This window comes from Primulina eburnea, chromosome 9 (assembly GCF_022965805.1).
Source record: "Primulina eburnea isolate SZY01 chromosome 9, ASM2296580v1, whole genome shotgun sequence".
In the NCBI taxonomy this organism is placed as follows: domain Eukaryota; kingdom Viridiplantae; phylum Streptophyta; class Magnoliopsida; order Lamiales; family Gesneriaceae; genus Primulina; species Primulina eburnea.
The window spans coordinates 17,138,354-17,210,442 of record NC_133109.1 but is presented as its reverse complement, the minus strand read 5'-3'; the positions used below and the strand labels follow the sequence as shown (position 1 = coordinate 17,210,442).

Here is a 72,089-nt window from a genome sequence, read left to right as displayed (position 1 = left end):
GCATGATTAAATGATAATATGATATGATTACATGAAATTGAAAGATTTTATCCGAATATTCGATAATAGGTAGGGAAAAGAAGACCGGGGACGACCAAGACAATGATATTTATTTTTCATTAAATAATGGCAAGGCTTCCTAATATGATTTAAAAATGATTTAATTTTCCTAAAAATGTTGGAGTTCGAATTATTTTACGAGTCAAGCTCGATTTTTCCCAGGAAGCCGGTTTTGACCAAACAAGAAGTATTAAAAGATCAAAAATATTATTTTTGGGAAACTAATTTGATAAACTTTTATGTTTTAATTAAATAGTATTATTGGGCCCAATTTTATTATTTAAAGAAGGCCCAATCGCCCTTAAGCTTGCAAGCCCAAAATCAAAGCTCATTAGCATGTTGTTTAAATCTATAAATAGTTACCTAGGCTTTCAAAACACCATATTTTTACGTTCCTAGCAGCCGAAATACACCTAAAGCACACACACAATTTTCGAAAATATCAAGAAAGGAAAAGACTTGTGTTTTTCGTCATCCGGTCGTCTAAACTTCGCACCCTCGCCAACAATCTTATATTCGAGCGTTATAAACACAAAGGTATATTTCCTAAACCCTTTTTAAACATCATACAAATGATAATATGTGTGTGTTAATTGATCAGGCATGAAAAATATTGGTGTTCGATTATTTTACGGCAGGATATGTATTTTCAAAGTTTTAATGATTTTACGCTTGTTATGAAAAACGTTTTGAATCCAATGAGTATGCTGCCAAATTAGGATGTTATATGATTTAGTTATGGACAAAACATGATAAAATAATAGAGAAAACAAGTTGTAACCGTGGGAAACAAGAGAGGTTTGGAACCATGGGTTTTTATGGTTGTACAAGGGTCATGTGGCTCGATGGCTTGCATGGGGGCTCACGGCTTGGCTAGGGCTTGGGTTGGGGCCTGGGCTGGACGTGGTTCAGGGTTAGGAAGGTTCCTAACATGGCTAGGACTCCTTGGTCGTAGCTTTGGAGGAGTCCCGTGGAGCATGGACTCCTCGCGCGCACTGGTGGGGTTGGTAGCAGCCAAGGGGACTTGTGGATGGGTCAAGGAGGCTCACGGTGGTTCATTTAGGGTCTAAGGAAGGTGGTCCAGTGTTGGGACAGGGGCTGGAGTGGCTTGGGTCGCTGCTGGATCGAGCAAAACGTGTATGAAGCAACTCGCGCACCTTGGAGAGCAAGCATGCACGACTGCTGTCTCCTGATTCAGGGGGTTCGCTGTAGGGGTTCTATGGTCTAGTCTGGGACAAGGCTGGGCATGGTCCAGGGTCAGTGTGGGTCATGAGTGGTCAAGTGGTTAAGGGCTGGTAGAGTTCTAAGGCAACTAGGAGTCCTAGTGCACTTTAAACTCATGCACGCACTAAAGGGGTCAAGGGCGGTAAGCTTTAACACGGGCCAAGGGCTGGTTCAGGTGCTTAGGGCTGGTCAGTAGGGTTCCTAGATGGGTTGGCTCTGGTTTGGCTGGAGGTGGCCAACCATGGCTCGAGTAAATAAGGAGTTGGCTCGGGTGGTTGAAGCAAGGGTCATATTTTGAATTTAAAAGACTAAAATTGGAACCATGTGTCCGTAGGTGTGGTTCATGGCTCACAAGGGTATATTAAGTATTAAAAATGTTATGTTTAAAATTTGGGAAGAAAATAATGAGTTTTGAATTTATTCGAAATTTAATCGCCTCACGAAATTCTAATAAAGATTTATTTAAACGCCTATATTTAAGCTTAATAAAATTATGAAAAATTATATTTAAGCTTAAATAATTATTTGGAATAAGCCCATCTCATTTAAACTAAGTAAAAGATAAAATCGTGAAGTTTTACATTTAGGGGCAAAACAGTAATTTTACACTTGAAAAATACGTAAAATCTTGGCAGCGTCCCGAAAGAAAATAATGCATGTTAAATGATATTCTACGATTTAAAATGATTATTTTAATGAAATACGATATTTTATGATTTATGGATATTTTAGGATTTATGGTAAAAGCTGTGCAATTTTCTCTGTCTAAAATGCTATTTTTGGAAAGTTATGATGATTTGTTCTTTTAAAAGAAAAGGAAAAATATTTTGAGAGAAGTGAATTGACTGTGACAAATGATATATGATTTTGTGGAGATGACGTGAAGGCCAAGACCCCAGAAAGAGCCCATTTCGGGCCAAGGCCCTAAGGGACCCCGTTTACAGGCCAAGGTCCCAGAGGGACCCCGTCTATGGGAAAAGACCCTAGAGGACCCTGATTATCATATTTCCATGGTGTAGCCTAGTACCCACCCCCATGGACCATGTGGAGCTGAGACTGCAGTCGACTGGAGGATAAAAGCTAGTCACTTTCAAAGATCAAACTTCACCCAAAATGATATATGATGGAAAGATTTCCGACTACCATGATTTTATGATATATAATTTACCTAAGCTCTAAATATATTTTAAATCGATTTATTTATGCTTAAAGTTATTTTTAAATGATTTTACGATTTATGGTTTCCTTATGCTTAAATTGTTTTAAATGGTTTATTTATGTTCAAAAACTATTTTAAATAAAGGTATGAATTTTAATACATGTAATTGTATATGTATTATTTGTTATCCATATTTAGAACGTGCTGAGTCATTAGACTCACTAGGTTTGTATGATACAATGTAGCGTCCCGAAAATTTGAAGGTTCATGCGAACCACATGCATATAAGTTATTAAATTCCTTGTGTAATTCAATTAATTGTTTTACTTGCATAAATTAATTATTTTGTGCATATTGACATGTTTAAACTATATTTTTCTAAATGGTTGCATTAAAATGTATTTTTAAAAGGCTATTCGAGTTGCGATCGAGGAACGGAGACCGATGGCTGAAATATAGAAAATGTTTTTATTAAATAATTGTTTTTAATTATTTAAAAGATGATTGATGATTTTTCATATTTTTGAAAATAAGAGGTTTTTATGTAATTTTATACGCTGAGACATAAATTTTATCGGTGTTGGTTTTTCAACAAAAATTCAAAAGTTTTGGCAAACCGGAAAACAAAATCACAAACTTATTTAAACAAAATAATTTTCATATTTTAATTAAGTACTAATGGGCTTAATTAACTCCCTAACGGGCTTAAGCTTGATTAATGATTACTTAACTATAAAATACTAAAAACCCTCCCCATTAAACCTAAACCCCAAGCTCCACACTCTCACAAACCCTCTCAAGTTACACGGCACACACACACCACAATTTGAAAGAGAAGTTCGAAAATTTCAAAGGGAAAATCAAGCCAAGGTTGTCGTTGTCGTTCTTCGCAATCGTCAACGAGAATTCGTGCGTTAAATACGCAAAGACGCGTAATTATTTCCTTCATACATTATCACACCATAATATGTATTTACGTATGAATTCTATGGAAAAACAAGTGACGTTTTTATTTATTTTCGTTTTTGCGTAAACATGAATTTTTAAGGCATGATTTTGATCCAAATTAGGGAGGATTAAGGATTATTTGTACACGAAATTAAGGGTCCTAAGAACACACACACACACACACGCAGCAACACGAATAGAACATGCTAGAACCGAATTCGAACGTTTTGTATCATAGGTGATCGAGACAAGGGAAAAACCGTGCATGGCTGGGCGTTGGCTTGGTTGGGACACGGTTGAGTCCAGAGAGAAGTCCTAACCACGCTAGGACTCGAGTCTACAACTGAATCATTTTATAGAATCCAAATGTATGAGTTGAATTATTTGATTAGAGAATGGCAAGATTCAGTTGGTTATGAGATTTCTTTTGTAAGATGTAATCGATTTTATTCTTAATAAAGTATCATTTTCGATTTGTTGTTGTGTTCTTATTTTCTGCAAATAATTTTATTAGTAAAACATCATCAATAATAATTTTAAGACAAGTCAATTAAACCAAGAATATTGCGAAAGTGATAAAACTTAGTCTCGGGTAATGGTTTGGTGAAGATGTCAGCTGCTTGTTGCTCAGTTGAGATATACTCCAGTCTAATGTCCTTCTTCAAATCATGATTTCTAACTAAGTGATGCCTGACATCTATATGCTTGGTCCTTGAGTGAAGAACTGGATTATAGGTGATGGCAATTGTGCTCGTATTGTCACAAAATATGGGCGATTCATTTGTAATTACTCCATAATCTCTCAGTTGTTGCTGGATCCAAACCAGTTGTGCACAACAACTACCAGCAGCAAGATATTCTGCTTCAGTTGTTGAGGTAGCTATGGATGTCTGTTTTTTGCTGAACCAGGAGATCAGTCTGTCTCCAAGAAACTGACATGATCCACTTGTAGTTTTTTGAACAAGTTTACATCCTGCATAATCTGCATCTGAATAGCCAACTAAATTGAAAGATGAGTCTTTAGAATACCCATAACCTAACATTTTGTGTACCCTTAAGATATTTCAAAATTCTTTTAGCAGCTGAGAAATGTGATTGCTTAGGATTTTCTTGAAATCTAGCACACATACAGACAGCAAATACAATATCAGGGCGACTGGCAGTTAGGCACAACAATGAACCTATTAAACCTCGATATAATGTCACCTCAACTAATATTCATCAGTGTCCAATTTTACTGATGAGCTCATGGGAGTATTTGCAGCTGAACGTGATTTCATGCCAAATTTCTTCTGCAGCTCCTTTGTATATTTAGTCTGACTGATGAATATACCAGTCTCCAATTGCTTCACTTGCAGTCCAAGAAAGAATTTCAGTTCACCCATCATGCTCATTTCTAACTTTTCCTGCATAAACTTAGAAAATTTCTCGCATAATTTGGGGTTAGTTGACCCAAATATGATATCATCAACATAAATTTGAACAAGTAAAATGTGATTATTCTTGGAAATTTTGAATAAGGTCTTATCAATTGATCCAACAGAAAAATTATGATCAGTTAGAAATTTTGAAAGAGTTTCGTACCAAGCTCTGAGAGATTGTTTAAGACATTATAAGGCTTTGTTCAAATGATATACATGATCAGGAAAGTCATGATTTACAAAGCCTGGGGGTTGTTCAACATATACTTCCTCTTGTAGTTGACCGTTCAGGAATGCAATCTTTACATGCATTTGATAGACTTTGAAGTTCTTGAATGAAGCATATGCAAGGAATATTCCGATAGCTTCCAGTCTTGCAACTGGTGCATATGTTTCATCATAATCAATTCCTTCTTCTTGCCTATATCCTTGTGCTACTAGTCTCGCTTTATTGCGCACAACTGAATCATCCTCGTTCAGTTTGTTCCTGTACACCCATTTTGTACCTATAATAGTTTTTTAAATTGGTCTTGGAACTAAGTTCCAGACATTGTTATGAGTGAACTGATTTAGCTCTTCTTGCATTGCATTTACCCAGTTAGGATCAGCAAGAGATTCATCAGTTTTCTTCGGTTCTAGTTGTGAAACAAAAGCTGAATAGATAAATAAATTTAGCATTTTATTGCGAGTTCTTATTGGATCAGATGGATTTCCTATTACCAATTCAGGTGGATGTGATTTTCTCCATCTGTACTCAGTATTTGTTGTATCAGCCATTTCTTCAGTTGGTAACTGAATGTCATCATTTTGCTCCATCAACTGATCATTAGGAATGGCTTCTAGTTCAGCTGACTGATCTAACACTTCTTGTTCGGGTGTTTGGAGGTTGTTTTTATTTATATGATTGTCTCCTTCATCATTATCCTCCAAACTGATATATGTAAATCGATCAACTAGCTCAACTTGATCAGTTGGCTTATCAGTTTGTTCAGTTTCATCGAAATCAACATGAGCAGATTCTTCAACATTTAGGGTTTTCTTGTTGAAGACTCTATAAGCTATACTAACTGATGAATATCTAAGAAATATTCCTTCTGCAGATTTAGCATCAAACGCTTTTAAATAATTTTTACCATTATCAAGAATAAAACATCTACAGCCGAATATTTTGAAATAAGTAATTATACTTTTTCTTCCATGCCAGATCTCATATGGTGTTTTCATATGATTTTTATTAATCATTGATCTGTTCTAAGTGTAACACGCAGTGTTTACTGCCTCTGCCCAAAATCTTTTGAGAAATACCAGAACCAGCAAGCATCGTTCTAGCAGCTTCTTTAAGAGTCCGATTTCTTTTCTCAGCTGCACCATTTTGCTGAGGAGTTCTAGTTGCTGAGAGCTCATGCTTAATTCCAGCATTTTCTAAAAAAATTGAAAGAGTTTGATTGATAAATTCAGTTCCTCGATCAGATCAGATTCAATCAATTCCAAGTGATTTTTCATTTAAAAGTCTTTTGAAGAGCTTGATCAGTTGTGCAGCAGTTTGGTCTTTTGATTTGAGAAAGATAACCTAAGTAAATCTTGAAAAATCATCAACAATCACCAAGGTGTATTTCATTCCCCCTAAGCTCATGACTAATATTGGACCAAATAGATCAATATGTAACAGCTCTAAGTATCGGGAAGAAGATTTACAACCCTTGTTTTTAAAAGAAGATTTTACTTGTTTTCCAAACTGACATGCTGAGCAAAGTTTTCTTTTGAAAAGTCTATTTTGGGCAAACCAGTTACAAATTCATGTTTACTCAGATAGGCAATGGTTTTAAAGTTTAAATGATTTAGTCTCTTATGCCACAACCAGTTTTTAGATGATTTGGAAGCAATAAAACAAACTGGTGCATAAGTTTGATCATTCCAACTGACTTTATATGTGTTTCCACAACGTTTGCCAGTTAGTATGATTTCATCAGTTGAAGTTTTGACTGAACATGAGTTTTTGTCAAATTGTACTGAGAATCCACTGTCGCATAACTGACTCATGCTAATCAAGTTATACTTCAGGATTTCTACTAATAGAATATCTTAAAAATTAAAGTTACCATGGATAAACTTACCCTTACCCACAGTTCTACCTTTGGAATTGTCCCCGAAACTGATGTTTGGACCACTGTATTTGATCAATTGAGATAACGCACTTGCATCTCCTGCCATATGTCGCGAACATCCACTGTCCAAATACCAAATTGAGTTTTTGTTTGTACCTGTTACCTGCAATCACACACATAATATAACTTGGTACCCATATCTATTTGGGTCCTGAACTGATTAGTCCCTTAGGAACCCACACTTGGATTAGTCTAACAGACTTTCCAGTAGTTGTATTCCAAATTCTTTTTCTCGGCTTTTGTGTGCTTGGTGTGTAGTGTACAGATGATGTAATATGTGTTTTAGCTTTATTCAACTGATTGTTCAGTCTATATCTCTTCTGAACTGGCTTGCAGTTATAGTAGTTGAAATAGCTATTCGAATAGTTCTTGTGAAACCTCTCTGATGACTGACTTTGTGAACCAGTTGAGTGTTTTTTACTATAACCAATCTCATATCTTCTAGCCTTGCACATATTCTCAGTAGGTTGCTCAATCAGTTTATTGTGCTCAATTTGTTCTTGTATCACTGCTGATTTGACAAAGTGAATGTATTTCCCTTTGTCTGTTTTTAGCTTTGGTTGAGTATCATTTGGATACATTTCTCCTTGAGTGTTGAACCCTAAACCAGTTTTGTCAGAAACTGTTTTTTGTGAATTCTGCATCTCATTCAGTGCAGTAGATGACTTGTTCCAAGACTGAATGAGCTTAGTCTGTTTTGAGTTTTCAAGAATCAACTTCTGGATTAATGACTGATTTTTGTTTCTCTCTGCTTTTAGCTCAGCAATTTCACTTTTTAGACTCAACCCATCAATTGATTCATCAGTTTTGGTTTTATTTTCTGTGGGATCAGTTTGCTTTGCTTTGATTTTTTCAAATGATGATGCAAGCTTTGATACTCATTTACCATGTCATGTAGTGTTAGTATGAGTTCTTCTCGTGTGAAATCAGTTGAACTGAAATCAAATACCTGTTGGCTAGATGATTCTTCTTCTGCATCATTAGCCATCAAACACTCGACTTCCTCATCATCACTAGATCTAGAGCTGCATGAGCTTTCTGGTTCTGACTTCTCACTGTGTAGTATCCCGATGCCTAATTTGAGTTAATTATTGGATTAAATATTATTTCGGTGGGATCGGAAGGTCCGATCAGGGTTCGGATCGTCCGAAGACAGGTGGCTGGACACGTGGAAGACATGCAAGGTTCGGATCGTCCGATCAGGGTTCGGATCGTCCGAAGACAGGTGGCTGGACACGTGGAAGACATGCAGGATTCGGATCGTCCGATCAGGGTTCGGATCGTCCGAAGTGTGCCGGATCGGATCGTCCGAAGTGGGTCGGATCTACCGATCGTTGTCTATAAATAGAGGCGCGAGGCTTCATTTGTTACTCGCCAATTCCGAGTGTTCCAGAGCGTTTTAGTCGTTTCTGATGGGTTTCTAGTCTTTTCCCGAGGTTTAGGCACTAGCGGGGAGCTACTGGTTTTGTAGCGGAGTTGTGCTCTAGTTGGGAGCTAGCGGCATCAGTGGGCTGACTACGGACGCAGGCTTGATTCTAGGGCTGATTGCTAGGATCTACTGGTTTGAGGTACGAAAGTACTATCCGAGATAGCAGGATTGAGTATACTTTGCTATGTGTTGCATGTTTATATGTTGCATTATTATCTGTCATATGATGCATGGTTTATTATGCGGCATTTGCATAATCATGTTGAGCCTGATTATCTTTGAGATAGCCTGTTGAGAGGGTGCTCAGCCCTCGTTTGTTGTGGATGGTTGGACCCCGTTGGCCGACGGTGGTCAGGTCACCGGTATATCCACAGGTTTATTTTGGTATGGGAGCCACCTCCTGGTGCGACGGCGCAGAGTGCTACATACCTTGACGTCATTTACCTGAGCAGTATTTCGTTATACCCAGATCCTGGTATCCAGTACATTTTGCATACATGCATGTCATAGTCTTGTATACTCATGCTTTCGGTGCTGAGCGTTTTATGCTCACGTCCTCGGTTTATCTCTGTTTTGGACACCCTATTCGATGGGGCAGGTCTCAGGTTGGACGGTCCAGGAGGGAGTGGACAGGGAGCTGGCAGAGGTTGACTTGTAGTTATTGGTATTCGTTCTTGGTATTTAGTTCGATCTGGTTGTTTAAGTATTTTGTACTTACAGATTCGATTGGGTTGTATTACTGTTTTTCCGCTGTATTACCTGATTCAGTTTTAAATGTTAATTTTGCATGCTTAAGTTCTGATTAGTAGGTGATTCTGGAACGGGTCACTACATTTATGGTATCAGAGCATGCATTAAGATTTTGGGATTAGAACTGTTCTTTTGGGTTTAATCTCTGGTAACTTTTGTAGCTAAGAGATGTCTGGTTTTGACGACGATGCTAGTAGTCATGGCAGCATTGGATGCTGGGGAGACCGCGACGATCGGGAGCGTCGTCGAGAGCATCGAGAACGTCGTCAACACCGTCGTGATGAGCCTCGGAGTTTTAGTATGCATCGGTTCTTGCAGATGGGGCCAAAACCTCTTTCGGGCGGTGAGACTCCGGATGTTGCGGAGAACTGGCTTGAGAGGATGGAGAGCTGCTTCAAGACTTTTCAGTGCTCGGCGGAACAGCAGATTGATACCCTTGATTTCTTGCTGGAGGGTGGTGCGCGCAAGTGGTGGAGGTCTACCTCTGCACCGATAGTTCAGCGACAGGGTCGAGTTCTTTGGGCCGATTTCCGAGCCGCTTTCATGCTGCTTTACTTTCCGCCAGCCCTTCTGCAGACCAAGGCGATTGAGTTGATCAATCTGAAGCAGGGAAGTTTGTCTGTTGATGAGTATCAGCAGAAGTTCTTTGAGTTGCTTCCGTATGTTCCACATGTCAGTGACAATGCTAGGGCCAAGTATAACCATTTTCTCCAGGGCCTCAATCAGTAGATTTTTGATCGGGTTGTTGTCTGCGATGATCCGACATCGTATGAGGGCCTTGTGAACCGTTGTCGCCAGGCTGAGGGCAGTTTGCTGAGAGGTCGAGCCATTCAGTCTGCTCGTCCTACTAGTTCTTTGGGTCCCCGCACCCAAGCATTCAAGAAGGCTGGATCTACTTCTTCTTCCTCTGGATCTGGAGGAGTTCACCATTTTGGGAAGAAGAAGGGCCCGTGTCAGCATTGCGGGAAGGATCATCCGACGAAGCGTTGTCGCAAAGTTGCGGGTGCTTGTTACAAATGCGGTGAGATGGGCCATATGAAGAGAGACTGTCCACAGACGGGCGGAGGATCAGGATCTGGTTCTCAGGCTTCAGTTCATCAGAGGCCACAGCAGGGATAGTCTACTCAGGGTTCTTACCTCCGACCACGTACTCAAGGGCAGGTCTTTGCTCTTAACCAGGATCAGGCTGCTGAGGAGAACGACAGAGTTATCGCAGGTGTTTTTTTATTATGTGGATTACCTGCTTACGTTCTCATTGATACTGGTGCATCACATTCATTCATATCTGCGAGATTTGCTAAGCGTCATGCATTACCTTTCACTTCTTTGGACGTTGTGGTATCTGTTTCCACACCGATGGGTCATTCGGTGCTAGCTAAACGTCTAGTTTTGGGTTGTCCTCTAGAGTTTGAGGGTAATGTTTTAACTACTAATTTGATGATTCTTGCGATGGAGGATTTTGATTGCATTCTGGGAATAGATGTGCTGACTGTGTTTAGAGCTACTGTGGACTGTTATCAGAAGTTTGTGCAGTTTCGTCCAGTTGAGGGCGACAGTTGGTTTTTCTATGGAGAGGGAGCGCGACCCCCGATGCCTGTGGTTTCTGCTCTGAAAGCCTGTCGTGCTTTAGAGTCGGGCGGGGAAGGCTACCTTATCTATGCTATTGATTCGTCCGCAGATAGTGTCGGTATCAGCGACATTCCAGTGGTTTGCGATTTTCCGGATGTTTTTCCCGAGGAGATTCCTGGTTTTCCTCCCGTTCGGGAAGTGGATTTCGGCATTGATTTAGTGCCAGGCATGGCACCAATCTCTAAAGCTCCTTATCGTTTAGCTCCATCAGAGATGCAAGAATTGAAACAGCAGTTGCAGGATCTTCTTGACAAGGGGTATATTCGACCTAGTGTGTCCCCGTGGGGAGCACCAGTTCTTTTTGTCAAAAAGAAGGATGGTTCTATGCGGCTCTGCATAGATTATCGGCAGTTGAATCGTGCTACGATAAAGAATAAGTATCCGTTGCCACGGATTGATGATTTATTTGATCAACTGCAAGGTACCTCTGTGTATTCCAAGATTGATTTAAGGTCTGGTTATCATCAGCTTCGGGTTCATCAGGGAGATATATCGAAGACTGCATTCAGGACCCGGTATGGGCATTATGAGTTTCTGGTTATGCCTTTTGGGGTGACGAATGCACCAGCAGTTTTTATGGATCTGATGAATCGGGTTTTTCGGGAATTCTTGGATAAGTTTGTTGTGGTGTTTATAGATGATATCTTAATCTATTCGCATGATCAGCAAGAACACGTACAACACTTAAGGATTATTTTACAGACACTTCGCGAGAATCAGCTTTATGCGAAGTTGAGTAAATGTGAGTTTTGGATTGACAGGGTTGTATTCCTTGGTCATTTCATTTCTAGCAAGGGAGTTTCAGTTGACCCGAGCAAGGTGGAAGCGGTATTGAACTGGTCGCGTCCGACGACAGTAGCCGAGATCCGCAGTTTTCTGGGATTGGCTGGGTATTATCGCCGTTTCATTGTCAACTTCTCTCAGGTTGCTAAGCCACTCACTCAGCTCACTCGGAAAGATGTTTCATTTGGGTGGACATCAGAGTGCGAAGAGAGTTTCTTGGAACTTCGCAGACGTTTGACATCTGCTCCTATTTTGGCTTTACCGTCTGGATCTGGTGGTTTCAGTGTTTACACCGATGCCTCTTTACAGGGACTAGGGTGTGTTCTGATGCAGAATGAGCATGTGATTGCTTATGCGTCGAGACAGTTGAAGCCTCATGAGGAAAACTATCATGTTCATGATCTGGAATTAGCAGCGATCGTTTTTGCTTTGAAAATCTGGCGCCATTAACTGTATGGTGAGCGATTTGAGATTTTCACTGATCATAAGAGTTTGAAGTATCTGTTCACTCAGGCTGAGTTGAACATGCGTCAGCGTCGTTGGATGGATCTACTCAAGGATTATGATTGTGAGATCAAGTATCATCCAGGATCTGCGAATCTCACGGCCGATGCTCTTAGTCGCAAGGTGAGATTGTCTGCTCTTCAGACTTGTGCTGTATCTGAGATTATTCAGGATTTCTGTTCGATGGGATTCAATTGTAAACATTGGAAGGGAACGGAGAGTATCCGTGTAGCTACTATTTTGTCTGAGCCAGTTTTGTATTCTCGGATTAGAGATGCTCAGATGTCTGATTCTAAGATTCAGAGATTAGCTCGGTTGGCTGATGGAGATAATACTTCTGGATTCCACTATCAGTCCAAGGGTCTTTTGTGCTTATCTGGTCGTGTTGTTGTACCGGAAGATGACACTTTGAGGGAGGAGATTTTATCCCAGGCTCATCGTAGCAAGTTGAGTGTTCATCCGGGGAGCAACAAGATGTATAAGGATTTGAGGACTCGATTTTGGTGGAAAGGTATGAAACGTAATGTTTATCAGTATGTCTCCAAGTGCCTAGTCTGTCAGCAGGTGAAGGCTGAGTATCGACGACCTGGAGGTTTGTTGCAGAATCTTCCTATTCCGGAGTGGAAGTGGGAGCATATCACGATGGACTTCGTGACTCACTTGCCTATGTCTGTGGGGAATAGAGATGCTATCTGGGTGGTAGTGGATCGGCTTACTAAGTCTGCCCATTTTCTTCCGTATAACAGAGATTTCACTTTCGATCGGATGGCACGGTTGTACATTCAAGAGATTGTACGGTTTCATGGTGTGCCCGTGAGTATCGTTAGTGACAGAGATCCTCGATTTACATCTAGATTTTGGGGCAGCTTTCAGCAAGCCTTGAGCACTACCTTGAGTTTGAGTACTGCATATCACCCAGAGACTGACGGTCAGTCAGAGAGGACTATTCGTACTTTTGAGGATATGTTGAGATCTTGTGTGATGGATTTCGGGCCAGCTTGGCAGGATCATCTGCCACTGATAGAGTTTGCATACAACAACAGTTTTCATAGGAGTATTGGTATGTCTCCGTTTGAAGCATTGTATGGTCGACGTTGTCGTACTCCTCTGTTCTGGGAGGAAGTCGGAGAACGACAGGTCGAGGGTCCAGAATTGATTCAGCAGGCCATGGACAAAGTTCTTGTGATCAAACAGCGGATTAAGACTGCTCAGGATCGACAAGCGAGTTATGCGAACACCAAGCGCAGACCTCTTCATTTTGATGCAGGCAAGAAAGTGTTTCTCAAGGTATCACCTTTTCGGAGGATTCTGAGATTTGGACTCAAGGGTAAGCTATCTCCGAGATTCATTGGTCCTTTTGAGATCTTAGAATGTGTGGGAGATTTGGCCTACAGATTAGCTTTGCCACCGTATCTGTCTAGTGTTCACAATGTGTTTCATGTGTCTTTGTTGAGACGATACGTAGCGGATGAGTCTCATGTTTTGCATCCGACAGAAGTTCAGCTGAATCCGGATTTGTCTTTTGTGGAAAGACCGGTTTCGATCTTAGACCGGAAGGATAAGGTACTGCGGAATAAGACTATTCCTCTTGTCTTAGTGCAGTGGCAGCGCCGAGGTACTGAAGAAGCTACTTGGGAACTAGAGAGTCGCATGCGGTCAGAGCATCCAGAGTTGTTCTAGTTGTAGTATTTTCAGTTATGATTTTAATTTCAGTTGTACTTTCAGTTGTAATTCATTCTTAAGTTGAATGTATTGTTGTTCAGAATTGTCATTTTTCAGACTCGATTTCGCGGACGAAATCCTTTTAGGGGGGAGAATGTAGTATCCCGATGCCTAATTTGAGTTAATTATTGGATTAAATATTATTTCGGTGGGATCGGAAGGTCCGATCAGGGTTCGGATCGTCCGAAGACAGGTGGCTGGACACGTGGAAGACATGCAAGGTTCGGATCGTCCGATCAGGGTTCGGATCGTCCGAAGACAGGTGGCTGGACACGTGGAAGACATGCAGGATTCGGATCGTCCGATCAGGGTTCGGATCGTTCGAAGTGTGCCGGATCGGATCGTCCGAAGTGGGTCGGATCTACCGATCGTTGTCTATAAATAGAGGCGCGAGGCTTCATTTGTTACTCGCCAATTCCGAGTGTTCCAGAGCGTTTTAGTCGTTTCTGATGGGTTTCTAGTCTTTTCCCGAGGTTTAGGCACTAGCGGGGAGCTACTGGTTTTGTAGCGGAGTTGTGCTCTAGTTGGGAGCTAGCGGCATCAGTGGGCTGACTACGGACGCAGGCTTGATTCTAGGGCTGATTGCTAGGATCTACTGGTTTGAGGTACGAAAGTACTATCCGAGATAGCAGGATTGAGTATACTTTGCTATGTGTTGCATGTTTATATGTTGCATTATTATCTGTCATATGATGCATGGTTTATTATGCGGCATTTGCATAATCATGTTGAGCCTGATTATCTTTGAGATAGCCTGTTGAGAGGGTGCTCAGCCCTCGTTTGTTGTGGATGGTTGGACCCCGTTGGCCGACGGTGGTCAGGTCACCGGTATATCCACAGGTTTATTTTGGTATGGGAGCCACCTCCTGGTGCGACGGCGCAGAGTGCTACATACCTTGACGTCATTTACCTGAGCAGTATTTCGTTATACCCAGATCCTGGTATCCAGTACATTTTGCATACATGCATGTCATAGTCTTGTATACTCATGCTTTCGGTGCTGAGCGTTTTATGCTCACGTCCTCGGTTTATCTCTGTTTTGGACACCCTATTCGATGGGGCAGGTCTCAGGTTGGACGGTCCAGGAGGGAGTGGACAGGGAGCTGGCAGAGGTTGACTTGTAGTTATTGGTATTCGTTCTTGGTATTTAGTTCGATCTGGTTGTTTAAGTATTTTGTACTTACAGATTCGATTGGGTTGTATTACTGTTTTTCCGCTGTATTACCTGATTCAGTTTTAAATGTTAATTTTGCATGCTTAAGTTCTGATTAGTAGGTGATTCTGGAACGGGTCACTACACACTGTCAGTTTCTGCCCATTTAGATTTATTTTCTTCAGCTAAGAGTACCTCATGTTTCTTTCTGAAGGACTTCTTCTCTTCCTTGGGTCTTCTTTTGTGTTCATACGATTTATTTCTTCTATCAGTTGATCCCTGACTGTCCTTCTTGGGTTTAGGACAATCAGCAATAAAGTGACATGATTTGCCATAGTTGTAGCACGCGTTTGATTCATCTTTGGAGCTATTACTTGGGTATGGCTTCTGAAAGTTTCGTTGATTCTTTCTCATGAACCTTCCAAATTTTTTGATGAACAATGACATAGCATCATTGCTCAACTGATCAGCAGATTTCTCGACTAAACTGATTGGTTCTGTTCTGACAGCAGCTAGAGCAGTTGTGGCTATAGGGGTAGATGATTCTCCTTCTCTGGTTTGCAGCTCGAATTCATAAGCCTTTAAATCAACAAACAGATCATGAAGTTCAATCTGGTTCAGATCTTTGGACTCCCTCATTGCCATGGTCTTGACATCTCATTCCTTGGGAAAACCTCTCATTATCTCAGTGCAATCTCTTTGTTGGTATACACTTTTCCAAGTGCATTTAACTCATTGATGATACTGCTTACTCTTTCATCGTACTCGTGCATTGATTCTTCTGCTTTCATTTTGATGTTATCAAACTTTTGAACAGCAAAAGAAAGTTTATTTTCTTTGGTTTGATCATTTCCTTCACACAGCTGGATCAGCTTTTGCCAAATTTCTTTGGCTGTCTTACACATATTTATTTTGCTGAAGGTTGCTTTGTCCAGCGTCTTGTACAGAATGTCTTTAGCCACATTATCAAGATTTGCTTTTCTTTTATCTTCAGTTGTCGATTCATCTCTGAGCTTTCTATTCTTTGTGGTGCCCCTTTTGTTATGGCAACTGCTGTGTTTGTTTTCAAAATCTTCATGTGTCCATCAGTTATGACATACCACATGTCATCATCTTGTGCAGCTAAATGAGCCTGCATTCTGATTTTTCAATCATCAAATTCTTCTCTGGAGAACATAGGAATTTTGTTGAATGAAGTCATGTTAGCAAGTGTATAGATCAAAAGTATTCAAGAACAAGATTCACCTGCTCTGATACCACTTGATAGGATCGATTAACGTATCAAAAGTGTTTAAAAGGGGGGGAGGAGTTGAATAAACACTCATAATTAAAACTGATCTTTTCGAATTTTGAGTTCAGTTTGGTGACAAACTGATTCTCGGAATCTTGTTGGTCAATGACAATCAGTTAAACTAAAGTAGTTGCGGAAAGTAACTGACTGAAAGATAGAATACAAAACTGAAATGAAATGCACAAGGATTTTTTCTGGATGTTCGGAATTTCAATTACTCCTACGTCACCCCTTCTATCTCAAGGATAGGATTTTCACTAAAGACTTTGATCGAATACAAGATTTGTACTGACCCGCTTCAGTTTGGACTTATCTCTGCCAAAAACTGAAACTCTTAGTATCACAAAATGTTTTCAGTGCGTAACTGATCTTAGCACTATCGAATTTAACGATTATTACAAAGTGCTAGTGAGCTCAAATTGTAGCCTTGACTGCTACGAATAAATCAATTAAGAGTGAGTTAAGATTTTGGCAGAGTAACAACAAACTTTGAATAGAGTGATCTCTCTTATTGTTTCAGCTATTCTTTTGTCATATTTATAAGCTTCCCTTCCAACGGTAACTTGAGATATATTTGAACCTTTGTATCCGTTGATTGTTCCTTGGGCATTGTTTGCTTCATTTATTGTAATGCGGCGTCTTAACTGCTTTAGCCGAAATGCGTTGTTCTAAGTTGTATTGATTTAAGTGCGGCGTCGTCTATGTCTCTTTGTCGGTTGAATTGTTCTTTCTCGAGACATGTTTAGTTGAAAGATGCTTAACATACGGCTGAATTTATCAACTGGTCGTTTGACGTGTTCCAAATTTGCTGGTAAGGAGAATATCTGAATTGCGTTTCAGTTGCGTAGATTTGTTTACTAGATTCAGTTGCTGAGTCCAGTTTACTCGATCAGTTGCTCAGTTTAGTTTACTCGATCAGTAGCTGAGTTCAGTTGATTTATATTTTGTCAAACGCTGGAATTTAGTTTCCAACATGGTGGTTCGAGCAAGGCTCGACGAAAAACCACCTTGGTTCGAAGATGGTTGGGATCGAGTAGTTAGGGTTTGTTCCTTGGAAAATAAATTCAAAACACGGCTCACGGGGGGTCAAGTCTTGGGTCACGATAGCTAAAATAATATAAAAAGTCTAATTTTTGAATTTAGGAATTTTATATTAAAGTTTTGAATTTTTCGGGATTAAAACGCCTTAAAAATTAATAATTAATGATAAATTAAAAAGCTTAGTATTTAAGCTAAATAAAATTTTGGGAAATTTAATTTTGGCTTAAATAATTATTTGGGACATATTAGAGTCAATGAAATTAAGAAAAAATCAAAAACGTGAAATTTAACGTCCAAGGATAAAACGATAATTTTACACCTGAAAATTAGTAAACATCATGACAGTGTTTTGAATGCTGTTTTATATGCTAATATGATTATTTTAAATGTTTGTGAATTTTTATATGTTAAATTAAAATTTTTAAATGTTTATGCATTTTTACGAATTAACTTTGACATTTAAAAGATATGTTGCATGCTTGGTTCCAAAGAAAAACGATATTATATGCGTGCTTGTTTTAAGTGATGGAAATACGAAATGTTGAAGGACGTGAATGGAATGTGACTAATACGATGATATGTTGGAGATATCGTGAGAGTTATGGTCCTTGTGGGAGCCCGACGATCGTGTTTCCTTGGATACGGATATGAATACGTTAATATGTTAATACGTTGGCCAAGGCGCAGTTGATGGGTGAGAGTGTCGCTGGTGTCCCCGCCGCCCAGTAGTGTGGTTTTCTCTAAATGGATCCATCGCCCAATATGAAAATGAATACGAGTCACAATCACGATCTGAATTGAAAAAACACGAATATGAATATGTTAATATAAATATTAATATGTTGATATGAAAATGTTTATGGAAATGGTTATGTTTAAAGTTTAGGCATTATTATGAAAATGTTATTTTAAGTACAAATATTTTTCACTGTTGTATGTGATCTGTATACGTATTATTTGTTATCAAGAATATGATATGTTGAGTCTTTAGACTCACTAGGTGTGATTGATGCAGGTGATTACGATAATAATGTTATGGGAAGTCTTGATGGTTGACCTGACTGGACTGAAGGTGCACATAACCCGAGGACCAGCGCTTCTACTTTTCCGCACTTATGATTTACGATAATAATGTTATGTCACATGAACTCGCGTAGAACACGCTCCCCTCGGCTTCTTGCTGTACCAAAAACCTACCGACCCATCATGGACCCCATAATAACATCTTAACACACCCTGTAACACAACCATACGCAGCAGCAGGCCTTCAGATTGGTGCAATGAAGCCTGCGATCAAGAATCTCAAGGAAACATGGAGTTCTTATGTATTTTGTATCGAAAAAAATATCAGTAGCGATCTACCATTCATATAATTAAACCAATGAATTTTCATGTATATTTCATATAATAATACTGTATATAAAGTGATCGATGCATCAAGGAAGGTTTTAGAACATGTCTTTACGTTTTAAATGCACAAATTATCGAGTACCGACGCGGGGAAGATGGAGATTGATCGGAGACCGTTTGCTGCATTTTTCTTGCTTCAAAAGGGACATAAATCTCCAGGAGATGGTAGGGTCGGTGACGGTGGCTACTAAGAGAGGAGACCAAAGCTCTATTCTAAGAGCTTATAAAACCCAAGGCTTCCTGTGTGTGGAATTAGTGTGTGTTTTTGGTGTGAGGCGTGAGTTGCGGATAATTAGAGTTTAATTCTCCAATTTACTACTTAAAAACATTAACTAGTTACTTAAATTAAATCACAACTTCTATTTAACAATTTAAATGCCATGATCAATAATTAAATCCCACATTTTTCGAAAATGGCAATTAAAAATACTTAAAATCCTAAACTCAACTAATAAATTAAATACTAACCAAACTATTAATTAAGACAAAAAATAATTTAAATAATATTATATCTCAAGTGAATGGATTTAAATCCCCTTGCTTTTCAAAATTTGCTAATTAAAATACTTAACATTATTTATTTCACTTGATAAATTAAATTTGACTCTAAAACGTTAAAGTTCATAAACCATTTAAAATAAATAATTTTTTGGCTTAAAATAAAATTTTAACATTTAATTTTAGCACCGCAATTGTCTTCGGTCTTCTTTCTCGATCCGACATCGAATATTCGCGTGAAAAGCTAAAACTCGATAAAACATTTTAAAATCCATAAAAATAAACATATGAACATTTAAATAATTTAAACATACATCATGCATCACCTAAATAATTAATTAAATAAATTAAAATTTATAATCATGCATGAGATTTAGGTGTACTTATTTTTTTGACACTATACCTTATATCTCAAGGATAGAAATTCACTAAAAAAAATTTGATTGATTAAAAAGAATTATAATAATCCACTTCAATTGGACTTATATAATACCAAACTGAAACTTTTAGTTTTCTTCTTATCACTTATCAATTGTTAATTGAATAACTCTAATGAGTAATTCGAACACTACGAACAAATCAATGAGATAAGAGCTAAATTTTGTGATTTGTAAACTGGATAAACTCGAAAGTGAATCGCAACTGACTGATTTGTTCTTGATGTAGTTGTTCGTGGATTGTTTGTTCCTATGTATTAACCCTTCTTCAACTGAATTCATCAGCTATATATAGTCTTCGATTCCAACGGTCACATTAAAGGCATCGAATGATTAATATCCGTTGAATCGTATTTTAATCAATGTAAATGACTTTTTCTTACAAATGTATATCAGACTGTTCTGCTTTGGTACGGACTATTAGCTTGTCTGCTGAGATTCAAGTTGTAACTGATGACATGACAAACTAATCATGAGTCAAACTAGTCGACTGATCAGTTTGGCTGGATTACATCAGTTCCAACTAATGTCTTTTCAGTTTGAAAATTCCAGTTCAGTTAAGACATTTCAGTTCAGTTTAAGTCTTCAGTTATTATCTTCAATCTGTTTAACGATATTCAAATCATCAGTTTCTCGACTTATTTATACCTATAAGAACTTTAGTCTATTTACTTCAGTTCTTAATCCATCTCAGTCCGATAAGTATTTTTTAGTTTTGAGATCAGTTATGAATTCTCAATTGCATCAGTTCAGTTTGGTTCACCAGTTCTTTTACCTTTTTTTTTTCATACTCTGAAACTCATATTTTCCAACATATTGAACATATCGTATGGAGCTTGTTTGTTATTGAGATCTAGTTATATCTCGGTTGAGATCTGTTATATATAAAATGATATTGTGCCACAGAGATGTTTGGCTACCTCGATTCAGTTCGGATTAGGTAGTTGTTTGCTTCAAGGCTGGGCCATATCCCAGACACGGTCTGCTGAGTCTTGGACTAGCTCGAGCATATAATGTATATATGATTGTTGATATCGATCATTTGACTCCTGATATCCTGGTATCTTGCACCTGTTCATGCATTGCATTCATACATGACAATATTGCATTTCTATGTCATATATCGTGGTTTCTTGATATTACATGATGGGCCTTTTGAACCCGGTAGGTGGTTTACGTGTTTTTATGTATAGACATGACATATGGTAATATGGTACATGTGGTTCGACCTCAGATGCTCGAAAGGAAGCACCAGAAAATAATAGAGATTTTTTAGAATGGATTCAGTGTCATTTAGGTATTGCGTAGTGTTGTCGTCTCTTGTATACTTCATTTATATTTGGAGAATTTTATTTTGTTATCGAGCCTTGTCTGTTCTATGATTTTTTGGCTTGTTTAAGCTGTAATTGTTTTAGGCCGATACTTGTCTATGTTAGTTGTGTATATTGTGGGCATATATTGTTTATTTTGAGTAGTTGATATTCTGATATGTCCTATTTACGAGAAGGTCATACTGGAATTTTTAGAGTCCCTAACGTAAATTTTATCTCCCTTTCAACTATTTATTAATTAATTATGATTGCATGTTGATTAATCCTGATTAAGATAACGGGCCCTCACATGTTGTGTTTTGTGTCCTCTTTATCAAAAAATGATCTATGGGGCCATTCATTTTTCTAATATAGAATGTATCCCTTTTGAACCGACCTGCAATTATGGTAATGGTTAGATTTTTCCTTCACAAAGTAATATCCGGTTAGACATGGATTTTTGCGAGACAATATCGAGTCGTAACCGGCTTGAATTTGTCTTCTTTTTAACATTTATGGCTTGACTTAAAACTATTGGGTTTAACACAACTAAACCATAGTGCTTTCCCTTATTCTCAAAATTTACATTGGATGAACTTCGGGATGATTATGTTCATATACCGTGCTATACCAGTTAAAATTTATTATGTTAGACTTGCCTTTTCTAGACACGATTGATTACTTACCTCAAAAAATTTATACACGTTGTTGTGAAAACCTATCTCAGATCTATCACCAGCTGGTTTTTGCAACTCGTGCATCTTTTCAATTGATGAAGAATACTTGTTCCAATACTTGAATAGAATTGTGAACAGTTCATTAATATTTTCTTGGAAAACTCTTCGCATATCATCGTCTTCGCATATCATCGTTTGCAGCCACTAGCAGATTGATTTATACTTTTAGACCGTCAACTTGCTTTCTCTCCGAATAATAAGAATTGTTTGACTCGTCTCTTCCGCCTTAGCTTTAACAAATAATTGCGAGAGTCTTTTTAATTCATCCCCCATTTTCTCTTGATATTCTCAGCAACTATCATTTTTTATCCTTTTGTTCTTTTGGGATCTTCTATCATCTTTGGACCAGACCACCTTCTCTCAAAAGACTTCTTGTCATCCTTCTTGGTTCTGTTACAATCTGTAATAAGGTGGCCTTGCTTTCCACAATCAAAACAAGTTTGATTATCATCAGCTTATTCTTTTCGATAATAATTGAATTTAGACTGATTCTTCATAAATTTTCCGAACTTTTTAACAAATAAGGACATAGCTTCATTGTTTATCTGGTCAGCACATTTTCTATTGGAAGCGTCTTCATTTTTGGTTGGAATTAGGGTTGTGGCAGATAGAGCTTTAGTTTGTTGTGAACTGGACGACTCTTCTTCCGTCTAGATTCCTAGTTCAAACTCATTTATCAAACTCATTAAGAGTCTCACCAAGCTTCATTTTTGCATTATCAAATTTATGGATTTCAACGGTTAGCCATTTCTCTTTAGTTTGATTGTTGTTTAGGCTGGCTTCTCTAAGATTTCATTGGATGTTGAACATATATTGGTCTAGCTGAACATATTTTTGTCGAAAGTTTTGTATAGAATGTCCAAGGTTTGATTTCATATACATCAAGTCGGTTAACATTTATGTTTGAGTTGATGTTGTATATGACTTATTTCATGAAAAAAGTAATATATTTGGAATGTTTTGGAAAATTATTAGAGTTTGAACTAACACGTGCACTTTTTCCCATTGCTCAGCACCCAAAATTCAATTTTAAAATGAAATAAACAAAGTTTTCAAGTAATTAAATAAAAACTCTAAACAAAAACAACAAATAACCTGCTAATTTGGCCATAATTTAGAAAACTCAAGGGAGCAAAAATGAAAAAAAAAGAATGGAAGCGCCCTACTGATCAAGCAATCTATTTATATCTGCAAATAACTTTACACCTAACTACAACATCATGCACATAAAAACCAAGCGTTACCATGATCTTGACTCGGCTAGAACCCTGAATGTCCTGCCTATCTGCGAAAACGTCTTCTTCGTAGCGAGCTTCAAAAGGGTGATTTTCCTCGACTCTCAATATACTCAAAGGCGGATCAAATGAGAAGGCAAGTAAATGGACCAACCAGATGCATTTTGCAGACACAAAAAATGCTTGCAGGAGCTACTCAGGCCATGGCCTGGTCCAAACTAAACTTGCAACTATGCCATTCATTTTCTGATCACAAAATTTACTGAATTCTTCACTGTAATACTTGGTCCCTTTTCTCAAAACTTCATTCCATCGTAGATTTCTCATAGCAACGAAGGATTGGAAATTTTCTTGCCGGTCTTGTTGAGGATCCAAGAACTTCGGAGTACCGTTTCTTTGAAACACACAATTCTAGCAATTTTGGTAAAGGGAATGGTTTATGACAGCTTCTAAATGGTATAGCACAGCTTTTGATTGTTTTGAATTCAGAGGCAGGTTGAACGGTTGAAGTATCGAGTTCAGATTATCCATTAGAGATTGATCACTACCTTGAATCTGCCCGATTAGAATCTTGCAGAATTGCTTAACGGATAATCTTGCTTCCGACACTATCTGCAAGAATCCCTCCACCATTGCTTCCTCACTCACTGGCATCAAGTTTTCTGCACTCCCATCAAACAATTTCCCTCGTTTCGAAAGCTTTTTCATCGCTCCATCTGATTCAGAATTCTTCACTTCCACAACTTGTGTTAAGGCCTTTCTATGTCCCTCACAATAAGTTTCTAAATACTCTAATTTCTGACTTAGTTCTCCTAATGATACCCTTATATCGGAAACTTCAACCAATGCAACATCTCTGCTTTTATTAGCTTCTGCAACCTCTTTCTTCATTGCCTCGATTGGTATCGTCCCCGGGTCACTAAGAACTTGGGAGACTTCAGTGGGTTTTGACTGAATATGAGGGGCATTGTCATTTCTATTCTTCTTCTTTAGCTTAGGGAACAACCATGAACACTGCATCCCTTTATTTCTTGGTTGCGAAAGAACAAAAGAGTGTGAATCAGGGGACGAAACAACACTTTTAGACTTCTTCTAATTCTTGTATATGCCAAGGCGTTCGCGAGTTATGGACGCAGGCTTGCAATTGTTGCAAGATGTGAGTGATTTTAAGTCCCCTAAGCTGCTTCTCCTAGAATTAGTGATATGATTCTGGTTAGGCACCGTGTGCAAATGTTTGGGGGAAGATTTAAGATGTGTTGTTGCTTCGGACTTTCAAGCTTGATTGTGATAAAAGATGATGAATCAAGCATATTCAAGCAAGTGGTGGAGTTCAACAAAGAATGCCTGAAGGAACTATAACAATGGGAAGAAGCAAGACGTTTAAAGATGCACTTTAAGGACTCATGATGAGCTATCAAGGAAGTCCTACAAGTTGGATGTCTAAATTAGAGGAGGTTGGGATTCATGGGAATAATATTGGAGGTCTTTGGAATGTAATTCAAGTGAAATTGCCGAAGGTCTAGCGCACCCGCGCTCAAAACAGGGCCGCACCCGCGGTCTTGCTAAAAAAAAAAAATTTTTTTTTTTTGTTTTTAAAATTTTTTTTTCCCGAGACTGTACGGCACCCGCGGTCCAGTCTGCAGCGCACCCGCGGTCCTTTGGCGCACTTCCGTGTCAAATGCTAGTTATCTTATTTAAGCCCTTTCACACACCTTTCTTGTTTTGTTTGGTCTATTTAATCATTGTAAACATTATGAACGAAATATCATTGAATGATATAAGAAAAACTTGAGTTTATCTCAATTCCCAAAGCTTTTAGCTTTGTTCTTCACAAGAAGAAAAAAAAAATCAAATCAAACTTATCAAAGATTGCATCTTTTTGGCGTTTGTCGATTGTTTCTCGCACGGATTGTCAAAACAAGTTCTTTGAAGGTTCGTTCTTGATTCAATTGTTATCATCGTTGATATTTGTTGCTAAGTGTTAATCGCTTAGAGGTGAATATCACAAAAATCATTACTTGTTTCAAAAGATTGGGACACAAAAATCGTTCCTTGTTTATTATTGAATTGAGGGTGCGATTTCTATATTCGTGCTTGCATTTCATTCGTATGAGGGTTCGTATCATTTGGTATCAGAGCTTTGGCTCATTGAATTCAAGTAAGTTATCGTTGTTGTTGTTGTTTTCATATCTGTCTAAAAATTAAAAAAAAATATCCGCTCTGTTATCAGATCCGTAGTATCCTTTCGTTTCTATTGTCAAATCTTTCTATATAAGAAAAGAAAAACATAAATTTCGTTCTGTTATCAGATCTGTGTTATTCCTTCGTTTCTGTTTTCATATCTGTGTTATCTGTTCGTTGTTATTCAAGATCTTTCTAAAATTTCGATTCTGTTTTCAGATCCGTGTTATCCTTTGTGTTGTTGTAAGATCTGTGTTATTCTATCGTTTTTTGTTTTGTGCAGTCCAAGTGAGACAGTTGCAAGTGTCCACAAGTTGAATCTTGTTAGTTTGATATACAAGTACAAAGCTTGAGCACATCTTAGAGAGAACTATCAAATTCGAGTGAAAACACTTGAGTGCGAGCGTTATTTCTTTGGAGTGATCGGTGAGTATTTTGTAGTGAGAAAAAAAAAAGATTCGAGTGAATTTTTGATTGGAGTGACCAGTGAGGATTCGTGGTGATGAAACTTATCTTTTATTGTTTTATACTAACTTTTTATTGCAGGTATAATGGTTGACGATCGACAATTTCAAACAATGTTGAGAGGGTTGGATAAAATGTGGGAGAAGGAGTTTAAGCCTCTACGAAAAAAATATATGGGTTGTAAAGAAGAGGCGATGCATGATAGGCATGTTGATGAGAGTAGTCGAGGTAGTGGAGTTGAAAGAAGTAGAACATGGAATTTACATCATGATGATGATAGGCGATGTGAGGAGGATAGAGGAGGTGGCCGGAGATGTGAATCTAGCAAATATGAATATCAAGGTACATTTAAAAACTCAATTTCTAGTGCTTGTGATGTTATATGTTGTTGGTGTTTTGAGGTCGGGCATGATATCAGTCAATGTCCACGTGATGAGGTGACCATAATAAAATCGCCAGTTGAGCATAATTCTAAAATGGAGGGTGATGTTGTGAGTGAGTTTGAATCTCGAATGGAGGATGATGTTGTAGAAGAACCTGAATTTGAGGTTGTGTTTGAGATAGTTGTTGATGATAGTATTCCACTAGTTGATGAGTCTAATGATGTTAAATTGTGTATAGTGGAAAGTGAATCATTGAGTGGTAAAGAAATGTGTGATTTGTCTATTAAGGAGGAGGAGAGTAGGCAAGAAGAAACTTTGTTGCTCAAAACATTTGAAGAAAAACATATTTCTTATGATCAATTGAAACGAAAAGAAATTCTTGACGATCAATTGAAGTTTATTGAAATAAGTGTAAAAAAATGTGAAATGGCCGAAAGAAAGAGAGAACAAAAGAGTGAGTTGGCCATAGAAAAGAAAGAAGAGAGAAAAGAAAAAGAAAAAGAACAAGAGGCCAAAGAAAAAGAAAACGAAAAGAAATATAATTTGAAGGCCCAAAAGAGTAAAAAGAGTGAGGTTGAGACTTGTGTATTTTTGAATAAACCCCTTAAAGTACCTTTGTACAAAGTGGTTTATTGTCATTGTGATGATATAGCCGGTTCAATTCCGAGCGATGTTATTTCTTCTTTGCAGGATTATTGTGATGGCATGATGAAGAGGAGAACAAATGTTGATGGTGTGAGATTGCAATGGGATGATCCATATGAAGTCAAGAGCATTCGAGATGAGGTAAGGTTAGTTGTCAATACAACAACTATGAGGTATGATTTGCTTCCTTACCGTAATTTTGTGTTGTCTTGTTTTCAAGATTTTGTAGAACGGGTTGAAAGTGTTACATTTAATAAGCATGACTGTGATTTGATAATTTTGCCAGAGTGTCATATAATTGAAAATGGCTATATATTGTGTGAATTAAATTCGAATTTTATTGATTTGGAGTGCTCAGAGAATATCAATTTGATCTGTTTTTGTCATGACAATGAATTGTATGCATTATAATTAAATTCATGTGATGAGTTAAATGATTACATGGATATTACATCTAGCGTGTTTTACTTGCATGATTCATACTTGTTTGATGATGACTTTGGAAAGATGATGAGCGAATATAAGAATTTCTATGTCCATGATGAATATATTTTTAAGGAGATTAAGTTGTTCATGTTATGTTCATTTTATGAATTAATCGCTAGTGAGGCGTATTTTTGTGAATTTATCATTGATAAAATACATGAGTATATGTGTTGGTTGTATATGAAACGACATGTTGAGTGTGATTTGGGAACATGCGTTGCATACGAGAAAATGACATGTCGAGTATATTCATATGTCGTGCATCAGTTATATCTTATTCCTACTGAGCTATGGTCGTACACGTGTATGAATATCATTTGTGTGTTAACTAGGTCTAAGAAAGGGAGGAACTTAATTTTTGTGATACTTAATGGTATTTTATCATTTGGTGTCAATTTTTATTTGGTATTTGGTAAAGTTGATGAATACATAGGAAAGGCGACCGTGAAGTTGGGGTTTCCAGTGCTGATGGAGCGAGTAAATAATAGCGTCTACAATCTTGAGCATAAAGGTAAGCATGTTGATAATATCATCCTTGTTATTACTAACTTGCTTCGCTTTTGTGCAGGTAGACAAGATTTGAGGACAAATCTTTTTGAAGAAGGGGAGTATGATATGATTCTGGTTAGGCACCGTGTGCAAATGTTTGGGGGAAGATTTAAGATGTGTTGTTGCTTCGGACTTTCAAGCTTGATTGTGATAAAAGATGATGAATCAAGCATATTCAAGCAAGTGGTGGAGTTCAACAAAGAATGCCTGAAGGAACTATAACAAGGGGAAGAAGCAAGACGTTTAAAGATGCACTTCAAGGACACATGATGAGCTATCAAGGAAGTCCTACAAGTTGGATGTCTAAATTAGAGGAGGTTGGGATTCATGGGAATAATATTGGAGGTCTTTGGAATGTAATTCAAGTGAAATTGCCGAAGGTCTAGCGCACCCGCGCTCAAAACAGGGCCGCACCAGCGGTCTTGCTTAAAAAAAAAATTTTTTTTTTTTTTTAAAAAAATTTTTTTTTTCCCGAGACTGTACCGCACCCGCGGTCCAGTCTGCAGCGCACCCGCGGTCCTTTGGCGCACTTCCGTGTCAAATTTGCTAGTTATCTTATTTAAGCCCTTTCACACACCTTTCTTGTTTTGTTTTGTCTATTTAATCATTGTAAACATTATGAACGAAATACCATTGAATGATATAAGAAAAACTTGAGTTTATCTCAATTCCCAAAGCTTTTAGCTTTGTTCTTCACAAGAAGAAAAAAAATCAAATCAAACTTATCAAAGATTGCATCTTTGTGGCGTTTGTCGATTGTTTCTCGCACGGATTGTCAAAACAAGTTCTTTGAAGGTTCGTTCTTGATTCAATTGTTATCATCGTTGATATTTGTTGCTAAGTGTTAATCGCTTAGAGGTGAATATCACAAAAATCGTTACTTGTTTCAAAAGATCGGGACACAATAATTGTTCCTTGTTTGTTATTGGATTGAGGGTGCGATTTCTATATTCGTGCTTGCCTTTCATTCGTACGAGGATTCGTATCACTTAGTGTAACCTTCCATGGATTTTTGATCTTCTGAAGGGCATACGTGTTCCTCCAAGTTCATTAATTCTAAAGGCTAACCTTTTATGAAAGATGCATCCATCGTGCGGTAATCTGATGATTCTGTTTCATCTGCATTTCCACCACTCTAAGCCTGTTCTCCCCAACTTTCAGCGTAATTTCGATTCTGCAGCAGAATTTTCTTATATCCTGGTAAAGATTCATCTTCACGACTCTGTCAATATTTGATATTGTCAATTATCATGAAGGAAATTTTCTCGTTATTTTAACTTCCACGATCTATAATAACAAAACCATTCATGTTTAGTAGATTTCAATCTAACATCCAAAAAAGTGAACGATTATGGGAACCCTTTATGAAAAATCGGAACCATACCTCTAAAGATCGATCAAACCATGATTAAAGCAGACCTTTTACCTGTAAAATCTTAGTGTAAAAGCAATGCTTGATCCACGGACATAGATTAAAAGCCAAGTTACAAGATTCTCTGTTATATAGTAATAAAGTAATCAAGCACCCACTTCGACGCCATAGCTAACGAAACTTCGGGGGGAACCAACTCATTAAACAACAAATCACAGCCAAACAAGCAATCCCAAAAATTTAAACCTTAAAAAATTAGAAGTCTGAACTTACAGGGCTAAACACAGGGTAATCTCTAGTAGAGAGTTGTGGAGCTTGGCGAGAAACAGGGGATGCAGAAGGGAATCTCACGTCTTTGGGACGAGTTCCTTGCATTAAAGCAGAGTGAAGCGCCCTGAGTTCCACAGCTTTAGCAATGGCGTCTTGCATATCTCGCCTGCTAACCTCATTTTGGCTACCATTTTCGCTCTGTTATAGATAAGTTGTCGCCATTTACAGGTAAAAAAAAAGAGCACACATATACATACAAATATAATCCAGCCCAGAAAGAAAGCAATCGAGCGCAACATCATGACCTTACGTTCTAGTACAGGCGCAGCCAAAGTCTAAAAATTTTAGTTTCCATTTTTTATATTTTTTGCACGTAGTATGAATTAAAATATTCATATGTTGTTTAAAATTATTTACATTTGCATATTTAACATCGACTTCATGATAATCATGTACATATAGTAGTTATCACTACTTATATTATTATTTAATTAGTAGATTCTAAATTTACTAAATAAATTGTGAACTCATTATAACCCTGATCGATGATTAGACAGTGCCGATGTACCAAGGGTACAAATCTTGTTTATATAATGAATTGAAAATTTTGAAAAACAAAATTGTCAATGCATTTTTTACAAATATTAATTTGTGAATTTTTTCACAAAAACATTCACCAAAACATGTATTTCTACTCTCCTTGTTTAGTTAGCAGTTAACCTAACTTTCTGTGGGGAACCGGATGCTAATCATTTTCTTAATCATCGTTGGGATTTAATTATCAGTTCTGATAAACAGGGTCTAAAAATTTTTCTTTTTAAAATGCATCTGCGGAAGGTAATGGAATCTAAATAATATACATCTCTGTATAAAACTACATTTCAGTATACAAGTACAATATTGTACAAACTAGGTCTAAGGTTCAGTTACTAAATTCAAGTAATAAAACCAAGTCTATAATAAGTCCGGAATCATCACGCTAACTCTTCTTCTCTCCTCATCCTCTTGACCCCGATCCAGCCTCACCTGTTGTCATGCACACATACAAAACAAGACAACAGCCGGATAACTCCGGTGAGAATAAATCCCAGTATAAAACATGGTAAACATGCATATACACAAAGTAAATCATGAATTATTCTATCATGAATAAATCTAAAAGCAATAGGTTTCATAATCTATGAAATCAAATCAAATAAGCATGCAACTCGAATATGATAAACATGCAACTCAAATCAAATCATAAAAACATGCTATCATGACTGAAAGCAATAAAAACGGGTTTCATAGTCTATGAAACCACATCCATAAACGCATGCAGTTCTAGTCAAATCATGTCTAGACTCGACTCAACTATAACTCTAGGGATCCCGGGGTGAATAAGACGTCACTGTCTGTCACCTACCCTCCCAATCGGGGTGACGTACGTCTTATTCCTAGACTTCGGTCATATCTGTATCGAATAATCTACAATAGGAGAGTGTCTGCTCCTATGTAACGATACACCGAACGTCTAGAAGTCTGACTATCTGTCAAACTTTCCTATCTCAAATGCAATGAAGAAAATCTATCAACAAAGCATGTTCATTTCAAAAGATTTGAATATAAAGTCTATAAACAAATCATAATCATATCAAAAGATAAACCATAAGTATAGTATGTGATTTAGATGGGAAACTCAAATGAGATCTGATTTGAGTTATGTCTTCCCAATTATCACATGAATTATACCTTTGTCGTCCCGGTCTGACGAAGACGATGATCTGTATTCAAATCTGTCCATATCAATCTGAAATGACAATATCGAATACGCTGTGTCAGTGAATAATTCAGTGCACAATCTGTTCTGATCAATACTCAACTCAGTACATAATCTGATCATTATCTGAACAAGACACAATTTAATTCATATCAACGCTATCACGATGAACTCTAAATCATTACTGAATCTGATCAATCTAAATTAACTGATGTTTCGACGGTATAATAACACAGTCTTGTAACTCCGTAAATCTCAACATCACATATATCATATCTAATTCATACTCAGACATATGGTATAATTTCTTCGATCTGATTTCACCAATATACTGAACAATCTATTCAGAGCACATAAGAATGATCATTTCTCCATTCTTGAATCAAGAACAATACAATTCTAATGTTCAATCTAAATCAATATCTTCTGAAATTCATAACAATTGTATAAACAGTCTATTCTTCAGTCTGACTTCGATTATACAATACCTACTGTAGCAGAAACACCGTATCTGAATCATATTCAATTCTGACAACATCTTATTTTCAAAACATCTCAAAACATAACAAAACTTACGTCCTTGTGTAGCTCGTGTCACGAGGAACTCAAAACTGAAATCGGATTTGAATTCTGACGGACGGATTTCTCACAACCGCAACTCAAAAAGGCGGAAGGAAATTCTCTCAAAGCCTCGCTCTTTTCCACTGAATTTCTGATGATTTATCGTGTCAATCATCCCTATATATGCTGCATGCAAATTGTGAAACGTGGCATCATTTTTCATGCAACACGCATGACCGCGGGTGCGGTTGTGTCATGCACCGCGTGATGCGAACATGGACGTCCCAAGGAAAGCATGGGATCCTTTGCAGTTGCCGGAGGGACCAATCACGAGGGGTCGACTAAAGAGATTCAAGGAGGCACTACAAGGAGTCATGAGCAAGCCTGAAGGGGCCGTGATGCATGGGAGTACGTTTGGAGGCCAACGGAATATCATTCAAGCATGGATGGAGCAGACCGAGACTGGACGGACCTGCACACGGACCTGCACACGGGGTCCGTGTCCTGTACTTCATGAGATGAGTTATTCCAGTAGCTCCACGGACCTGAAGACGGACCCAGGCACGGGGTCCGTGCCCTATGTATTTGGCGAAGACAGTGCCTACACGAACCCGTCCACGGAGGTGAGCACGCGGTCCGTGTCCCTTGTTTCCGACTGAAGATTATTTACAGTATGTACACGGACCCGGACACGGAGGTCTGCACGGGGTCCGTGTCTAGTGTTTTCTGCGCGATTTTATTTCCTTCTTTAGAGTTTTACTTTGTTAGGAAACTAGATTCTAGTAATCCTTTTTGATATGTAAACATCTTGGACGAAATGTTAACACACAATACACATATTATTTTGAGTTTATCAAATTTGTGAGATTTTTCTCTCAACTTTTCAAGGCTTTAGCTTTGTTAAATCAAATCAAACTTATCAAAGTTTATAACTTTGTGGCGTTTGTCGATCGTTCTTGTGCGGATTGTCGTAGGCATTGTTCTTCGAAGGTTCGTTCTAATTTTCGATTGTTATTCCGTGTTTATTTGTTGCTAGAATTTCGTAGTTTAGAGGCGAATAACACAACAATACTTGATTCAAAATATCGGGAAAAAATACGAATCTTATTATCGTAATTGAATAGAGGGTGCGATTTATTTTTAATCGTGTTTGCTATTTATTCGTACAAAGATTCATATCATTTGGTATCAGAGCTTTATGTTTATTGAATTCAAGTAAGTATCTTTTATTAAATTTCAGATCTGTGATATTCTTTAATTCCGCTTTCAGATCTGTTTGTTCTATCGTTCTTCGTAAAAATTTTCGTGAATCTGTGATTCTCGAAATTTGCTGGTGTCTTTTTTTTTTTTTGGGATTTTCGAGTAGTACTCAGGCCAAAAAAAAAAAAAGTACAAAAATTCCGAAAATTCACCATTAATTCTTTTTGATATCTTGTGCTATTTACTTTAGAGAGTCGTATTCAATTGTCTCCCACAGTCCAATATATATATATATATATATATATATATATATATATATATATATATATATATATATATATATGTATATATATATATATGTATATATATATATATATGTGTATATATATATATATGTATATATATATATATATATGTATATATATATATATATGTATATATATATATATATGTATATATATATATATATATATATATATATATCTTGAGCACTTCCAAGAGAGCTTTCAAAATTTGAGTGATACACTTGAGTGCGAGTGACTTTTCTTTGGAGTGAACGGTGAGTATTTGTTGTGAGCAAACAAAATTGTGAGAAAAGACGAGTGAATTTCTTTGGAGTGATCGTGAGCATTTGGGTGAGGATTATTTTGTTTCTACTAACCTTTTCTTGCAGGTACAAATTTGACATTAAATGGAGAGGGAGGTAGGAGGTAGTTCGAATTCGGGGGTGTCTAAGGCCCAAATAGATGCGTTGTTTGGGGATTTTAGTAGGATGATGACGACCCAAATGGAGTCGTTGCATGAGAGGTTGTGTAAACTTGAGGTTAGTGTTAGTGGGGGTAAACCTAAGCCTAGGGATTTGGGTGGAGATGGTGAGGAGTATGATCTGGGAGGAGGCAATGAGAGTCAAAATGAGAATTGGGGTAGGAATGGAAGAGATAGAGGATTTGGGAGAGGAAAAAGAGAAGCCATGCGGGGTAGATATGAGGAGACTAGGGAAGATGGTCACATGGGTAGCATTAAGATGAAGATTCCCTCGTTCCATGGGAAATCTGACCCGGAGGCATACCTAGAGTGGGAAAAGAGGGTAGAGTTCGTATTTGAATGTCACCACTACTCCGAACAAAAGAAGGTGAGGTTGGCGGTGGTTGAATTCTTAGACTATGCTCTCATTTGGTGGGATCAATTAGTGACCACTAAAAGGAAGTATAATGAGAGACCCATTGAGTCTTGGGATGAGATGAAGAGGGTCATGAGGAAGCGGTTTGTGCCTAATCACTACTATAGGGAGATGTTTAAGAGGCTACAAACTTTGAGGCAAGGGTCAAAGAGTGTTGAGGACTACTATAAGGAGATGGAAGTAGTCATGATTAGGGCAAATATTGAGGAGGATAGTGAGGCAACCATGGCTCGTTTTCTTTGTGGCTTGAACAGGGAGATTCAAGATCAAGTGGAGCTTAGGCACTACTTGGACCTTGACGAGATGGTGCAAATGGCCATAAAGGTGGAACAACAACTCAAAAGGCGTGGAATTGGCCGCACTAACCAAACTGGAGGTACGTCTTTTTCTTGGCGACCAAATGTAGCAAAGCGTGATGATAGCAAAGTGGTGACCAAGCCTAAGATTGAGACAAAGCAAGAGGCACCTAGACACGGAGTGCTAGGTAAAACTGAAATTCCTTCTACTCGTTCTAGAGATACTAAATGTTTTAGATGTCAAGGGTTGGGTCATATTGCTAGTGAGTGTCCCAATAAGAGGGTAATGTTTTTGAATGATTATGGTGATTATGAATCTCAAAGTGAGGGAGATGGCGAGGGTAGTGATGATGATATGCCTGCATTGGAGGATCCCGATGAGGGATATGGAGCGGTTGTAGGAGAAGCGCTAGTGACTAGGCGAATCATGAGTGCCCAAGTCAAGAGTGAGGAAGCTAGCCAAAGGGAGAATTTGTTCCACACTAGATGTTTTGTGAATGGTAAGGTTTGCAATGTAATCATAGATGGGGGAAGCTGCACTAATGTGGCTAGTGTTGAGATGGTGGAAAAATTGGGATTGCCAACAATAAAACACTCTCAACCATATAGGCTTCAATGGTTGAATGATTGTGCGGAAGTGAAAGTAAATAGGCAAGTTCTAGTGTCCTTTTCTATTGGGAAGTATGTGGATGAGGTTTTGTGCGACGTGGTGCCAATGCATGCTTGCCATATTTTGTTGGGTAGGCCTTGGCAATTTGATAGGCATGTTACTCATGATGGGTTCAAAAATCGTTACTCCTTTGTTTTAAAGAAAGAATCCATTGTATTGCTTCCTTTGTCCCCAAAGCAAGTATTGGAGGACCAATTGAAAAAGAAAAGGAGAGATGAGGCCGAAAAAAGGAGTGAAATAAAAAGTGAGATGACCTTTGAAAATAAAAATGAAATGGCTGAAAAAAAGAGTGATCAAAAGAGTGAGATAGCCATCAAAACAAAAAAAGAGAGGAAAGAAAATGAGGGAAAATAAAAGGAGAAGAAAGAGGCCAAAAAGAAATCATATATGGCCCAAAAAGGTGAGTTGAAACAATTATTGCACACACATGAACCACTTGTGTTAATACTTTACAAGGAGATTCTCCTTAACACAAGTGAAATAGCCGGATCCCTTCCGAGCATTATTGTTTCGCTATTGCAGGAATTTGACGATGTATTTCCGGAGGAGCTACCTCAAGGCTTACCACCATTGAGGGGGATTGAGCACCAAATTGATTTGGTGCCCGGGAGTGCCTTGCCAAACCGTCCAGCTTATAGGAGCAATCCGGAGGAGACTAAGGAGCTGCAACGACAGGTAAGTGAGCTATTAGATAAAGGGTTTGTGCGTGAGTCCATGTCACCTTGTGCGGTGCCCGTTTTACTAGTCCCTAAGAAAGATGGCTCATGGCGTATGTGTGTGGATTGTAGGGCAATCAATAACATAACCATTAAGTATAGGCATCCCATACCTAGACTAGATGATATGTTAGATGAATTACATGGGTCTTGCATTTTTAGCAAAATTGATTTGAAAAGTGGGTATCACCAAATTAGGATGAGAGAAGGTGATGAATGGAAGACTGCGTAAAACCAAATACGGGTTGTATGAGTGGATGGTTATGCCTTTTGGCTTAACTAATGCACCTAGCACCTTTATGAGGTTAATGAATCATGTTTTGAGTGCACACATAGGAAAGTTTGTTGTTGTTTATTTTGATGATATCCTAGTGTATAGCAAAAACTTGGATGAGCATGTTAACCACTTGAGGCTTGTTTTAATCACATTAAGAGCTGAAAATTTATATGCTAACTTGAAGAAGTGTGATTTTTGTACTAGCAAACTTGTCTTCCTTGGTTTTGTGGTAAGTTCACAGGGTATACAAGTAGATGAAGACAAGGTAAGTGCTATTCGAGATTGGCCAACGCCTACTACTGTTGGTCAAGTCCGAAGTTTTCATGGTCTTGCAAGCTTCTATAGGAGGTTTGTAAAAGATTTTAGCACATTGGCAGCACCAATGACGGTAGTGATCAAGAAGAAAGTCCCGTTTCATTGGGGCGAGGAGCAAGAGAAGTCCTTTAATCTCATTAAGCAAAAATTAATTAATGCTCATTTACTTATTTTACCCGATTTTGCTAACACCTTTGAAATTGAATGTGATGCTTCAGGTGTAGGTATTGGTGGCGTTTTGATGCAAGGAGGAAGGCCGGTGGCATACTTTAGTGAGAAGCTCAATGGGGCAGCGCTGAACTATCCCACGTATGACAAGGAGTTCTATGCACTTGTGATGGCTCTTGAGACGTGGCAGCACTACTTGAGGCCTAAAGAGTTTGTGATTCATACGGATCATGAGTCTTTAAAGCACCTCAAGGGGCAACAAAAGCTGAACAAGCGTCATGCTAAGTGGGTGGCCTTCATAGAGACATTCCCCTACATGATCAAGTATAAGCAAGGTAAGGAAAACATAGTGGCCGACGCACTATCACGGAGGTATGTGCTTTTCTCTACTTTGGAATCTAAAATCTTGGGGTTTGAGCTTGTTAAAGAATTGTATGTGCTAGATGAGGATTTTAAGGATGTGTTTGAAATTTGTATGCATGGTCCACATGATAAATTCTACTTGCATAAGAGTTTCTTGTTTAGGGAAGATAGATTGTGCATCCCTAAATCATCAATTCGTGAACTACTTGTTAGGGAAGCACATGGGGGTGGTTTAATGGGACATTTTGGTGTGGCTAAAACTTTAAGTGCATTGCATGAACATTTTTATTGGCCACACATGAAACGTGATGTTGAGCGTATTTGTGAGAGGTGCGTAACTTGTAGACAAGCTAAGTCTAGGACACTACCACATGGATTATATACACCACTTCCCGTCCCTAGTGAACCTTGGGTTGATATCTCTATGAACTTTGTTTTGGGGTTACCTAGGACAAAGAAGGGGAGGGACTCTATATTTGTTGTTGTGGATAGGTTTTCTAAAATGGCACACTTTATTGCTTGTCACAAGACTGATGATGCATCTAACATTGCGGAATTGTTCTTTAGAGAAGTCTTTAGGCTGCATGGCATGCCTAGGACTATTGTGTCGGACCGTGATGTTAAATTCCTAAGTTACTTTTGGAAAACACTGTGGGCTAAGCTTGGCACTAAATTACTGTTTTCTACGACCTGTCATCCTCAAACTGATGGTCAAACTGAGGTAGTTAATAGGACGTTAGGAACTTTATTACGTGCTATTCTCAAGAAGAACTTAAAGAATTGGGAGAATTGCTTGCCATTTGTTGAGTTTGCTTATAATCGTTGTGTGCATTCTACTACTAGCTATTCGCCATTTGAAATTGTATACGGTTTTAATCCTTTGACTCCGTTGGATTTGATGTCTTTACCTATGAGTGAAAGGTTAACATGGATGGCAAAAAGAAGGCTGAATTTGTTAGGGGGTTGCATGAAAAGGCCAAAGCCAATATTGAAAAGAGGAATGAGCAATATGCCAAGAAAGCTAACAAGGGGAAAAAGAAGGTGGTATTCGAGAAGGGTGATTGGGAGTGGCTACACTTGAGGAAGGAGAGGTTTCCGGAGAAGCGATGCTCAAAGCTATTACCTAGGGGCGATGGACCATTCCAAGTTCTTGAGAGGATCAATGACAACGCCTACAAACTCGACTTGCCAGGTGAGTACAACGTAAGTTCTACATTTAATGTTAGTGATTTGTCGTTGTTTGATGTAGGTGATGAGCAAGATTTGAGGACAAATCCTTTTCAAGAAGGGGAGGATGATGCGAACATGGACGTCCCAAGGAAAGCATGGGATCCTTTGCAGTTACCGGAGGGACCAATCACGAGGGGTCGACTAAAGAGATTCAAGGAGGCACTACAAGGAGTCATGAGCAAGCCTGAAGGGGTCGTGATGCATGGGAGTACGTTTGGAGGCCAACGGAATATCATTCAAGCATTGATGGAGCAGACCGAGACTGGACGACCTGCACACGGACCTGCACACGGGGTCCGTGTCCTGTACTTCATGAGATGAGTTATTCCAGTAGCTCCACGGACCTGAAGACGGACCCAGGCATGGGGTCCGTGCCCTATGTATTTGGCGAAGACAGTGCCTACACGGACCTGTCCACGGAGGTGAGCACGCGGTCCGTGTCCCTTGTTTCCGACTGAAGATTATTTACAGTATGTACACGGACCCGGACACGGAGGTCTGCACGGGGTCCATGTCTAGTGTTTTCTGCGCGATTTTATTTCCTTCTTTAGAGTTTTACTTTGTTAGGAAACTAGATTCTAGTAATCCTTTTTGATATGTAAACATCTTGAACAAAATTTTAACACACAATACACATTATTTTGAGTTTATCAAATTTGTGAGATTTTTCTCTCAACTTTTCAAGGCTTTAGCTTTGTTAAATCAAATCAAACTTATCAAAGTTTATAACTTTGTGGCGTTTGTCGATCGTTCTTGTGCGGATTGTCGTAGGCATAGTTCTTCGAAGGTTCGTTCTAATTTTCGATTGTTATTTCGTGTTTATTTGTTGCTAGACTTTCGTAGTTTAGAGGCGAATAACACAACAATACTTGATTCAAAAGATCGGGAAAAACATACGAATCTTATTATCGTAATTGAATAGAGGGTGCGATTTATTTTTAATCGTGTTTGCTATTTATTCGTACAAATATTCATATCACCGCGGGTGCGCTCATGCTTCGGCATCATCTTTATTTTTATGGATTCGAGCACCGCGGGTGCGCTCCTGCTAGCACCGCGGGTGCGGTGATGCTACGGAATTTCTTGCCAACTTACTGTCTATGCACCACGGGTGCGGTGATGTCTGGCACCGCGGGTGCGGTGCTATTTTCTCAAATATTCTAGTTTTGCAACATCGTTCCTCCACTTTTGTTGTTGCCTTCCTTATTCATACTTTATATATATATCAATACAAAGTATCAAACTCAATTCTCGGGCCTTACATTTCTCCCCCTCTTAGATCTGAGTTCGTCCTCGAACTCATAAGTAATCAGTTTAGATATACTAGAAGGAATGTAGTATAAAGTTTAAATCAAAACTCAAATCTCTGATTCCAATCTGGAATAAGAATTCACTAAGTACAACATCATAATACTTCTCCAAATTCTTTTGACAGGACCAATCTCACAGTACTGGCTATACAACATCCGTATATGTCAATCTACAGTTCATAGTAAATCAATACTATTAACGATTATTAATTCTGTTTATCCCGATCAAGGATATATTCAATCTTCCACTCCAAATACCAAGCATCATCATCCGATGTTGGTTTATCAAATCTGTCATTTCTGATCTATCTTTATTCTTTTCTGAATCTTCTTTATAAGGACTCTGTAGTACTCACTGTATAATGTGTTGTCTGTAACTATCTCAGTACTCTTTTGATAGCTATCACCACACAATTACCCATAAAGTAATAATACCTCATGTCAACTAGTGCTAGCATCCAGCACTACCGCTCTTTAGATATCTTCTATATCTGGATAGTACACTCTGGCTATCCATCAATCGGTGAAAAACTTGCGAAATAACGTATGGTATACTCTGCCATATGTGCAAAATGAATCACAATCACAATCTGATACATTTTATTGCCACATTCTGTGCAATCTGATCATTTCTTTGACATCAATCTGTGTCATTTGCTCATGTTTGTACATCATCTTGTACAAACTGATAGATATAGATTGAACAATCTGTCAATCACAATCATATCATATTTCAATCTGGAGAAAATGGCGGTAATTTCACTACGAAAGCCATAGAAATGCATTCTCATTTCTATTCAGAAACATACACACCTGTAATAATCTTCTGATTTCTGTCTTCATTTGTTGACAATTCGTACAATTCAGTACAATTTCTGCCAAAATTCAGTACAAATCTGTCACAACTGACTTAATCTGTCTATATCAAAACTGTCCGTTCGAATATCATACATTCTATGTAACAAACATGACAACTGAAGTCACTACAGCGCATTTCTGACATTATCTGTGATTTCAGCTTCGAACTACTGACATAAACAAATCAGTTAATAGCATAATTTAAAGAAGAAATACCTACCTGATATTCGGCTCTGACTATCGATATCAATTCTGTTGTACAATTCTGAAACATTCTGACATCACAAGATAATCAGTCCTAATACAAAACACAGAATCACATATCTGTTACTCTGATCGATACACTATTCTGATTATCGAAATAAAGTTCTGAACATTCTGAGCACATTTCTGAATAGCTGCACCTCTCGAAAATAACTCTGATACAATGGAACTGTATATATTCTCAACGGTTCACAACAATCTGTATCATATACGGATTCAAAACAACAGTAATATCAAATGAGATACAAAATATCAGTAACCTATACAGATCTAGTGAGTTCAGTGAACTCATAAAACAATGATTTCTGGTAAATATCTTCATGTCATTCTGATCAACTGCTATATCTTATCTGCAAATAAAATGTGCTCCCAACCAATATAAGGTATCACGAATACTGATTTAGAACAAAAACAATACACAAGCAGATACAAAACAATAGTTGAATGAGATAATCTGTCAAATCAGACACCATAAATTTCTGACATTTCTGATATTTCTGATCTCCGTATCTTTCAGTCACTGATCATAACCGCAACTGTGTTAAAGTCAATTTGTATACTAATTTCAGATATCACCTATTCTGAATACAATCTGTTTCAAGCGGAATTCTTATCTGAATAGTTTCTGTATACAATAATTCTAATTCTCAGAATATTCACTACCATCTCCAGATATTCAACTCTTTCAATTCGGTATTTATTATTCTGTATATTCAATATCATTCTGTACTGAATCTAATATACCAACCATACCTAATCTCCCTTCAATTCTGAAGTCTATCTTTTTGAGATCACAAAAATCTGAAATCTTATCTAGGCAAATATCAGCCAACTCGTATATCACTGGCGAATCTGCCAATGCAAGGCTCGATTTCAGTAGGTCTACTGAATACATAGGGATGCGATCTGCTCCTTTCTGTATTAATCGAGTCATATACAATACAGATATCAAAGGAATTCTTAATCTAGAATCCTTATCGAGGTATCTTCACTGATCAGTCATTTGTGGTCTGAATCTTACCATTTCTAGAACAAATTATACAATATGTCTGTACTTGTTCAACATATTAATATCAATAATGTGTTCAACTCAGAAAACACAAGTACATCATAATCTATCTCTATTTCATTCTCATCTTACTGTAGTATACAATATATACAGAAATCTCTGATATCAACATTTCCTCAACAAGCAAGGACGTCAATACTACAGTACATACAAACCCAACAGATACAGCATATCTCCATGCAACTCAGTCAAAGATATTTTTAACAAATGCGTTAGTATATATCAATACATATGCAATAGAATCATAAAGAATAGTACCTGTTGCGTATTCTGGATCTGTGTTTTCAATTGAACTTTGTTCCCTACAATCTTCGGGAACGCTTCTGGGGATAGACCTTAGCAAAGTGTCCCGGTTGTCCACAAATATTGCATCTACCAGTCACTCCCTGGCATTGCTCGGTGGGATGTCTCCCTCCGCAACTCCTGCAATACACTCCAGTATGGCTCGGACTAGAACCACTGGAACTCGAGGAACCACTCCCTAACTTCTTGAATGGTTTCTTTCGAGCTTTCAGCAAATCTTGCTTCCCACTCGTACTGCCGCGATCAATTCTGAGAGGGGATTGCTGTGTCTGGGGTTGCTTCACACACAACCTCCCTAGCTGTCTAATCAGACTCGCCTCAGCTCTCTTTGCTCTACTCAGAATGTCAGCAAAATGATAAGGTCGTTGCGGATTCATAAATGTAACTACCTCCGAATTCAACCCTCTGATGAACTGATTCGCTACAGCTTCATCATTTCCAGCTAAATGAGGAGCAAAACGCAGTAAAGTAGAGAATTTAGCCACATATCCTTCAACATTCAATTAACCTTGGCTCAAATTCTCAAACTCTGCTTTCTTGTCCTCTCGGTACGAGGCTGAAAAAAATCTTCGATAAAATTCAGTTCTGAATATTTTCCACGAAATCACTATACCTCTATGTTCCCACATTCTTCTACTGGTAATCCACCAACTCCTGGCGACTTCTCGTAACTGATAAGGCACCATCTTAACTCTCTGTTTGTCTGTACAATCAAGTCAATCGAACAGTATTTCTATAGCATCAAACCAGTTCTGACAATCTTCGGATGTCTCGAAACCACTCAAAATCGGTGGCTGTAATAACTGAAATTCTTTCATCTTTCCTTCTAACTGAGTTTCTGATGCATCTATCTGTTCAGACGAAGTACTACCCCTTTCTGGAATTCTCCGATGCGGTATATCTGAATATCAAACAGGTTAGTACACAGTCAATACAATCTGTCTCAGCCCTCCTCTGATCATATATCTCTGATCCAGACTCGGTTCTGATTTAGGCTTAACAATTACATGCTGCAATCAACTCAGATACAAACAACATGTAATAGGGAAAGCAATAAATCATGCTAGCACACATCTTGCATGTCAACATTGACATAAATCTCATGCTAGCAATCACATCCAAGGAAGACAATTTAATCTACCCCGCTCATTCTCTACTATCTCATTCTAAAGGATCTATCAATTCTGACTATCTCAATCTAAAGGATCTATCGCTCTGATACCACCTGTTGTGGGGACCCGGACGCTAATCATTTTCTTAATCATCGTTGGGATTTAATTATCAGTTCTGATAAACAGGGTCTAAAAATTTTTCTTTTTAAAATGAATCTGCGGAAGGTAATGGAATCTAAATAATATACATCTCTGTATAAAACTACATTTCAGTATACAAGTACAATATTGTACAAACTAGGTCTAAGGTTCAGTTACTAAATTCAAGTAATAAAACCAAGTCTACAATAAGTCCGGAATCACCACGCTAACTCTTCTTCTCTCCTCATCCTCTTGACGCCGATCCAGCCTCACCTGTTGTCATGCACACATACAAAACAAGACAACAGCCGGATAACTCCGGTGAGAATAAATCCCAGTATAAAACATGGTAAACATGCATATACACAAAGTAAATCATGAATTATTCTATCATGAATAAATCTAAAAGAAATAGGTTTCATAATCTATGAAATCAAATCAAATAAGCATGCAACTCGAATCTGATAAACATGCAACTCAAATCAAATCATAAAAACATGCTATCATGACTGAAAGCAATAAAAACGAGTTTCATAGTCTATGAAACCACATCCATAAACGTATGCAGTTCTAGTCAAATCATGTCTAGACTCGACTCAACTATAGCTCTAGGGATCCCGGGGTGAATAAGTCATCAATGTCTGTCACCTACCCTCCCAATCGGGGTGACGTACGTCTTATTCCTAGACTTCGGTCATATCTGTATCGAATAATCTACAATAGGAGAGTGTCTGCTCCTATGTAACGATACACCGAACGTCTAGAAGTCTGACTATCTGTCAAACTTTCCTATCTCAAATGCAATGAATAAAATCTATCAACAAAGCATGTTCATTTCAAAAGATTTGAATATAAAGTTTATAAACAAATCATAATCATATCAAAAGATAAACCATAAGTCTAGTATGTGATTTAGTTGGGAAACTCAAATGAGATCTGATTTGAGTTATGTCTTCCCAAATATCACATGAATTATACCTTTGTCGTCCCGGTCTGACGAAGACGATGATCTGTATTCAAATCTGTCCATATAAATTTGAAATGACAATATCGAATACGCTGTGTCAGTGAATAATTCAATGCACAATCTGTTCTGATCAATACTCAACTCAGTACATAATCTGATCAATATCTGAACAAGACGCAATTTAATTCATATCAACGCTATCACGATGAACTCTAAATCATTACTGAATCTGATCAATCTAAATTAACTGATGTTTCGACGGTATAATAACACAGTCTTGTAACTCCGTAAATCTCAACATCACAGATATCATATCTAATTCATACTCAGACATATGGTATAATTTCTTCGATCTGATTTCACCAATATACTGAACAATCAATTCAGAGCACATAAGAATGATCATTTCTCCATTCTTGAATCAAGAACAATACAATTCTAATGTTCAATCTAAATCAATATCTTCTGAAATTCATAACAATTGTATAAACAGTCTATTCTTCAGTCTGACTTCGATTATACAATACCTACTGTAGCAGAAACACCATATCTGAATCATATTCAATTCTGACAACATCTTATTTTCAAAACATCTCAAAACGTAACAAAACTTACATCCTTGTGTAGCTCTTGTCACGAGGAACTCAAAACTGAAATCGGATTTGAATTCTGACGGACAGATTTCTCACAACCGCAACTCAAAAAGGCGGAAGGAAATTCTCTCAAAGCCTCGCTCTTTTCCACTGAATTTCTGATGATTTATCGTGTCAATCATCCCTATATATACTGCATGCAAATTCTGAAACGTGGCATCATTTTTCATGCAACACGCATGACCGCGGGTGCGGTCGTGTCATGCACCGCGGGTGCGCTCATGCTTCGGCATTATCTTTATTTTTCTGGATTCGAGCACCGCGGGTGCGCTCCTGCTAGCACCGCGGGTGCGGTGATGCTACGGAATTTCTTGCCAACTTACTGTCTATGCACCGCGGGTGCGGTGATGTCTGGCACCGCGGGTGCGGTGCTATTTTCTCAAAATATTCTAGTTTTGCAACATCGTTCCTCCACTTCTGTTGTTGCCTTCCTTATTCATACTTTATATATATATCAATACAAAGTATCAAACTCAATTCTCGGGCCTTACACTTTCACAAGTTCCAAAATGTCAAATGAACTTATAAACTCTTTTATAAGCAATACGTTTGATCTCCATCAAACTGCAGTCACCAAATTGAACTCCTTAAAATTGACTATCTCAACGAAAATAAAGAATTTGATATGTGTGTGACCTTTAATAGTTCAGAGATACAGCTAGCTGTAGGTTCACAATTATTATTATTTGGGCTTACCCTAATTAACAGCATTTTTTTCACCAACCATTTGATCAAAAATTTCAGAACTCAAGTCTGATTATACTCATCGGATCATGGTAAGAGCGTCTAATAGTATCGCCCCATGATCCCATATGTATCACTATTAGTGTAGTGACCCGTTCCAGAATCACCTACTAGTCAAAAACTAAGCATGCAAATAACCTAATCAACAATAATCAGAGATAACAGCGGAAAAAGTCGACAACTATAATTATACAACCCAATCGAAGTCTAGAATAACTCAAAATAAAATATCCAATACAACCATATCGAATCAAAACAATACCGATAAACTAAACCAACCAGCTACTCAACGTCCTCCTCCTGCTCCTCCTGAGCTGTCCAACCTGAGGCCTGCCCCGTGGGAATGGGGTGTCCAAGAATAAACAAAACCGAGGACGTGAGCGATAAGAACGCCCAGTACAAAAGTATGAGTATACAGACCTATATGAAATGCACATGCTATGATCATGATACCGGGGTAGTCAAGAAACAGGAGTCACAAAAGGATCTCAACAATGCTCAGTCTAGAGGCGCCAAGTGGATAGTGCCGCGCGGTACACCTCTGGGTCACTGCATCCACTACAAGACAGACGTGGACCTAAAATGTCCCGGACCACCGAAGCCCTCCCGACCTGTCGGCCACTGTGTACTCTCGGTGTCCATGCGTCCACAAGACAGGGCTGAGCGGCCCCAAGATATAGCTTATCTCGAAAGAGATACAGCTCAACAGTAAAGGCTATCTCGAAGGAGAATACGGCTCAACATGAAATGCAACGTGCAGTAATAAACGTGACATAATAGCATGCATCATATGACATATATCAATGCACCACATAATCATGCAACACATATAAGAATGTATACTCAACCAGGATATCTCGGATAGTACTTTCGTACCTCTATCACAGCAATCCTAATCCACTGGAACCACCAGACAACAGGTCTAATCCAAGCCTATTCATCAAGAGCATACCCAATGAACAATACTACCATGCTCGGCTAGCAAAACCAGTACTCCCTAGTACTACCAAAGGTTTAGGGTTTACCTTCGTCCGTCGACAGCCCTTTGATGTCGATTGCCTCGAAACTCCGGCGCTGCTATGCTACCAATCCCGGCAGCTCTTGGCTATCGCTCGAACAACAACTAGCCCTAGAATCCTTCCAAAACTTTCAAAGAGGAGACTTAACTCAAGGAATGGCAAGTCACAAATGAGAAATCCGAGCACTATTTATAGGCCATGTTCGGATCCTCCGAACATCACTTCGGAACGTCCGAACGCTACGTGTCCATTGGCTCTTGACAGCTCATGATCGGATCCTCCGATCATACACTTCGGACCGTCCGAACATGCACGTGTCCAGCTGCTCTTGACACCTCATGATCGGATCCACCGAACCCACTTCGGACCTTCCGAACTCCCACGTGTCGATCAACTCTTGACACCTAATGATCGGATCCACCGAACTCACTTCGGACCTTACGAACTCTTCGGTGCTTCCGAACCATCTTCGGTCCGTCCGATCATGACTCGGTCAAAATTACACATTAAACCTTCTTAATCACCATTAATCCGTTAATTACCCAATTGGAATTCGGGCTACTACATTCTCCCCCCCTTAAAAAGATTTCGTCCTCGAAATCTAGGCAAGAGAATAAAACACCATTGTAATACACTGCAAATATTCTTCATTACAACTGTATAACAATTACATCCCAGGCTGATCCTGGTTCAGCGCAAAAACCTGACCTTGGGCACCAGGTCGAAGATTCGAACTACCCACTGCCTGACCCTGTCTCCTCTGCTGAACAGTCGTCTGGGATCCAGAACCAGATCCTGCTCCACCTCGCAACTGAGGACAATTCTTCTTGAGATGACCCATCTCTCCGCACTGAAAACAAGCTCCTGCTACTAATCGGCATTGCTCCGATGGATGGTTCTTCCCACAATGTGCACAAGAATCCTTCTTCTCACCAAAGCGAACATCACCGCTAGACCTTGATCCAGATCCAGAAGAAGAAGAACCTGACTTCTTGAAAGACTGAGGTCGAGGGCTCAAAGTATGCGAAGGTCTAGAAGAAAAAATAGCCCTACCACGCTGGAGACTGATCTCTGCCTGGCGACACCGGTTCACCAACCCATCGTAAGAAGTAGGATTATCACAGACAGTGACTCGATCAAAGATCTCCTGATTAAGGCCCTGGAGGAAATGATCATACTTGGCCTCAGAACTGCCACTGATATGAGGCGCAAAGGGTAACAACTCGAAGAATTTCTGCTGATACTCATCAACAGACATACTACCCTGCTTCAGATTCAGGAGCTCAATCGTCTTGGCCTGGCGAAGGGCTGGAGGAAAGTACAGCTGCATGAACGCTGCACGGAACTCGACCCAAGTCGCTCTACCCTGCGACTGAACTATCGGCGCAGAAGTCGATCGCCACCACCTGCGAGCACGGCCCTCGAGAAGAAAACTAAGGGTCTCCATCTTCTGCTCATCGGTGCACTGGAATGCGCGGAAACAACTCTCCATGCGCTCTATCCAATCCTCAGCATCATCAGGAGTCTCTCCACCAACTAGAGGCTTAGGCCCCATCTGAATGAAACGATGCATATCGAAACGCCTAGGACCATCCCGACGATGACGATGTTCACGATGACGCCTACGATCGTCCTGGTCACCCCAACGACCTACACTTCCCTGACTACTCTCATCACCAAAGTGGTCAGCCATTGCTACAACATAGAATAGGGAAACTAGTAAATTGGTCAACGGAAATCCCAAAACAGAAATCTATATCCCAAAATCGTACGCATGCTCTGATACCATAAATGTAGTGACCCGTTCCAGAATCACCTACTAGTCAAAAACTAAGCATGCAAATAACCTAATCAACAATAATCAGAGATAACAGCGGAAAAAGTCGACAACTATAATTATACAACCCAATCGAAGTCTAGAATAACTCAAAATAAAATATCCAATACAACCATATCGAATCAAAACAATACCGATAAACTAAACCAACCAGCTACTCAACGTCCTCCTCCTGCTCCTCCTGAGCTGTCCAACCTGAGGCCTGCCCCGTGGGAATGGGGTGTCCAAGAATAAACAAAACCGAGGACGTGAGCGATAAGAACGCCCAGTACAAAAGTATGAGTATACAGACCTATATGAAATGCACATGCTATGATCATGATACCGGGGTAGTCAAGAAACAGGAGTCACAAAAGGATCTCAACAATGCTCAGTCTAGAGGCGCCAAGTGGATAGTGCCGCGCGGTACACCTCTGGGTCACTGCATCCACTACAAGACAGACGTGGACCTAAAATGTCCCGGACCACCGAAGCCCTCCCGACCCGTCGGCCACTGTGTACTCTCGGTGTCCATGCGTCCACAAGACAGGGCTGAGCGGCCCCAAGATATAGCTTATCTCGAAAGAGATACAGCTCAACAGTAAAGGCTATCTCGAAGGAGAATACGGCTCAACATGAAATGCAACGTGCAGTAATAAACGTGACATAATAGCATGCATCATATGACATATATCAATGCACCACATAATCATGCAACACATATAAGAATGTATACTCAACCAGGATATCTCGGATAGTACTTTCGTACCTCTATCACAGCAATCCTAATCCACTGGAACCACCAGACAACAGGTCTAATCCAAGCCTATTCATCAAGAGCATACCCAATGAACAATACTACCATGCTCGGCTAGCAAAACCAGTACTCCCTAGTACTACCAAAGGTTTAGGGTTTACCTTCGTCCGTCGACAGCCCTTTGATGTCGATTGCCTCGAAACTCCGGCGCTGCTATGCTACCAATCCCGGCAGCTCTTGGCTATCGCTCGAACAACAACTAGCCCTAGAATCCTTCCAAAACTTTCAAAGAGGAGACTTAACTCAAGGAATGGCAAGTCACAAATGAGAAATCCGAGCACTATTTATAGGCCATGTTCGGATCCTCCGAACATCACTTCGGAACGTCCGAACGCTACGTGTCCATTGGCTCTTGACAGCTCATGATCGGATCCTCCGATCATACACTTCGGACCGTCCGAACATGCACGTGTCCAGCTGCTCTTGACACCTCATGATCGGATCCACCGAACCCACTTCGGACCTTCCGAACTCCCACGTGTCGATCAACTCTTGACACCTAATGATCGGATCCACCGAACTCACTTCGGACCTTACGAACTCTTCGGTGCTTCCGAACCATCTTCGGTCCGTCCGATCATGACTCGGTCAAAATTACACATTAAACCTTCTTAATCACCATTAATCCGTTAATTACCCAATTGGAATTCGGGCTACTACAATTAGTGTCTGTAAGAACCCTAAGTTATAGTTAGCATACAGTACGATCTCTTTAACTCATACACTCCAATCGAATCTGCAGTCATTGATATATCGAAAGTTGCATTTGAATTCGATAACGATGTGATGTATCTTTGAGTAGTAATAGTGCTAGGAAAACACATTGCCCTAAAGGACGTTTCTAGCTCTAACCAGAGATTGTTTGCACTATTAACTCATTAGATCACAAATGATATTTTCACCTATAGACAAACGATGAATCCCCGACACAATGAATTTGCTCCTACGTATTTTGAAACTACACACAATCTCGCCACCTGATGACCCTCAATGGAATCGAAATAAACGGATCAAAATACATGATAGTACATAGAGCCTCTACCTTGTCTCGGGTCAAAGGACTAATGGTGTACAATCATAACCACCGACTATTTCACTCTATAAGTGATAACCACTTAGACAGTCTGATGGAGGGTTGTTCAGTACATCATTAAATGATCACCGATCTGTATAAATGTACATCTACATATCCTTACCAATGGAACATGACGTTACATCATATATGCTAGTTTCAAGTTCAAGATGTTTTTTATCCTTATTTTAGGTGGTTGATTCGACTATAAACCAATTTAGAATATACGGTACACTTCCTAATGAGTTTCATGGTCTTATGTTGCAAGGCAGAACTCGTGACACCTTCATTATATTTAAGAGCTTATTTTATGCAAGAGTATACAGATAAAGTAAAAATCATAATTAGATAAAACCATAAAATATTATTAAAATAATTCTTTTTTTTTACATAAAACTCATTAAAGTCCAAACCACAAGCTGATGAGACGAGTACTTACTATAACATAACACTACATCAAAGAGATGTGTCTGTATCCATGATAAAACTAACATGTGATAAAACGAACAAAAGAGAAGAGGGGTCGGGCAGAATCAACGGTTGGATTTGGTTATGGGTTTACAAAAAGTGGAAATCTTGGAGAGGCAGGTTAGGCTAATGTTCAATTATGAAGCGAAGTGGAATGAGTGCACTAAAGAAAGATCGGAAGAAAGTGGCAGCCTTCCTTGTGTAGTTCTTACTCTACCACTACCAAATCACCCTAACTTTTTCAATTTAATTTTTTTTAATTTAAACACTTTTACTGGGAAAATATTGAATTTATTTATTCTGGATTGGACAAAGCAAAGAAAAAATATATTTTTTAAGAAACGACTTTAAATTTTTTGATAATGGATATCGGGAAGTGGGATTAACCTACTTCCCGCCGCATTATGTCCACCATACCATTCCACTTTTGTGACCAAACAATAATGCAAATAAGTTCGTTTGTTTCTTGGAAAATAATATATATAATTTTTAATCACATGTCACTCACCGACATTTTGAAAAACAAACAAAAATTTTATTTATTTTAAAAGTCCCCATAAATTGTATTCACATGGAATATAGTTTGACATGATAAACTCGACTAAGGATCATTTGGTTCTAGAATAACATAAATACATAATGTGTTCCATGCTATAATTTTAATTAGGAGAAATATGTAAAATATGTGTGCGTGTTTTTTTTTTTTTTTTAAGAAATTGACCAAAGTTATTGTTATTAAGTGAAATTGACCTATGAATAGCAACTATTGGTACACCTAAATTTACCCACACCAAGGGCAAATTGGTCTTTTCCAAATACGAAACAAATTTAATAATAAAATAATATACCATTTATCAAAATATCACCTTTCAACTTAAAGATAATTAAATATCATACAATATTTTTTTTTAAAAAAGGATTTACATTTAACATATATCCTCAAATAGGTAGGGTTTTCTCTATATGATTTTACATATTAAATTAACCCCGAATTAAATAAAAAAATTATTTTGCACAATTAATTAGGAGTAGATCTCTTGTGAGACGGTCCTACGAATCTGTATCTGTTAGAAGGGTGTGGGGACCCGGACGCCAATCATGTTCTTAATCATCATTGAGACTAATTAATCAATTATAATAAACAAGGTCTTATTTTTTTTTTAAATAATGCGGAACGTAGTGACATAAAACATATATACATCTCAGTATAAAAGTATAAGTCCTGTACCACATACATTTATTCAACTACGGTTTAACAGCTAATGTCAAGTGTCCAACCCTATCTCTAATCCAAGTCCGGAATCTCCACTCTAATCACGATCTCTCTTCATTTCCTCAACCCTGAACCTGTCCCACCTGTTGTCAAGTACACATACAAACAAGACAACAGCCGATAACTCCGGTGAGAATAAATCCCAGTATAAATCAACGAAACATGCAATCATATGATAAACATAAAAGCATGGACAGATAACATCAATATATATCAAAAGCTGAAATATAATTAATATCAAACTGTCGACAATGCACGTGACTCCACGACTCAGACTAGACTCAATCCTAGTCTAGGGATCCCGGTTTCCAGACATTGGCATTCCATATCAACCAACAGTAATAGAAAAGACTCCAGTTCTATCCACGTCGATATAGCATCGATCACCAGTAATAGAAGAAGCTCTGATTCTATCCACATCGGTATAGTATCGATCATCAGTAATAGAAGAAACTCCGATTCTATCCACATCGTTATGACATCGATCATCAGTAATAGAAGAAGTTATAATTCTATCCACATCGATACGGTACCAATTGCCAGTAATAGAAGGAGCTACAATTCTATCCACATCGATAGCCAATCATCCGGTGATAACCTATGGCACTATCGCCAATACACTATCTTATGACATCGTGCAATGTGCCCGTGGCGATCCCACCACTATCAGGCACTTCTGCCATAAGACTACTCTTCTAATACCTGCTATCTATAAATCAAGAGAACAAGTACATCAATCGAATCAATGCAATATCAATGCAGTAAAGTAAAGTATGTGATTTAGGGAAACTCAAGTCTAAACCGACTTAAGTCGATCTCTCAATACCACATTGACTTATACCTTTCGTTTGTAGAGTCGATCTGGAATTCAAACGCTGTCAATCCTCCAATCTGGTAATGACAATATCAATCATATCATATCAATATACCGCCAAAATCAATTCTAATCTGATCAATAATTCAAAATTGACGGTACAACCGCACAATTCTGATATCCCGGTCAATACAACGTTATCAGATACTAATTCCCTCAACTAATATTCAATACTGATCAAATCTGATATCATATCTCAGTCAATTAATTTCAGAAAATCATAAAAATTCCATAATCAGTCCGTTTCTAAATCTGACTTCGATTCTATGATGTCTAACATGTACAGAACATCATATATGATGTGCATTCAATTCCAACAACATCGTAATTTCAAAACATGTCAAAACGTAGTAAAACTTACGTCCAGTTGTAGCCTACGTTGCTAGGAACTCGGTACTGAAGTCGGATTCAAAATCAGACGGATGGATTTTGCACAAAAGGCGTAAGGATTTTCTATAACTTCACAGAGACTTTTCTCTACTCTTTTCTCGGAAATAATGAAGGAGGAACGAAGCTTTGTTACATATATATATATATATATATATATATATATATATATATATATATATATTGCATTCACGCATGTTGTAATTCCCGAAAATTTAATCCTAGTAATATGTAATTATTGATTTATAATATGTAATGATTATGAAAGGATTAATCGGGACACGATTTGAGATAACGTGTAAAAAAGATGTATGTGCGAGGAGGAGCTCTCGCGCATATGCGCGACCAGCCAGGCGCATATGCGCGAAATGTCCAGAGAGCCTCGCGCATATGCGCGACGTGTATCCGTGCATATGCGCGAGACAACCCGAGAGCTGAGCTTTTTGAACATTGGCCTCGCGCATATGCGCCTAATAGGGGTACGCATATGCGCGAGATGCCGTGTACACATGCGCCAGGCTTAATCTCCTCGCGCATATGCGTGTAAGAAGGTCGCGCATATGCGCGAGACATGTTGCGCGAAGAGTTCACCATTTGCCCTGATGCATGCACTATTGTATATATATATATATATATATATATATATATATATACGTTTAATGTGCATAAGAAAGAAAGAAAACGAGGAAATGCTGTAAAAATTGTTCTTGAATCTTAGGATCGAGATTGTGCAAAATATGTCCGTCTGATTTCGAATCCGACTTCAGTACCGAATTCCTAGCAACATAGGCTACGAGTGGACGTAATTTTTACTACGTTTTGACATATTTTGAAATTATGATGTTGTTGGAATTGAATACATGTCATATATATTGTTCTTGACATGTTAGACAGTGTACAATCGAAGTCAGATTAAGAAACGGACTGATTATGGAATTGTTATGATTTTTTGAAGTTAATTGACTGAGATATGATACCAGAGTGTATTGGTATCGATTATTAGTTGAGGGAATTATTATCTGGTGATGTTATATTCACCGAGATAACGGGATTGTGCGGTTATACCGTTGATTTTGAATTATTGATCAGATTGGTATCGATTTGAACGGTATATTGATATGATATCATTGATATTGCCATTGCCAGATTGAGGGGTCGACAGGGTTTGAATTCCAGACCGAAACTGCAAACGAAAAGTATAAGTCAATGTAGTATTGGGAGATCGACTTGAGTCAGTTTGGACTCGAGTTTTCCTAAATCACATACTTTATTTTATTGCATTGATATTTGCATGTATTTGATTGATATACTTGTTCTCTTGATATATAGATAGCAGATATCAGATTACTTGTTCTCTTGATATATAGACAGAAGGTATTAGTCGAGTAATCTTGTGACAGAAGTGCCTGATAGTGGCGGGATCGCCACGGGCATATTGCACGATGTTACAAGATAGTCTATTGGCGATAGAGCCAAAGTCTGTCACCGGAGGATTGGCTATCGATGTGGATAGAATTTGGGTTTCTTCTATTACTGTTGATCGATATCGTATCGGTGTAGATAGAATTGGAGCTTCTTCTATGACTGGTGATCGATATTATATCGGTGTGGATAGAATGAGAGTTCCTTCTATTACTAGTGATCGATACCATATCGGTGTGGATAGAACCGGATCTTGTTCTATTTCTGGTGATCCATACCCTATCGATGTGGATAGAATTGGTATTTATTCTATGACTGTTGATCGATATGGAAGGCCAACTTCTGGAAACCGGGATCTCTAGACTAGGATTGAGTCTAGTCTAAATTGTGTAGCTACAAGTATTGTCGACAGTCTTATATTAGTTATGTTTCAGATTTTGATACATATTGTTGTTACCTGTTACATGCTTTATATTTGTTTATATGATTGCATTTTTCGTTGATTTATACTGGGATTATATTCTCACCGGAATTATCCGGCTGTTGTCTTGTCTGTATGTGTACATGACAACAGGTGGGACAGGTTCATGGTTGAGGAGATGTAGAGAGATCGTGATTAGAGTGGAGATTCCGGACCATGGACTAGAGATAGGGTTGGACACTTGATATTAGTTGTTAAGCCTTAGTTGAATAAATGTATGTGATACAGGATTTGTAATTTTATATACTGAGATGTATATATGTTTTTATGTCACTACGTTCCGCATTATTTTTTTTTTAAAAAAAATTAGACCCTGTTATTATAATTGATTAATTAGTCCCAAGGATGATTAAGAACATGATTAGTGTCCGGGTCCCCACAACAGGTGGTATCAGAGCGATAGATTCTTGAGACTGAGATAGGAGCTAGTGAGCGGGGTAGATTGAGGTTTTCTTTCCTGTTTTTTATTGCTAGCATGAATTCCTGTTTTAATACATGTTTGCCTGAATATCTGATTTTGATATGGTATTGTGTATTATTTGGAATGGATCAGCTGTAAGATGATCCGAGGAAGATTGAAACTGATATGTGGTAGTTGGAATTACCAACCTCTTCAATTATCAGATATGCCTCCGAGAAGAGTACCTGAACAGGGTAGTACTTCAAATCCTCCCGTGGATGTGACAGCTACTCCCATGGAGAAATTGTTAAAAAAGTTACAGTCTTTCCATTCACCGACCTTGAAGGGTACGGAGAATTCCGTGGAATGTGAGAGCTGGTTGGATGAAATTGAAATGATGTTCGAATCTTTGGAGTATACTGATGAGAAGAGGGTGAAACTGATCGGACACCAGTTGCATGAAGTTTCCAAAAACTGGTGGATCACGACGAAACGAGCATTGGAGCAACGAGGTACGGCCATTACTTGGAATGTGTTTAAGGCTGAATTTTATCGTATAGGAAGGACAAGGGGGACGAATTTGCAAACTTGAGACAGGGCCAGTTAAACAAGAGGAATATGTGGCAAAGTTCTCTACACTGCTTCGATTTTCTCCCCACGTAGCTGAACATGATGAGGCCGTTGCGGACCAGTTTATAAATGGCCTAAATCCTGAAATCTTTACCTTGGTGAATACCGGAAGGCCAAAAAATTTCACCGATGCCTTGAATAGAGCCAAGGGAGCCGAAGCCGGTCTGATGAGACAGAGAGAGGCTTCGTTTGTGCCTTCAGCACCGAGATCACATATGCCTCCATCAGCTCCTCGATTTGAGAGCGGCAGTGGTAGTGGGAAGAAAGACTTCCTGAAAGCTAAGGGGAAGAAATTCAAGAAAGCTGGAAGTAGCTCATCCAGTTCAAGTGGCTCTAGACAGGCTGGTCAGGGCCAGAGTTATACAGGACCCTACTGTAGCACTTGTGGAGGGAAGCATTCCACCGAACAGTGCCGATGAGTGTTCGGCAACTGCCAAATTTGCAAACAACAGGACACTTTGCCCGAGTGTGTCTACAGAGAGGTGCCCAAGGATCCCAGGCCGCTGAGTCATCTGGATCAGTGGCTCAGACAGGAAGACGATCTTCTGCTGTTCATTCCTTTCAGCCCGCACCGCCTACCCAGTCACAGCAGAGGCCAGGAGGAAGCCAGACAGTGGGCCAGCCTCCTAGACAACAGGCCCGAGTGTTTGCTTTGACCTAGGAGCAGGCACAGGATGCACCTGATGATGTTGTTGCAAGTAACTGTTTTATTTCTGGTTATCCTGCATACGTATTGATTGACACTGGTGCATCGCATACTTTTATTTCTGAGATATTTGCATTGAGTCATGCATTACCTATTGAGTCATTGTCTGTAGTAGTGTCTGTTTCTTCTCCGTTAGGGACAGGTTTGATGTCAGTGAAATCTATTAAATCTAGTATACTGCATTATTATGGACATGAGATTGAATTGGACTGTATTTTGCTTGGGATATCTGATTTTGATTGTATTATAGGTATCGATATGTTGACCAAGTACCGAGCAACAGTTGATTGTTTCCACAAGATTGTTCGATTCAGACCTGAGATGGCTGAGGAGCGGAAATTTTATAGTAAGGGTTCTCGTGCCAGAATTCCTTTGATATCTGCTATGAATATGACTCGATTGTTGCAGAAAGGAGCGGATGGATTTCTAGTTTATTCAGTTGATTTACTGAAATCGAGTCCATCATTGGCGGATTTGCTAGTGGTGTGTGAGTTTGCTGATGTCTTTCCAGATGAGATTCCTGGATTGCCTCCGATACGAGAGATCGATTTCAGTATTGAATTGATACCAGGAACAGTTCCAATTTCGAGGGCTCCTTATCGAATGGCACCGATCGAGTTGAAAGAGTTGAAAGAATAGTTGGAGGATTTACTGGCCAAGGGGTACATCAGACCAAGTGTATCTCCTTGGGGTGCTCCAGTACTGTTCGTGAGGAAGAAAGATGGGTCGATGAGACTTTGTATCGACTACCGGAAGCTGAACAAGGCAACGGTAAAGAATAAATATCCATTGCCTCGTATTGATGATTTATTTGATCAGTTGCAGGGTTTTTCGGTGTATTCCAAGATCGATTTGAGATCTGGATACCATCAACTGAGAGTCAAGGAGTCTGATATCTCAAAGACAGCATTCAGAACCAGCTATTGACACTATGAGTTTATTGTCATGCCTTTTGGGTTAACGAATGCACCGGCGGTATTTATGGGATTGATGAACCGCATCTTTCAGAAATATTTGGATGATTTTGTTATCATATATATTGATAATATATTGATTTATTCAAAGAATATGATTGAGCATGCTGATCATCTGAGGACTGTGTTAAGAATTTTGAGGGCGGAGAAACTGTATGCTAAATTTTCAAAATGCGAGTTCTGGTTGAAACAGGTAGTATTTCTGGGTCATATTATATCCGGAGACGGGATATCAGTTGATCCGAGTAAGGTTGAGGCTAGGATTTCTTGGCCGAGACCGACATCTGTACCAGAAATACGCAGCTTTATGGGTATGGCAGGTTATTATCGCCGATTCATTAAAGATTTTTCGAGTATTGCCAAACCGATTACACAGTTGACATAGAAAAATGCTTCGTTTGTTTGGTTTGAGGAATGTGTGACCAGTTTTCTCGAATTTAAAAAGAGATTAACCAGTGCGCCTGTGTCGACGAGTACCTGGTGACTTTTTGGTTTATTTTAATGCATCTCATCGAGGATTGGGGTGTATACTGATGCAGCAAGGGCATGTCATTGCATATGCTTCGAGACAGCTGAAACCACATGAAACTCGTTACCCAATTCATGATCTTGAATTGGCAGCCATAGTCTTTGCATTGAAAATATGGCGACATTATCTGTACGGCGAGAAATTTGAGATATATTCTGATCATAAAAGCTTGAAATATTTGTTTTCACAATTTGAATTGAATATGAGACAGCGAAGATGGCTGGATTTACTGAAAGACTTTGATTGTGAAATCAAATATTATCCAGGGAAGTCCAATGCAGCAGCTGATGCACTAAGTCGAAAGGTATGTTCTTTATCTTTATCGACAATAGGTGTCTCGAATTTGATAGAAGACTGCTGTTTGTCTGGATTAGCTTTTGAGACAGATTGTCAGCCTTTGATATTATATACAATTCGAGTTGAACCCGAATTGATATTGAAAATTAAAGAGGCACAAAAAGTTGATCCGAACGTACAGAATTCGATTGCAATGGTCAGTACTGGACATAGATCGGAATATCAGGTACAAAATGGTATTTTGTATGTGAATAATCGTCTTGTTGTTCCGAATGTTTCGGATTTAAGACAGCGAATACTGAAAGAAGCGCACAACAGTCGTTTTAGCATTCATCCTGGTGGCAGGAAAATGTACAATGATTTAAAGAAACAGTATTGGTGGAAACAAATGAAATCAGATGTTACTGAATTTGTAGCCAAGTGTCTGAATTTCCAACAGGTGAAAGCTGAGAGGAAGAAACCTGGAGGACTGCTACAGAGTTTGTCCATTCCTGAATGGAAATGGGATCACATTTCCATGGATTTTGTGACACATTTACCGAGATCCTCCCGAAGTTGTGATGCGATTTGGGTCGTGATTGATCGATTGACCAAATCAGCATGCTTTATTCCATACAAAATGACATACAGATATGATTAAATGGCCGATATCTATGTCAAGGAAGGGGTTAGATTGTACGGAGTGCCGAAGTCAATTGTCTTCGACCGTGATCCTCGGTTTTCTTCGCTCTTTTAGCAAGGTTTGCAGCAAGCTCTCGGTAAAAAATTACTGAAAGGGGATCGGTTACGGTGACCGGAAGTGCAACGGAAGTTTTAAAAATCGAATTTTTATGTAAATTTTCGGCCACCCCTTTTAATGTGTGGCAAATACAATAAACACCAAATATATCATACATAGGGTGTTTATAGAAATGTACCTATCAATCTTAGAAGATTGATGATGGCTCCAACTTAGTTGATATACAACTAAGCTCTTCAATGGCAAGACAATCTTCAAGCTTCCTTTGAGCCCACCTTGCTCAAATATTAAGCTCACCACCAACTAGCTAGAACCACTCTAATTTTGCACTAGAAAAATTAGAGCATTTTTCTTTGAGAAGTGTATTTTTTCCTCAACACTTGAAGAAGAAAATGGAGAAAAACTTGGGAGAGAATGATAGAGCAAATTTCGGCCATAAGCATCATGGGGAGGGAGGAGAATGAATTTTTAATTCCATGTCTCTTGGTTGTGGGAAAGTAGAGACCAAATTTTGCATGCCAAGCCTTGGAAACCCAAAAAGTTGTCTCCCAACCTTTCACCTCCCATGCATGCAAATGTTATTTGATTTTTAACAATTAAAAATCCATGGACTTATTTTAATTATCTCAAACATACTTGAGACTAATTAAACATTACTTGAATTTACTCAAGTCCACTAGTTAAATAATTAATTTAAATTGAGCTCTACAAGACTCAATATGATTTAATTAATTCAACACTTGAATTAATTTAATTATTTGGACTCTACTAGGTCCACTAGTGTTTAATTAATTCAACACTTGAATTAATTTAATTTAGTCCATAATAATGCTTATGAAAATCACAATTTTCAAATATATTATTCACTTGGCCAACTTTTAATTTAGGAACACTTCCATCAATTAAAATTTACATTTCTCTCATAGAAGTCATACTTCTATTTTTCCTTACGCTTATAAACTCCTTTATAAGCCGTTCAACACATTGAACTATTTTTACTTCTCAACGGGATCTAGAAAGCCAGCACTTGTGTGGCCCTCAATGGTTCATTGATACAACTAGCCGTGGGTTCACATCTCCATGTGATTCGGACTAAACATGTCCTTATATGAGCATACCTAAATTGCTCCATTCTTACTTATCAACCCCTTGATAACAAGAACGTTAGAACTCAAGTCTGATTAATATCCAACCAACCATGTTAAACGCCTAGCAACATCGCTTACATGATTCCCTAGGTATAAAATGATAGTGCCTGCAAGAACCATTCAATTATGGTTAGCGTACAGTACGGTCTCTTCAACTCATATTTCCCGACCGATTCGACAACCATTGGTTTATCGAGAGTTGTCAATGAATCGATACTATGTGTCATGTCGTAGTTGCATCGATGGTGTAATCTATGAAACCCCTTTCATAATTACCACCATACTCTGGCCAGAGATTTCAACCTACATACACATGATAACACATAGGATATCCATACCCGAAGGTAAGCGGTGAATCCCCGACTACAATGCATCGACTCCTATATTTTTCGATATGACACCCAACCCTGCCACCTGATGACCCCATAAGAGTCGGTAAACAAGTTAAAGTGAAATGCTAGCACATAGAGTCTCAATGTTGTCCCGGGTCATAAGGACTAATGGTGTACAACCATAAACTAGGACGTTTCCACTCGATAAGTGAGAACCACGTGGAAAGTCCTTCAATGGAGGGTTGTTCAGTGCACTCTACCAGGAGCACCTATCTGCATGCTCGGACATCACAATGTCCCCTACCAATGAAACATGGTACTCACATCGAAAATACTAGTCTCTAACTCGAGCGGCCTATGTCCTTCTTAGTGGCGGCTGAATCGACTAGGAACCGTTTAGAATATACAGTATTACAAATATGAGTTTCATGATACTCATCATATGAGCATCTCATATTCTTTCTACTATTTGTATATTCAAGGGCTTTATCTATGCAACTAGCATGGGTATACAGATAAAGATGTGCCAAAATAATAATTTCAAATATTACTAAAATAAAGACTGCTTATACATAGAGTTTCATTGTGAACACTCCCGGTGATAGAGGGATCTTGGAATAGATGATATAAGATCTTACACAAAGAATGGCCAACACTTGGCTCGACGGGCACCTACTCTAACAATCTCCCACTTTCACTAGAGCCAACTACCCGTATGCTTCAAACCCATTTTTTCGCGATGCATAATAATGGTCAGGTAAAGGCGTATCTAGTGGATCAACAACATTGTCTGCGGAGCCGACTGTGTCAATCGACACTTCTCCTTTTCCCACAATCTCTCACAGGATGTGGTACTTTCTCAATACATGTTTGGATTTCTGATGAGACCTAGGCTCCTTTGCTTGAGCTATAGCTCCCGTGTTGTCACACAACACCGGGACATGAGCAACTCCATTAGGAATGACGCCCAACTCTTGGACGAAATTCCTTATCCAAACAGCCTCCCTTGCTGCATCCGATGCAGCAATGTATTCGGCCTCTGTGCTGGAATCCGCAGTATCGTCTTGCTTGGAACTCTTCCAAGAGACAGCAACACCATTGAGCATGAATACAAAACAAGAGGTAGACTTCGAGTCATCGATATCGCTTTGGAAGCTAGAGTCGGTAGAGCCTTCCAATTTTAGTTCTCCACCCCATAGACCAGAACAATTTATTGGTCCTTCTCAACTACTTGAGGATGTCTTTCACAGCTTTCCAATGTGGAAGACCAGGGTTCGATTGATATCTACTTACTACACTTATTGCGAAAGCCATGTCAGGATGTGTAGATATCATCCCATACATGATGCTACCAATTGCCGAAGCATACGGAATGCGTGTCATCGCCACTATCTCTGCATCAGTCTTGGGAGACAGACTTGGATAGGGACACGCCATGACACATTGGAAGATGTCCTCTCATGGACTCATCCATCGAGAACCGCTTCACGATGGTATCAATGTATGTGGACTGGGTGAGACCAAGCCATCTTTTCAATCTATCTCAATAGATCTGTATTCCCAATACAAAAGATGCTTCACCCAAGTCCTGCATCGAGAACTTACTCGCTAACCATATCTTAGTTGATTGCAACATTCCTACATCATTCCCAATGAGTAGAATGTCATCAACATAAAGCACGAGGAATGTCACCACACTCCCACTGACCTTCTTATACACAGGGTTCCTCAGGGTTCTTTGTAAATTCAAACTCTTTTATTGTACTGTCGAATATGAGGTTCCAGCTCCTAGATGCCTTCTTTAGACCATAAATAGATCTCTGAAGTTTGCATACCATATGCTCGCTTCCGACAGATGTAAACCCTTCAGGTTGAGACATGTAAATCTCTTCCTTAATATCTCTATTAAGAAAGGCTGTTTTGACATCCATCTGCCATATCTTATAGTCATACCATGCAGCTACGACTAGCAATATCCTTATGAACTTGAACATTGCAACTTGTGAAAAGGTTTCTTCAAAGTCAACTCCTTGTCTTTGAGTATATTCTTTTGCCACCAATCGCGCCTTGAAGGTCAATACCTTCCCATCCGCCCCGAGTTTACTCTTGTAAATCCATTTACACCTTATGGGAACAATTCCCTCAGGTGGATCCACGAGATTCCACACTTGGTTCGAATGCATGGAATTCATATCAAATTCCATCGCTTCAAGTAACTTGGATGAATCGGCATCAGATAATGCTTCCTTGAAGGTCCTTGGATCACATCCATGGTTAGGCTTATCATGGCCCTCTTCAAGAAGCAGACCATACCTCATAGGTGGTCTCGAGACTCTCTCAGATCTTCTAGGAGCTTGTATCTCCTCTCTTGGCTTTTCTAGTGTAGGTTCTATAATTGTGGGTGTCTCTCGAACCTCTTCGAGTTCTATCATCTCGCTTTTTCTATCCAATAGAAATTCCTTTTCCAAAAAGTTGCATTCCTAGAAACAAACACCTTTGTTTCTTGGGGATGATATAAATGATATCCAACTGAATCCCTTGGACATCCCACAAAGTAATATAAAATGGATCGACTATCCAATTTATCTCTCACTACCTGCTTCACATAAGCAGGGCTCCCCATATTCTAAGACAAGAATATTTGGGAGGCTTACCCATCCATATCTCATATGGTGTCTGCCTTTGAATGGACATTTAATGGAATATCTTTCAATTTTAAGTTATAGAGATCGTTTTCAAGTTCTCTAGTACCAATCAAACATTCATTCTTGTAAATGTTGCAAACACCTTAGCTAAATAAACAAGAATATCCATCTTTATCAACATAGAAATGGAAACAATGTTTTTCACCAAATTACGTACAAACAAAACATCTCATAAAATTAACTTAAAACTATTGTTCAATAATAAGTAAACATCTTCAATAGCCTTGGCAGCAACTCTTGCTCCATTGTCCATCCTCTAGAAGGTCACACCTTCCTTAAGCTTTCTACTTCTTCCCATCACCTGTAACTCATTACAGAGATGTGAGTCACAACCGGTATCTAATACCCAAGAAGTAGAGTTAATTGAAATGTTTACTTCAATTTAGAACATACCATTTCCAGAAATCTTCTGGGCCAGATATTCCTTGCAATTTCACTTCCAATGTCCAGGCTTCTTGCAGTGATGACATACATCAACAGTCTTGTCAGCCTTAACTGGTCTGGCTGCCACAACAGGATTCGGAGATTGCCTCAACAAGGGCACGTTCTTCTTGGAACGTTGGAAAGAACTCTTCTTTCCCTTCTCATGTGGATCAATCTTCGTACCAGATTAAGAACCCACATAAAGAACCAACTTCTCTTTCTTGATGGTTGATTCAAACGTAACAAGCATATTCACCAACTCCTCAAGGGTCGGCTCCATCTTGTTCATGTTGAAGTTCACCACAAAAAGATCAAATGATCTAGGCAATGATAACATCAACACGTCGGTGGTCAACTCAGAAGGCAAGATCATATCCATGCCAACGAGCTTATCCACGAACCCAATCAACTTCAGGCCATGCTCATGGACCGAGGCCCCATCACGCATGCGCATAGTGATCAGCTCCTTGACGGTAGCATGCCTAAGAGGCCGTGTTTGCTCACCAAAGAGCTCCTTGAGATGCAAAAGAATGTCAGCAGCACTCTTTGTATCCTCAAAACGCCTCTGCAGTTCATCATTCATAGAAGTCAGCATATAACACCTGGCTATCAAGTCATGGTCACACCATTCCTTGTAAATCTGCAATTCCTCAGGAGTGCAGTCAGTTGGAGCCTCAACAGGGGGCGACTCAGCCAGTGTATATGCTACCCTTTCCGAATTCATGACAATTTTCAGGTTTCTAAGCCAAGTGAGGTAATTAGGTCTAGTTAATATGTGTTTGTCGAGTATTACGAATATCGGATTGCGAATCGAAGACATTGTCAATTTGTACTGAAAAGTAAAAACAGATAAATGTTGATGATTATGTTAAAATATTTAGTAAGATATGAAGTTTGGACTTTTACTTCATAAATATTTGCTCCCACTGTTTTGACATCTTTCACTACCCTCTAGTGAAAACGGGAAACTCCTTTCCTCAGTAGGTACGTAAGGTCCAATTAGCGGATTATGATCCCGAATAATATCAGCCAATCACAATTCCTAAAAGGTAGTTTCCAATTGCATCACAATGCAACCTTCTACGTAAACTTTTGTCTCACGTTTGATTAGGACCCAATAATATGACGTCGTTCATCTTCACGTGTCAAGTCTTACCCATCGATGTTGAACCTTAATGGACAGTCGCCATGAGTTCCCTCAATAATATGAGCCGAAATCATGGGAGTTCCACGTAGTTCACATCACCATGTCAATGGATGTCACAACTTTCCGGCACCCAAAGCTCCCCCAATAATATGAGCCGAGCCCCGAGTAGGGTAGCGTTCATCATGCACACATTGTCGATGGAAGACAAGAAAATTATAAACAAATTTATAATTCCCCTTTTCGGGCTTGATATTAATTTTGAATCTTATTCAAAATAAGGGTTTTTAATTTTGAAAGGTCTCATCACTAATTTTATTTTAAAAGCTCGCCATGTTTGATCGTATGTTTGCCGGATTCATGCAACTTTGTTATTATCATAATAATAACGCACATACTCATTATTTATAACATATCATGCATATATTATAAACAGTAAACAAAACAAGGATGATCAATTGCCCCAATACTAACGGACCGTGTGAGCTAAACACGGGCCTAGGTCCAATCCTAGGGAAATGCACGGGATGCAAATGCAACTATTACATAAGCTTCCAATATTTACATGTCTTCGATCTTCATAATCATCATGGCCACCATCTTCCAATCTTGATCATCCACTATACTATATTTACAAATAAATATCCATGGCAAATAGGGATACATCTCATGGGGGTGGGAACGGGCCATAAACCAAGCCCACTTTATAAATTGATAATTATTACAATCATTCAACACAAAATATCCTAGCATACACCTAGCAAATTGGGCTTGGGCTTTTGATCATCCTTCATGCATAATATCACATATCATACACCATCAATTAATTATCACAATAATTAGTTGATCCAATATTATATATCTTGATCCAATCACTAACCGCCATGATTATAAACTAAATTAACAAAGTATACAAACACCTTTGTCTACTTTCCAATTAATTTATTTATAACCGAATTTCTTATAAATCACAATTTACTATAAATAATTAAAGTCCAACTTCAATTATTTATTTCATGAGAAAAATTTGCAACTTTTGTAATTTTAAACTTAAGGGCCCAAAAACTTATTTTTCACCAAAAACATTTTGGCCCATTTAAAATTCACAAACATGTTAGCCATCTAATGGCCCAACAACTCAAGGCCCATGACACTTTGATATTCCAAAACACTTTTGGAAACCCTAGTCGTCATCACCGTCGCCGGAGCTCCGTCGCCGGATTCCGGCCAACATTCCGGGCAATATGCCAAAAAAATTTTTTTTTTTTCGAAAGAGGGCTGTTCGGGCAGCTGCCCGAAATTTCCCCTAAAATCCTTGATTTTTGTTGTGCAAATTTCATTCTCATGCGGTTAGAAATCAATCTCAATATAATATCTTGTAGTTGCCAAAATCGTAACCTTAGCTCGGATACCACTTGAAAGGGGATCGGTTACGGTGACCGGAAGCGCAACGAAAGTTTTAAAAATCGAATTTTTATGTAAATTTTCGGCCACCCCTTATAATGTGTAGCAAATACAATAAACACCAAATATATCATACATAGGGTGTTTATAGAAATGTACCTATCAATCTTAGAAGATTGATGATGGCTCCAACTTAGTTGATATACAACTAAGCTCTTCAATGGCAAGACAATCTTCAAGCTTCCTTTGAGCCCACCTTGCTCAAATATTAAGCCCACCACCAACTAGCTAGAACCACTCTAATTTTGCACTAGAAAAATTAGAGCATTTTTCTTTGAGAAGTGTATTTCTTCCTCAACACTTGAAGAAGAAAATGGAGAAAAACTTGGGAGAGAATGATAGAGCAAATTTCTGCCATAAGCATCATGGGGAGGGAGGAGAATGAATTTTTAATTCCATGTCTCTTGGTTGTGGGAAAGTAGAGACCAACTTTTTCATGCCAAGCCTTGGAAACCCAAAAAGTTGTCTCCCAACCTTTCACCTCCCATGCATGCAAATGTTATTTGATTTTTAACAATTAAAAATCCATGGACTTATTTTAATTATCTCAAACATACTTGAGACTAATTAAACATTACTTGAATTTACTCAAGTCCACTAGTTAAATAATTAATTTAAATTGAGCTCTACAAGACTCAATATGATTTAATTAATTCAACACTTGAATTAATTTAATTATTTGGACTCTACTAGGTCCACTAGTGTTTAATTAATTCAACACTTGAATTAATTTAATTTAGTCCATAATAATGCTTATGAAAATCACAATTTTCAAATATATTATTCACTTGGCCAACTTTTAATTTAGGAACACTTCCATCAATTAAAATTTACATTTATCTCATAGAAGTCATACTTCTATTTTTCCTTACGCTTATAAACTCCTTTATAAGCCGTTCAACACATTGAACTAGTTTCTCCTTTATAGAAGTCATACTTCTAATTTTCCTTATGCTTATAAACTCCTTTATAAGCCGTTCAACACATTGAACTATTTTTACTTCTCAACGGGATTTAGAAAGCCAGCACTTGTGTGGCCCACAATGGTTCATCGATACAACTAGCCGTGGGTTCACATCTCCATGTGATTCGGACTAAACATGTTCTTATATGAGCATACCCCAATTGCTCCATTCTTACTTATCAACCCCTTGATAACAAGAACGTCAGAACTCAAGTCTGATAGTACCCAACCAACCATGTTAAACGCCTAGCAACATCGCTTACATGATTCTCTAGGTATCAAATGATAGTGCCTGCAAGAACCATTCAATTATGGTTAGCGTACAGTACGGTCCCTTCAACTCATATATTCCGACCGATTCGACAACCATTGGTTTATCGAGAGTTGTCAATGAATCGATACTATGTGTCATGTCGTAGTTGCATCGATGGTGTAATCTATGAAACCCCTTTCATAATTACCACCATACTCTGGCCAGAGATTTCAACCTACATACACATGATAACACATAGGATATCCATACCCGAAGGTAAGCCGTGAATCCCCGACTACAATGCATCGAATCCTATATGTTTCGACATGACACCCAACCCTGCCACCTGATGACCCCATAAGAGTCGGTAAACAAGTTAAAGCGAAATGCTAGCACATAGAGTCTCAATGTTGTCCCGGGTCATAAGGACTAATGGTGTACAACCATAAACTAGGACGTTTCCACTCGATAAGTGAGAACCACGTGGAAAGTCCTTCAATGGAGGTTTGTTCAGTGCACTCTACCAGGAGCACCTATCTGCATGCTCGGACATCACAATGTCCCCTACCAATGAAACATGGTACTCACATCGCAGATACTAGTCTCTAACTCGAGCGGCCTATATCCTTTTTAGTGGCGGCTGAATCGACTAGGAACCGTTTAGAATATACAGTATTACAAATATGAGTTTCATGATACTCATCATATGAGCATCTCATATTCTTTCTACTATTTGTATATTCAAGGGCTTTATCTATGCAACTAGCATGGGTATACAGATAAAGATGTGCCAAAATAATAATTTCAAATATTACTAAAATAAAGACTGCTTATACATAGAGTTTCATTGTGAACACTCGGCCAACACTTGGCTCGACGGGCACCTACTCTAACAATTACATCTGAGTACCGCATATATTCCTCAGACTGACGGACAATCAGAACGGACGATTGAGATATTAGAAGATATGTTGAGAGCTGTTGTGACACCTCGACCCGTTTACAATAAAATAGTAGCGGAATTTAAAATTTTCTTTCAAATGGAAGGAGTTTCGAAATACATTACCATAAAATGTTTAAAGGTAAATACATGATCATTCAAATGATATAAAAAAATACAAAATATCATTCCTATGATCATGTTCCAAAAATGCTTGTAAAATAACATCATCCTTCCAACTTCGTATGCATATGACTCCGGGCCACAATCACGTCCTGGTCCATCGCTCTTATCTGCATCACATGAAATAACTGAAATGAGTATAAAACTCAGCAAGTGGAACTCTTACATAGCAATGATACATAGTATACTCTGTAAAACATGGCTTTGAAAACATTAAATACCATCAGCTCTGACACATGAATATCATAGCCATAGCATAACAATGAGATGGTATTTCTCTTTACTATAGTGGATTGATATCAATACTAACTCTGTCTGTGGTGCTCGTATCCCATCGATATAACTCGACAACTCTGAGGGATATAAGCCTATGGTCGTTGATCAACTAATTGCATGCAATCTCTGACTATGTATCTATCAATCCATAAAACATTTAAACTCTTTCTTTGGGACATTTCATCAAACACTTTGATATTCTTTCTCTTTTGTATTCCTTTCTCATAGTTGAGACATCAATTGCCTCCACAATATACAACAAAGGTATCAATACATAATAGTGAATCAAATGAAGGGAATAACACAATAAAACCTTTGAACACAATACATATATAATCATGTGAGCACAAAGGATGAAATTCCACTTACAAACCACTAGAACACCTTCACTAATCTCTTGGTTGAAATCCTACAACAATAATCCATATAAAGGACCATCAACATCTCAATAACCAAGAACCCATGCCAATTAATCCATAAATCCAACACATACAAAACACCCACATCATCTCTCACCTCAAAACCATGAAATAACTATACCAAAAGCTTACCTTAGCTTCTTAGAGTAACCAAGAACCTCGATCTCAACTCGAAAATCCAACTAGAAGCTTGAATCAAAGATAGGAAGTGAAAGAAATGAGAAACCCTAGGTCTCCTTCAGAGAAGAAACGAAATGAAAGAGGAAAGAATGAATAAAGTGAGTCAAAACATCACTTAAAATCTCGAACAGTTTACTGAAATGCGCGACCGCGGGTGCGCTCCTATCTCTACCGCGGGTGCGCTAAGCTCACGGCCTCCCAACCAAAATTCTGAAATCGACGACCGCGGGTGCGGTCCTAACTTTACCGCGGGTGCGGTGCCTACACCGCGGGTGCGGTACACTTAACACCGCGGGTGCGGTGAGTCCACGGCATTCCTAAACAAAATGCTGAAATCAAGACCGCGGGTGCGGTGCTGCAAGGATCACGGGTGCGGTCTGGTCACGGCCAAGAACAATACTAATGCAACTAAAATCGATCCGAAACACTGATACAACACAACCACCATCAATAAACAACATCATCCATGCCACAAAACAATAATACCAACTATACTATAACCCATAAACACAACTCTAAACATCTAAATCACATAACCCAATAAACATATAAAACTTAAACCGTACCGTTCACCAGGCTCGGCTATTACAATCTCCCCTCCTTAGAGGAATTTCGTCCTCGAAATTGACGTCACTGCACGAACAACTCAGGATACTTCTCTCTCATCTCATCCTCTTGTTCCCACGTGGCCTCTTAGATCAAATGGTTCCTCCAAAGAACTTTAACGATGCCGATCTCTTTGTTCCTCAAAACATTAACTTTGCGGTTCAGAATCTGAACCGGAATCTCTTGGTACGTCAAATTCGGCGTTAAGTCCAATGGTTCGTGGCGAAAAACATGGGAAGGATTCGCAATATACTTCCTGAGCATCGATACGTGAAAAACATTATGGACTCTGTCAAGATCTGGCGGTAGGGCTAACCTGTAGGCTCGATCACCAACTCTGTCCAAGATCTCAAAGGGGCCAATAAATCTCGGACTCAACTTGCCCTTCTTGCCAAACCGCATCACACCCTTGAGAGGTGCTATCTTCAGAAACACGTGATCGCCAACCTCAAACTGCAAAGGTCTACGACGTACATCCGCATAGCTCTTCTGTCTCGACTGCGCTGTCTTCATCCTCTCTCTAATAACAGCAACAACATCAGCAGTCTATTGGACCAACTCTGGACCCAACATCTTCCTCTCACCATTCTTATCCCAATACAAGGGAGATCTACACTTCCTGCCATAAAGTGCTTCGTACGGTGCCATCCCAATCGTCGCCTGGTAACTGTTATTGTACGTGAACTCCACAAGAGGCAATTTAGAATCCCACCTACTAGAATAATCAATAGTGCAAGCTCTGAGCATATCCTCTAGAATCTGAATAACTCTCTCTGATTGACCGTCGCTCTGAGGGTGATATGCTGTACTGAAAGCTAACCGTGAACCCATAGCTCTGTGCAAACTCTTATAAAACTCTGAGGTAAATCTAGGGTCACGATCAGACACAATCGACACAGGGACACCGTGAAGTCTAACAATCTCTGCTATATAATCCTCGGCATACTGTTTCATGGAATACGTCGTCTTGACAGAGAGAAAATGCGCTGACTTGGTCAATCGATCGACAATAACCCAAATAGAGTTAAAACCTTTCTGCATTCTGGGAAGACCAGTCACGAAATCCATCGTAATATGCTCCCACTTCCACTGAGGAATCGGCAATGATAGCAATGTCCCAGCAGGTCTCTGGTGCTCAATCTTCACCTGCTGACAAGTTAGGCACTGAGAAATAAACATGGCAATATCTTTCTTCATACCTGGCCACCAACAAAGTCGACGAAGATCCTGATACATCTTAGTGCTGCCTGGATGTATCGAATATGGTGCGGTATGTGCCTCTGTCAAGATGTCTCGCCGAATATCATCACCAATAGGAACACAAATACGGCCTCTGAAAGTCATCAAACCATCTCCATTCACTCCAAACTCTGAGTTACCTCTCTCCTCTGCTTTAGCTCTCATCTCTGCCAACTGCAAATCAACAGCCTGCTCTCTACGGATCATGTCCGCCAATGTAGCCCGAATGACCAACGCTGAAAAGCGAGCAATGGTTCCAGGGACTACCAAAGAAATCTCCTCTCGCTGTAAGTCCAACAACAATGGCTTCTGAATCATCAAACTCAAGGAAGAACTCGATTTACGGCTCAAAGCGTCTGCTACAACATTCGCTTTCCCTGGGTGGTAACTGATAGTCACATCATAGTCTTTGACAAGCTCTAACCACCTCCTCTGCCGCATGTTGAGCTCCTTCTGAGAGAACAAATACTTCAAACTCTTGTGGTCTGTGAAAATT

At 38.8% G+C, this 72,089-nt stretch overlaps 1 pseudogene; it reads right to left on the bottom strand.

The window, feature by feature from the left end:
• Positions 1 to 22,734: 22,734 nt before the first annotated feature.
• On the bottom strand, positions 22,735 to 71,800 carry LOC140840763 (IRK-interacting protein-like; annotated as a pseudogene).
• Between the last annotated feature and the right edge of the window lie 289 nt (positions 71,801 to 72,089).